This window comes from Micropterus salmoides, unplaced genomic scaffold (genome assembly GCF_014851395.1).
Source record: "Micropterus salmoides isolate LMB-PRFRI ecotype aquatic unplaced genomic scaffold, ASM1485139v1 Ms_hic_scaffold_12, whole genome shotgun sequence".
In the NCBI taxonomy this organism is placed as follows: Eukaryota; Metazoa; Chordata; class Actinopteri; order Centrarchiformes; family Centrarchidae; genus Micropterus; species Micropterus salmoides.
In genome coordinates this window covers 35,741,651-35,813,739 of record NW_024040263.1, presented here as the reverse complement: position 1 = coordinate 35,813,739, position 72,089 = coordinate 35,741,651, and the positions used below count along the sequence as shown (strand labels likewise).

General features: G+C 44.6%; 1 protein-coding gene and 1 pseudogene across 5 annotated transcripts; both read right to left on the bottom strand.

The window, feature by feature from the left end:
- The window catches only part of LOC119899938, a 20,497-nt pseudogene extending 4,583 nt beyond the window's left edge, over positions 1-15,914 (bottom strand).
- A 27,842-nt stretch (positions 15,915-43,756) lies between these two features.
- Positions 43,757-70,210, bottom strand: LOC119899885 (equilibrative nucleoside transporter 1-like). 5 transcript variants are annotated; one of them, XM_038714706.1, is made up of 17 exons: positions 69,935-70,207; positions 63,805-63,886; positions 62,818-62,934; positions 62,638-62,708; positions 62,315-62,535; positions 59,111-59,297; positions 58,859-58,940; positions 58,509-58,681; positions 58,003-58,142; positions 53,294-53,428; positions 50,003-50,100; positions 49,810-49,888; positions 49,492-49,559; positions 49,213-49,321; positions 46,366-46,451; positions 46,067-46,266; positions 43,757-44,325 (listed from the first exon to the last, which is right to left on the bottom strand). In XM_038714706.1, exons 5-17 carry the CDS (start codon positions 62,352-62,354, stop codon positions 44,214-44,216), a joined length of 1,509 nt encoding a protein of 502 aa, XP_038570634.1. In that variant the 5' UTR covers positions 62,355-62,535; positions 62,638-62,708; positions 62,818-62,934; positions 63,805-63,886; positions 69,935-70,207; the 3' UTR covers positions 43,757-44,213. The 5 variants fall into 5 exon arrangements, with proteins under 5 accessions (XP_038570634.1, XP_038570638.1, XP_038570635.1 ...); XM_038714710.1 differs by lacking the exons at positions 46,067-46,266; positions 46,366-46,451 and having other exon boundaries at positions 69,935-70,210; XM_038714707.1 differs by lacking the exons at positions 62,818-62,934; positions 63,805-63,886.
- Positions 70,211-72,089: the final 1,879 nt, after the last annotated feature.

Genomic DNA, 72,089 nt, shown 5'->3' with positions numbered 1-72,089 from the left:
ACCAGATGGCGACATGGTGTGTTCACATGTAACGTTGGCCCTCCGCTACGTCCGTCCCAGAGTGGAGAGGGCAGCTCAAGTGTTCAAGAAGGCAGAACATGAAAGTACAGTGACGTAATCCACTCCACCATCGCAAGACTGCAAACACAACACGCAGATGCATTCATCGCCATCTCCGGGGATTTCAACCACGTGACACTGGACTCCACACTGTCAGACTTTCACTGGTTTGTAAGCTGCCCCACGAGGAAGAACAGGACATTAGATCTTCTGTATGCCAACGTGAGGGAAGCTTACATTGCCACTGCTCTGCCCCCACTGTACTGCCACAGTACAAACCACAGATCAAGAGACAGTCCACAACCAAACGCTCCTTCAGGAAATGGTCTCCTGAGGCAGCGGAGGCTCTGAGAGACTGCTTTGAATGTACCGACTGGAGCGTCCTTCAGGAAGCACATGGTGAGGATATCGAGGGGCTCACACACTGCCCTACTGACTACCTGAACTTCTGCATGGACGTTGTGGTCCCCACTAGAACTGTACGCTGCTTCCCCAACAACAAACCCTGGATCACCAGTAATTTCAAGGACATCCTGAACAGGAAGAAGAGGGAATTCAAGGATGGTGACAGGGATGAGCTGAAGCGCGTACAGGGGGAACTCAAGGTCCACCTAAGAGAGGCGAAGGAGGAAGCTGCAGCATAACAGGGTATGGAGGATGCCATGTCACATCTGGACAAGGAGAGCAGTACTGTAAGAATGGTGGGGGGGTTTATTGCTCCAGCACCTTCGACACCATCCAGCCGCTCCTGCTGTGAGACAAGCTGACAGACATGAGGGTGGACCCATTCCTGGTTACATGGATTACGGACTACCTCACATAGAGACCACAGTACAACAGACTGAAGCATCAAGGATGGACAGGAGGAGTACAGGAGCCTGGTAGAGGACTTTGTGAGGTGGTGCAGGACCAACCATCTGCAGCTGAACACTTCCAAGACTAAGGAGATGGTGGTGGACATTAGAAGGAAGAAATCACATCTCCAGCCTGTGTCTGGGGCTGCAGCTGGATGACAAGCTGGACTGGACAGCAAATATGGACACCCTCCTGGAAAGGACAGAGCCGTCTGTACTTCCTGAGAAGACTGGGGTCCTTCAACATCTGCAAAAAACTGCTGCAGATGTCATCAACAGACTTAAAAACTCTTTCATCCCCCTCATCAGACTTTACAACAGCTCCCAGTCATGGCAGGGGGGACAACAGACAACAGGGCAATTTCTAACTCTTATCTGCACTCCATTTGCTAACGTAATCTGTACACTGTAGCCACCTGTTCGGAAGCTCCGTCTTAAACCGGACTCTTATCCAATTTAAATTTAAATTTAAATTAATCCACACTTTTTCGTTACATTTTTTATATCCTTTTATTTAACTTAAGTTTTTAACTTAAGTTTTACGTAGGTTACGGATTTTAGTCATCCGACATGGATTTTAAGCTAGATGACGGTAAAAACGCCATCAACGCTACTGACCACAACAAAGCTCCGGTGACTATGTTAGCCGAGATAACTCTGCCCCATGAGGACAGCACACTCCTTAAGATTGCTGACCTTATGGAAGACATCCGACGACTTTCAGAGGAACTCAAAGAGAAAGATTCCCTGCTGACTGGCTTTATGGATGTGGCTTCAGTACAAGCCAAACAGATTGTTTCTCTTAGCGCAACCGCCAACATCCAGGACACCGTGTTTTGGGACCCCTCTAGCCTTCCCAGGCTTTCCGCCTGCTCGACTCCAAAGCATCAGTCAATACGGGCTGAAGTGGTGGTCCATGGCTGCAAGAGAGGCTCGGACGGAGCTGCCTCTCCTCCACACGTCGGCGTCTCCAACCGCTATGCAGCCCTGTCTGACGACACTCTGGTCCATCCAGCGGATGCACCTACGCCTTCGAGTCTCCCTGATACGGATCTCTTTCGACGGATAGTGCCTGCCGACACTGTTGCATCTCCTCTACCGGCTACATCTCCTGCACTGGCGGCAATCAGCTGGGTCAAAAACCTCCGCTTCCCTACTCTTCAATGTGAGATCACTTTCAAGTAAGACTTTTATCTTAAATGATTTTATCTTGTCTGCAAATCTAAATTTTATGTTTTTAACTGAATCCTGGTTGCAGATGAATGACTATAGCCAGCCAGCTGAACTGTGTCCGCCTCAATATGATTGTTTTAGTCAACCGAGGGTCAGTGGTCGTGGTGGTGGGCTAGTGTTAAAAATTTAAATGTCATCAAGTACGCTGTGATGAATTTAACTCCTTTGAAGTTCTCACTCTTAAAGTTGGAGGGCTGCAACCTGTCATATTTGTTATAATTTATCGCCCCCCAAAACCGCCTGGAGAATTTTTATCAGAACTTCCTGAATTTTTATCTACTCTGGTTTAAAATTACGACAGAATTGTTCTTTGTGGCGATTTTAATATTCATGTTGATGACCCCAACAATGTTAATGCAACTGACTTTTTAAATATGGCCACTTCTTTTAACTTCAAACAACATGTCAGAGGGCAAACACATAACCGTGGTCATACACTGGACTTGGTTTTTACCCTGGGTGTCAGCATTTCCTCTGTGGAATTAGTGGACATGACCATATCTGACCACAGATGGATTGTTTTTAGCTGCGATTCGCCTGTTACTCATGCCGCCTCACCAAGCTCCGTGTGTTCTCGCATCTTTAATGAACAAAGTGTTTCAAAGTTTTGCACATTCTTTCAGAGCCAAAGCCAACACCTGTCTGATTCCAACACCAACAATCTGGTCGGTCACTTCAATCATATCTGCTTGTCGTCACTAAATATTACTGCTCCTCTAAAGGTTAGGCCTACGTCTAAAGCTAGTAAGCAACCCTGGATAAATGACAGCATTCGCAGCCTAAAAAGGGAATGCAGGAAAGCAGAGCGCAGATGTAAAAATCCAGTCTCCAAGTCCATTACCTCAGTCTGAAGGATTTATTAATTAACTACAATAACAATTTTATTTTATTTAAATTTTGTTTTAAAATAGGTTTAATGTAGGTTTACTGTATGTATGATTTTCCCTCTGGATAAATAAAAGTATATATCTATCTACAGTCATTTGGGGCTAACAACCCAGGTAAGGCATAATTCCATCTTGGGCTAATTAAACAAGCCAAACTTGCAGGTATGATCACTCGATCATAACTGGACCAAAATAGTCAAGTGACACAAATTTGGAAGACTATAAAATAAGTGTAATATTTACAAAATATAGGCCTACAGCTTGCCCTTACTTTAAATAAAGTTTAGCATTTCACAGAGAAACTCAGAGAGAAATGTTTCTGGTGCACTTTAAAAACTGAGCTCTCAAAAACAAGGGAAAAAAGCATTAAAATGGGGAAATATTATTTAAAATAAGCAAAATTATCTGCCAACAGAACAAGAATATTTCACTTGCTACTTAAGGCCAAAAAAACTTGAAACAAGTGAAATTCTCTTAACATAAAAGCCGCCTGGTAAGAAGAAATATCCTGTCAGACAAAAAACAAGTATATTTTGCCTTCAGTTAAGATAATTAATCTTACTAAGATTTTAGTTTTTGCAGTGTATTACTTTACAAGATGACGACATGGTGGATATTTTACATGCACGGACCAAGTAAAGCAACCACATGCGATGCACCTGCTGCTGAAAACGGAATCGTGTTTGGAAAAATCCAACAGACAAGTTCTGAGTCCTTTCAGCAACTTTATAAAACATACTGCTGATGGAGAAAGTCAACAGAGCAGACACATACAGTGAGAGAGACGGACAAACGTCAGCTACTGGAGGGAAACAACAGAGACATTTATTCATCTTCTGTTCTATCTTTCACAGAGTTACCGGACTCTGCACTGCAGCTGGCTGGCTTCCAACTCTACAGATCGGACCGCCACACAGAGAACTCGCCAGCATAATGAAGGGTGGAACGTTTTTTTATATCAAGGGCCATTTACATTTTTGGAACATCCTTTGAGGGCCATACTAAGTCATTTAACATATATATCACTAACCTCTAATGTGATGGTTGGAACTGCTTCTCTTTGGTGAGGCGTTTGATGTCAGATGGCAGTGAGGATGACGCTACTCGCAGCTGGTCAGTCTTGAGCAGAATCGAGTCTTTGCAAGATTCAGTTTTAAAAAGCTCACAGCAGTAGGTTGTCCCAAACAGAGATGCAAACTTTAGTCCATGTCTCCTCAGAAGCGGAAAGTCCTCAGAATGTACATATAGTTTCTCTGACGGTCCTTCAAGACAAACTGACACTTTGGAACAGTTTTATTTTATCTGGTGCTAGCAGCTCCGCAGCGGCAACAAGGCACTCTTTCACGAACTCTTCCCCACACGTGCTTTATAGTAACGCTAACCCTTAAGGATGGGGGGGTGTAGTGTGGTAGAAGAGCACCAGCTGATCCGGTGTTGTACAGAGTTGTGCGTTCACCTCACAGGATAGTCAAATCATTCATCACTATTGATGAACCACACAAAGAATAATGTTGTTTTTACTTAGAAGACACCCGCGAGGATCACAAGGTGCATGCAATTCTCCATGGGCACGCACAGCTTGACACAAGACCGGTGAATGGCAGCTTCTCAAGATTAAAGTTGTGATACGGTGTGTAAACCCCTGGGATGTTTTTGGGACTGCTACCAACAGTCTGGGTGAGTGTATAGAGGCAGTAACGTCTTACATCTTCTGTGAGGACATCAAGCACCAGCGTGAGTCATAACAATGACAAACCCTGGTGCACAGCTAAACCCAGAGAGCTATGGTGGGAAAAGGAGGCGGAGTATCAAACCTCTTAAAGCTCACAGGGTTGTGTGCTTGAGCTAGTTCTAAACTGCTTAGATCACACATACATTCAACTTTTCTCAATATGGACACACATCCAAAATTCAAGTATTCAGTTCAACTAATATTCAGTTCAACTAATATCAGATTATGATATTGATTTATTTGGTCTTACTGAAACCTGGCTGGGTGAATGAGCCTAAATGAATCCACCCCTCCCAGTCATATTAATACTCACATTCCTCGAGGCACAGGCCGAGGAGGTGGAGTTGCAGCTATCTTCCACTCTAGCCTACTAATCAGCTCTAAACCTAAACTAAACTATAACTCATTTGAAAGCCTTGTTCTTAGTCTTTCGCACCCAAGTTGGAAATCACTGCAACCAATTCTTTTTGTTATAGTGTACCGAGCACCTGGCCCGTACTCTGAATTCTTATCTGAATTTGCAGAGTTTTTGTCAACTTTAGTCCTTAAAATGGACAAAGTTATTATTGTAGGGGATTTTAATATTCATGTGGATGTTGAGAATGACAGCTTCAGTACTGCGTTTATCTCTCTGTTAGATTCCATCGGCTTCTCTCAGAGTGTTCATGAACCGACTCACTGTTTTAACCACACCCTCGACCTTGTTCTGGTGTATGGTATTGAAATTGAACATTTAGTGGTGTTCCCACAGAATCCCTCTTTATCCGACCACTGTTTGATGTCATTTCTTCAGTGTTGTCACATGAGAAGTTATAATAAAATATTTACACAAATGTGAGGAGTGTACTCACTGTATCTATCGATCAAGCCAGATAAAACTCATCAGTTAGCTAAACTTCAAATGTGCCTTCAGGATGTTAAAACCTGGATGACCTGTAATTTTCTTATGTTAAACTCAGACAAAACTGAAGTTATTGTTCTGGGGCCTAAGCACCTCCGTGACGCATTATCTAAAGATATAGTTTCCCTGGATGGCATCGCCCTGGCCTCCAGCACCACTGTGAGGAATCTTGGAGTTATCTTTGATCAGGACATGTCGTTTAAGTCTCACATTAAGCAAATTTCAAGGACCGCCTTTTTTCACCTACGTAATATTGCGAGCAATTCCCCTATATTCCTTCAAGAGCAGCGGTGCGCTGCTGCGGGGATGCTGCTTGGTTGAAATAAACTATTTGATAGCAGCCTATTTCATCTTTGCTGAGCAAAGGTTTTGTAGGAAAGGAATTGAAGGCCTGTCCCAAATGTTGGTGGTTCAACTTCATGTCAATAAAACATCCATGATTTTGCACCAATATAAATGTTATTGTATGGATATCATAAATTTAATTATAAACATAATGTGGAAAATGGATACTGCCTATAATACCTGTGGATGATATCCCAAAGCTGGAGTCCATCATCCCTGTAGTAGAAGTTGGGCACAGCCTCCAGCCCACGCTCCTTGATGTTGTCTGGTATACAGAGCGAGCTGTAGGTCATCGAGGACATCGCTCTCTTCAGGATTGTGAACATTCCGTCTCCACCTGAAGCTGCAAACTAGGGAACATTCTCATATGTGAGGAATAGAATAACATTATAATAATATTGTACATGATATTGGAAAAAAGAAACATGGTTCAGGTAATGGTCGACTGAGGCTGTTATTATTATTATTTATTCGTACCTGCGTGAAAACTCCACTCTTAGATATGAGATGAAGTCGAGCCAAGATGTTTATGTGCAGAGTGTAGCGAGCGTGAGGTATGAGGAGCTGAAGGAAAGAGAAAACTCTGTTTGTTAACAAGTAATAGTGTTACTAAGTCAGAAATCTAGATCTTTTTATTAGCAAGGTGAAATACTTTCAAATGTAGGCACACTTAGACATTATAGTTGATCAGCTATGGAAGATAAAAAATTGAGTTGAATAAACTTTAGTATTCTCCCTCGTGGTTACCTTGTACAGTGGATGCACCGAGGTCACGTTGCGCAGCAGTGACACGGCAAAAACCTCGGCCAGCAGATGAGTGCGCAGCAGGTGAGAGTTGAGCTCATGCTCGTTGAAATCTGCACTTCTCACAAAAATCTTGGCCATCAACCAGTCGTACTCAGAATCAGCAGGAGTAAAGATGGGATTGTCCTCTGCTGGAGTCTGCTTCAGCTGCAGGAGATTGGTTCATGCAATCCATTACTTGTCCTGGTCAATAATGTTTAAGAGTGTTTTCCTGGTTCCTACAGTGTCTGTCAGGAGTTGTGAGCTCAGGCAAATAACAGGCTTTATGGCCCAGAAGCAGAGAAATGACTCGGCAAAACTAGTTTTCTTGATTTATTTAAGAAAAACTCAAAGCGCACAACTCACTGTGGATAGTCCAGAATCCAAACCTAAAGTACAACTTGAAACCAGGTCATCAAAACAGAAAACAGAAAATGTAAAGTCCAAACTCAGACCATGAAGCAAACAACATCCAGAAGGAGTTATAGATATGGAATAAACGTCCCAGAAGACACAGGCAGATGAGTGGGACATGGAATACACACATTAACAAGACAATGATTCAGCAGAGGCTGAACAGAAATGAGAAATATTTAAGCTGACACAAATAAGCAGGAAAACACCAGGTGCAACACATTAGGGACATCTAGAATGGGCATTTCATTTTTCAAATCATGTAGCACCACCTACAGATAAAAAAAAACCCAACTATCATATACCACAGACTTTCACTCCATTTGGTTAACACGCTCATAATGGGATTTGATCCCTCAACCTTTGTATCTGAAGGCTAGTGTCTTATAACCACCTGACTACTCAGATACATTGTCTAAGCAGTGTCTAAACTTGTTCATCAGATGTGTTCAATTGACATGAAATGACCTCCAACAGACGGCACTCGATAACCACAAATGCCATGCCCACCACTATTTTGGTAGTACATATATTTTCTGTTACATATATAAAAAGAATAACTGCACTTCAGCGGGAACTGAACATTTTGTTGGCGGATTTAAGTTCAAACACCGTACAGCTGTGCACAGTTAACACTGGCATCTGAGGTGGGAATCGAACCCGTGTCTAGCAACATAAGACTGTATTATAGCCTGACACTCCACCAACTGAGCAACTGAACCAGACTCCTTACATGCTCACAAATAGATGTTTTGTTGATAGAAAATTGCATTTGCCTTTTTAAAAAAAAGCTTTTCAGCTGTTATTTAGCTGAGTATAAAAATATATATCATGTGTCCACACTCCAAACAGGAAGGGGGCGATATTGCAAGTTATAGAGATGGGGAGAAGTCAGTCTGACGATTTTGGCATTTTAAGAGAGAGAAAAGGCATATGGCTACATTTTGATGTTGTCTGTAGCTGCACACATGCCAGAGCAGTAAGCTTTTGAAGTTGAGAAGGTTTGAAGAGAGTTGAGTTTCTGCTTCCAAGAACCCATTCATTTTAAAATGCATAAAACTATTAATATAAAATCAGCCATTATAGATATCAGTAATAAAAGTAATAGCACCCATCTCTTGAACAGGATGTACAATTTGAAGTTGAAATGAAGTTTCTAGGACAGACGCTGCAGGAGCAGATAGAGAAGATAGCTCCAGCTCTCACACTAACAAATCATAAAGAGCAAAGACAACAAAAGTGTGAGAGCTAACTAAAACAGCAAACAGGCAGAAATGAAACAAAGCATGAAACAAATACCAGACACAGACAATTTCAAAATAAGACAAAAACCAAAAAAAAGACTGACCAAACCGTGACCGTACAGTTTCCTATGGGGATTCCTTAGGGGGAAATTCATATTTTCATCAGAGCATGTGTGTCAAGTAAATGAAATTGACCTGACTTAACTCTCAGTCAAACTGGCTCGGGATCAGGCATGAGGAGATAAACTGTTATCCTAGCAGAGAGAATTCTGGGGATTCATCTTAAGACTTAATATCACAGAGTGCGGTCTAGAACTGCTCTTTTATGAGCGCTATGAGATAACTGTTGTTATGATTTGTGGCTATATAAATAAAATTGAACTGAATTGAATTAATACTCTAATTTACACGTTTACTATGAGCTAGATTTGAGTGCTAATCTTACCTGAATAGCAATTGGCATCAGCTTATTATCAGATCTCTTGTGTAGAAGGAGGACTGCTGCTTCCCGTTGATGGTGTTTGCTTTCACTCCATCCAAACACTTGTAGTCACACAGGAAGATGTTGCCTCTCTGTTTGAAATTTTAGTGAGGGTGAGTAATTGTTTGAATCATGCATACAGTACGGTGGCCCTGAGGCTCAAAAAACATCAACATTTCACAAAACACAACACCTTCCACAGGGCCCGGCTGCCGGAGATAATAGCGGCCATTCTAGTGATCCGTAGGTCCACAGCAACATACCCGTGTGAAGTCGATTGGATGAACGGTTCCTGACATAATTGAAATACTACCAAACAGACAGAGATTCCTGCCTTTAGTAGAGAGATGAATGTGTTAAGGTGGGATGGTGCTAATCAGCCTAAGAGACCCTCTAAATGCTACATTGCTGTAAATTGGTTGTTTCGCCGTCAGGCAGCTGGTGGAGCTCTGGGCATCTGTTAAACATTTGACTTTATTGGAAAAACTACACTTTGATAAGTCCTGCTCCCGCTTCTTATCTGCAGTATGTTGCTTGGTGCTGTACGCTATATATGACGTGCACCGGGAAGTGGCGTGGCCACACTGCAGAAGCCACAACTCTGAACTGTCACATTTTAACGCTAATAATGCGTTGTCCCTGATGTCCCTGTACATGAATTGTTTAACACACCGTGAAAATTACATGTGATGATTGAACATTGGTACAGATTTGAGCATGTACAACATGGCATCAATGTGTTAAGGCTTTTCTGAGACAGTTTGAAAGTGGATATGACCAACCTGCTAGGAGCAGTATATCAGAGTGTAACAATAGTCACTTCCTGTTGCCAGTAGGTGGCGCTGTGACTATGAGTGAATATTGGCTTGTAGATGTTTGGGACTCTTATCAATTATGTAAAGTTTGGTACAGATTAGACCATGTAGACTGAAGTTACACAACAACTTCCTGTTTCATGGCGAATCATCAGTTTTGTAGAAAACCACAGACGCGAGTAGGGCTGTCACGATAACCGCAAAACTGAGACACTGCGCTATTGGTCAAGCCTAACGTGACCGCGGTGGGTGGCAAGCACCGCAACAACCGCAATGTTCATACTTTACACTTAAGGGCGTGTAACATAATAAATGAGTGCATCAAAAGTTCCACAACCATAACGAGCTCTGTACTGGTTCCAGGACGGATCGCCATGGGCTGTACGTGACCTGACTTCAAACTTTGAAGCGGTAAGTGTTGCCGTGTTTTGTGTTGTTGTTGTTTATTTTAAAGGTTAGCTAACTTGACGTTAGCATATTGCTTGGCTAATGTGGCTAGCAGGCTCGGCGGTGTTGAACTAACGTTGTGATCCTGAGGGACAGTCGGGAGAAACTGAACGGTAAGCCCCATTTGAATCTCACTAACTAATGAGCGCAGTGTGCCAGCTGGACCGCTGTGTGTGTGTGTGTGTGTGTGTGTGTGTGTGTGCGCGCGTTGCTGCAGTATGTAAATTGACTTGAGACATGCCCTGGAGGTAACGATACTGTATACTTAGCTACTTGTGAAAAAGACACGGTCAAACTACAAAAATGAGTTTGCTTGGCAATGTTGTTGACTAGCACCCAGCAGCTAGGTTGCTCCGACCATAAAGCTGCTGTTCTCGGCTCGCTGTGCAGCGAGGTGACAGATACTCTTACTCTGCTTTATGGCACCAAATTACTTCATTGACCTTATTTTGGGTCAAAGTCGTCAAACTTTTTCAGCAATTTTTATCAGATTTTCCTGCTGATTCTATTCATGTAGTTTTTATGTCCTGGTGACCAGTGAAAGTGCAGTTCAGCTCTCTCCTCATTCATTCAGATAGGAGCATGGTCTTGTTAGTCCAAAATAGCTGCCCGGAGGCGTCGCCAAGATGGCGGCCGAATGGCAGGACTTGCCTTTGGTAAAATGTAGCGCGGGGGCTGCTCATTATAGGCTCCATAACAGTGAGTTAATATGTGCATCATGCATGTGTTCAGGGTGCGACTGTTACTATAATTTAAATGATCACTTATTATTTCAATCGCCTCCTCCCTCCTTTAAAACTCAGTTTAAAATTTGTGCAAGGTCACTGCTGACAATAGTACACAATAGAAACAGGAAATGGACTGTTACCAGGGAAGTGTTGGCCCACTAATCCCATAATCTGAAATATCATTGCGTTTTGTGAAATATTCTTGTGTTTTGACCCTCAGAGTCATCATTTACAGTGTGGATATTTCATATACTAAGTGCAATTTCACATTTAATTACCAGCAAGTACCTTCATTTCATCATCCAGTTTACCCTGACCACTGAGGAAGACCATGTCATCAGTGACAGGAAAGTTATCGGGCAGAGTTGTACAACGTTTGATCATCATGGGGTTGACGCCATTCAGAAACTGGTAGCCAAAAAAAGCATCATCCCTCCAATTTTCTTTGACATAGACTGTAAAAATAAGAAAGAGATTAACTTCACTGAGTTCCAAACATGCTGCATGTGAAACAGACATAAATTAACTCTGTTTCTAGTTCTTTCAAAGTGAGTTGTTTGCCAGACTCTTGATTATATGAAATGGAAAGGGGGGGTAATGGAAAATCAGTTTAGATACAGTCGCAGGAAAAAGTAAGTACAGTACCTGGATTTCTGTCATAAAATGTGATCTGATCTTCATCTAAGTCACAACAGACAAACACAGTCTGCTTAAACTAATACCACACAGACAATTCTATGTTTTCTAGAGCCAGACTGATGTGGGTTTTTCGGGGCCAAAGCCGAAGCTGATATTAAAGTAAAAAAGAGTTGATTTCTAAGCCGACATTTTGATGATGAAAATGATTTGGATAGTAGACCCCTTTTCCTGTATAAAATACACTTTGAACAGCCGATATTGAAAGCTGTTCTGTATGTGGGCTATAAAACCTTTTCCTGAATGGATTTATGTTCCAAAATGCCTTAATATTTGCTGCTAGAAGGTGCAAGTTTTTCACCCATCTGCAAACAAAGAGTGAGAGAGAATAAACGTGTATTTTATAGGGCTTGGCACGTTAACGTGTTATTATCGCGTTAAATTAATTTATTAACGCCACGATTTATTTTATCGCACGTTAACACAGTTTATTTTAATTGTTATTAGTTTGAAAGTCCGTTGCTCACTGGTTTTGAATACACATCCAGTCAAACCCTGGGTCACAGGAGGGGGGGAAGTTGACCAGCCTGCAAATCAGCCACCCAAACAAGCAACGGAGGCTTAGGCAGACTGCGCTGTCGTCTTTTTCCGTATTTTTCCACCCGCGATCCGGCAGCAGGTGAGCCGCTTGCTTTTTAATGACGCAGCCTATCAAACAGCCAAAACCAACGTCTGCACAGTGTTCAATGTTGCTTTAACGTTACCTGGTCTGTGCTTGTAAAATATCCACCACTACTTCAGGAGGCAGACACCATCTCCACATTTAAGAGTAGGCTTAAGACTTTCCTCTTTGATAAAGCTTATAGTTAGGGCTGGCTCAGGTGAGTCCTCAACCATCCCTTAGTTATGCTGCTATAGGCCTAGACTGCCGGGGGATTTCCCATGATGCACTGAGCTCCTCTCTCCTCTACTTTCTCTCCCTCTGTATGCAACCTCATCCCATTATTGCATGTTACTAACACAACTTCTCCCCTTTCTGGTAGTCTTGTGCTTTCTCGTCTCTCTCCTCTCTCCTCCTATCACTTCCTGCAGGTTTTCTGGCTCTGGAGCTGTGGAGTCTGGATCTGTGGTTGCGGGTCGCCTGCTGCCCCCGTGTTCCTGCTCGACACCCTCTGCTGCAACGACTATTGTTACTAGTCCTGTTGTTATTATTGTTATTATAATCATTAACATTACGATTGTTACCATTAACACTACTAAATATCTGTACCATTTTTCATTTAGTCTATAGCAACATCACCTTTACTGTCTGTACCTCTGTGTGGATATTGTGTAGGCTGCCTCCCTCCCCTCTCTCTCTCTCTCTCTCTCTCTCCTTACATCCCTCTCTCTCTCTCCTTACATCCCTCTCTCTCTCCTTCTCTCTCTCTCCCTCTCTCTCTCTCCTTCTCTCTCTCTCTCCTTACATCCCTCTCTCTCTCCCCCTCTCTCTCTCTCCTTCTCTCTCTCTCTCTCTCTCTCTCTCTCTCTCTTCTCTCTCTCCTTCTCTCTCTCCTTACATCACTCTCTCTCTCCTTACATCCCTCTCTCTCTCTCCTTCTCTCTCTCTCTCTCTCTCTCTCTCTCCTTCTCTCTCTCTCCTTCTCTCTCCTTACATCACTCTCTCTCTCCTTACATCCCTCTCTCTCTCCTTCTCTCTCTCTCTCTCTCTCTCTCTCTCCTTCTCTCTCTCTCCTTCTCTCTCTCCTTACATCACTCTCTCTCTCCTTACATCCCTCTCTCTCTCTCCTTCTCTCTCTCTCCCTCTCTCTCTCTCTCTCTCTCTCTCCCTCTCTCCTCTCTCTCTCTCTCTCTCTCCTTCTCTCTCTCTCTCTCTCTCTCTCTCTCTCTCTCTCTCTCTCTCTCTCTCTCTCTCTCTCTCTCTCTCTCTCCCCCCCTTCACCCCAACCGGTCGAGGCAGATGGCCGCCCACCCTGAGTCATGGTTCTGCTCGAGGTTTCTGCCTCTTAAAAGGAAGTTTTTCCTTGCCTCTGTCGCCTAGTGCTGCTCTTGGTGGGAACTGTTGGGCTTCTGTAAATAGCATCACAGAGTTCGGTCTAGACCTGCTCTTTATGAAAAGCGCTGTGAGATAACTGTTGTTGTGATTTGGCGCTATATAAATAAAATGGAATTGAATTGAATTGAATTACTTGTTACATCATTTTCACCGTCATCGTCCATCCCGATGTTTAAATGTAGACATCGTCCCAACCCTCCTGAACAGACCGTTTCTGCTGCTCCCTGATAAAAGATACCTGCTGATACCTGTTCAGAAAACCCCCCCAGAAAACTGGACTGATGGTAACGCCCTGGCAGTGGCAAATAGCTTTGGTTTAATATTTGATTTGATTACATTAATGTTTAAGTTGAGATTTACAAGAAATATTTTATTTCTACTGTGTAAAGGGAATACTGCTTTGAAAAAGCTCCTTATTTGTTTAAATGCAAACCACATGTTATTGCACTGTTATGTATATAGCAGTACATTTAAATTAAAAGTGCGCAATACACTACTTTAGAATTCATTATTCAATTTTGCACATAATCTGCTATAATAACTATTTTCACTGTAGCATATTCACTACTACTACTACACTGTTTCAGAAATAAATCTACAGTCATGTCTGTCAGCAGTGTAGCTTTCAACACCCAACTACCGTAACATTAAACTGCTGTGAAAAACAGGAGGGTTAGCAAGTCATCAATGTTTTCAGGAGAGGAGAAGTGATTGGGCCATTTACAGTATTATTTAAGTCATGTATTTCAGTCATGTCATGTGACAAATGACCAACTTAGCATGATCATATACTCTCCTCAGTTGATGTTTCCACATGCTTGTTGTGTTTCAGATGAAGTTCAGATCACAAATCTGTCCAAATAAGGTTATTGTTCACCCCTCTGTACATGTGTGAAGAGTCTATTGGTTTAAATCAAGGCAGGCTGTGTGTCATTTAAGCCACATGCAAGCCTTTCTACTCAGCTGCATCATTCAGTCTGCACACAGGCACAGAGGGGAGGGACAGAGTCAGAGACCCTATCATGACCTCAGGAAACCTGTTTCATAGTACCCAAGAATCCTTCACAACTGTGAAGTATTCAGTACAATCTCAGTACAAGCTTATCTCAGGGCTAAAAACCATTTTATAATTTTTAGGTAATGAGATGCAGTTGAATATCTGAATGGCTGTTGAATGTATACTATTAAACTGCCATGATAGTACAGTACCTGATGTCGGGGTCTGTGTTGAGCAGAACATCCAATTGGTGTACCGACGGATGTCTTCAATATTAGTCCAGTTCTTATGCCAATGAAACATTTCCTCCTTTTTCAGATCATACAGCCTAGAAAATAAAAGCAAGTACTAACTTTATCGTTATCTCTTTAATAGTTTTGATAGGCAGGTAAGTAAGCAGGTACATAGTTATAAAGATATCTGACAGAAATTGAGGACTTCACCCTCTGAATGCATTTTCTTGGTGAAGGAGAACTGGACCTCACTGGGCAGAGAAGAGGGGTCTTTTTCCTTTATGCAGTGAGGTAGTCCCTCTACATACACATTCCAGCTAGGAAAAACAGGGAAGAGCAGAGAGTTGAGGAACATACCAGTATCTGCCATTTTGATGAAGAGTATGCAAGCATAATATACTTGACATGTACTCATGTATTCCAACATATGTTATCGTAAAAAACGTGGTTACATGTTGATTTTGGGGCGCATAAAGCTAAAATGTGTGGCTCTTACCAATAGTCTTGATCTCGCTGCTTCAGCTCTTGCTCCTGAATGGACCTGCCAAGAGGACTGATGTCTTCCCAGTCTGTCAGAGCTTAAAGAAAAAAAACACAGTAAGGTTTGAAATTGAAATTGTTGCTGGCATGAATTTACTCCAGGAGTTATTTTTCTTTTATGTCTTCTGTGAACAGCGCAAACCTGTTCCCTCTCTGAAGCGGTGCACCTCACTGTCAGTGATCCACCTGTAGATGGGAAAGATGTAGGTCTTTCCCTGAGGGGATTTCACTTCCACCTTGGCAGGGAACCAGTCTTTTTCAAATGATTGAAACTCTTTTTGTAGCTCTATCAGGACCAGCTCTCCAAGGGATGTTGGGCAGGACACGGTACAATGATGCTTCTGGAGTAATAAGGGAAATGTTTTGAAAACATTTATACAAGATATGAAGAGAACATGTACAACCACTTATTAGCATCCAATTACTGAAGAAGGGTGAACAAAATAGAACTTGTGCAACACATTGGCACTGCATTAAATTCTAAAGATTTGCATGGATTTGTTTTGCTTTGTTCACCTTTGTGGCCATAGATTACAGAACAGGACATATCCTGTTGCTGCACAGTCTGACTTGGTGAGGGCTAAATTCAGCTTCTCTAAATTGAGCCAAGTTGAGTTTTACATTTAAACATACAGAGGGATATTTCAGACTTACTGATCCAATGTAGGATCTAAATCTAATGAGCAAACTGCGTTCGCTCCTTCCTTCTGTGCCCATCAGATTAATGTAATGTGTTAATGTTCAATTAATGAAAGTGTTAGCGCCAGTGTATACAGTCACTTCATAATCCATCATTTTCGCTCTGAAACGCAGACAAAACCTGGTGGGGAGAGAATAATAATAATAACCATTAAAGCTGTTTTGTCACAAAGGGCTTACTTTCTGTTGCCAGCAGGTAGCGTAAAATTTACAGAAACGTGGCCCCGGGGCTGCTCTGTAGGGGGCCCTAGTGAGGCATTTTGCCACGCCCATTTTGCCCCTGGGTTCAAACTTGCTTGGGAGCCAGTCACGTATTGTTCAAGTATGTCAGCATCCAGGTAGCATTTCGTTTGGGGCTGATGTAAAGCAGTTGGTTACCTGAGACATTTATCAAGGGTTGTTTCTCGAGGCAGTATTGATCACTACATTACAGCCCTGTACAACACTACACAAGTTTAACTGACACTGACACCCCAGGAAAAGTACAATACAAGTTGTAGCCTAATATTCTGCCCACAGTACAGCAGGCTATAAAGGTTTTGTGTATATTGTAGGCTGTATTGAAATATGAGGCACCCACTTACACCTTTTTGTTTGCCATTAAATGCTCAACAATACCATTTTTTATGCCGAGTTGTACTCCGAATGAGCCCAGCATGGGTGTGCAATTTAAATAATGACCGAAAATTACCCAAACATTTCAATCCATGTATCATTCGTTCATAAACAGTTTGACAAATTAACTAAAACAGCAATAACAAATATTACTGAATTACTTTGATACTGAGGTACTGAACGTCGTGCTTTGCGTTTTTCTTACAGAACAACACTTATGTTGATGTTCAAACTCATCTTTATCACATTAAATCAGGCAACGCCATCACCCCAGTGTATCTGCGGCATGTTTATCAAATGCAAGATGCTACACAAATGTGAAGACACAAAAAATCTCAAAATCAATATTTTTCCGCTTTGGTCTTAAAACAGCGAAACATGGCTTCAACATAATTGCAATTATTTGCACAATTGCACACTGTCTTAGTACTTCCACTAAAATGCTTGTTTTTGACAGGCTCAGATGGTTCTTACAAAAAGATCCTTTTTGTTATTTTCATGTTTACATCATCATTTTAATATAGTCCTCTATAGGCTTCCATAATTAGCTAGGTATTAAACTGGACATTTTTACCTGTTTTGTGAAATGATACCCGTTTAATACTTAATGTGCAATACTCTCTGCTGCAATTCTGCTGCTACTATTTGTTCATTATTAGTGTTAATAGTAAATAGTAATTACTATTAAATAGTAATAGTAATAGTAATTAGTGTTATTAATAATAATAATAATAACAATTATTTTAATTATATAAATACTGTACATATTCACACTCCTTTATATTTTTCTTGTATTTATATCTTAGACCCCATCCCGACTAGGCTGCTTAAAGATGTTCTACCCTTAGTCAGCACCTCTATACTAGATATGATCAATCTATCTCTATCAACAGGCTATGTACCACAGTACTTTAAAGTAGCTGTAATTAAACCTCTTCTGAAAAAACCCAAACTTGATCCGGATGTTTTAGCCAACTATAGACCTATATCTAACCTTCCATTTCTCTCTAAGGTTCTGGAGAAAGCAGTTGCTAAACAGCTGTGTGACTTTCTACAGGGCAATAGTTTATTTGAGGATTTTCAGTCAGGATTTAGAGCTCATCATAGCACAGAGACAGCACTGGTGAAAATTACTAACGACCTCCTTATTGCATCAGACAAAGGACTTGTCTCTGTACTGGTTTTATTAGATCTTAGTGCTGCATTTGATACCATTGACCATCAGATCCTATTGCAGAGACTGGAATATTTCATTGGCATTAAAGGAACCGCTCTAAGCTGGTTTAAGTCCTATTTATCAGATCGATTTCAGTTTGTACATGTTAACGATGAGTCCTCCATGCACGCCAAAGTTACTCATGGAGTTCCTCAAGGATCTGTCCTTGGACCAATCCTCTTCACTTTATATATGCTTCCTTTAGGCAATATTATCAGGAAACATTCCATAAGCTTTCATTGTTATGCAGATGATACTCAGTTATATCTATCGATCAAGCCAGTTGAAACTCATCAGTTAGCTAAACTTCAAATGTGCCTTCAGGATGTTAAAACCTGGATGACCTGTAATTTTCTCATGTTAAACTCAGATAAAACTGAAGTTATTGCTCTGGGGCCTAAGCACCTCCGTGACGCATTATCTAAAGATATAGTTTCCCTGGATGGCATCGACCTGGCCTCCAGCACCACTGTGAGGAATCTTGGAGTTATCTTTGATCAGGACATGTCGTTTAAGTCTCACATTAAGCAAATTTCAAGGACCGCCTTTTTTCACCTACGTAATATTGCGAAAATCAGGAACATCCTGTCTAAAAATGATGCAGAAAAACTAGTCCATGCATTTGTTACTTCTAGGCTGGATTACTGCAATTCCTTATTATCAGGCTGCTCGAAAAAGTCCATTAAGACTCTTCAGCTGATCCAGAATGCTGCAGCACGTGTTCTGACAGGAACCAGGAAAAGAGATCACATTTCTCCTGTTTTAGCTTCTTTGCATTGGCTTCCAGTAAAATCCAGAATAGAATTTAAAATCCTTCTTCTTACCTACAAAGCTCTTAATGGTCAGGCACCATCTTATCTTAAAGAGCTCATAGTACCTTACTACCCCACCAGAGCACTGCGCTCCCAGAATGCAGGGTTACTTGTGGTTCCTAGAGTCTCCAAAAGTAGACTAGGAGCCAGAGCGTTCAGCTATCAAGCTCCTCTCCTGTGGAACCAGGTTCCAGTTTGGGTTCAGGAGGCAGACACCATCTCCACATTTAAGAGTAGGCTTAAGACTTTCCTCTTTGATAAAGCTTATAGTTAGGGCTGGCTCTGGTAGTCCTGAACCATCCCTTAGTTATGCTGCTATAGGCCTAGACTGCCGGGGGATTTCCCATGATGCACTGAGCTCCTCTCTCCTCTACTTTCTCTCCCTCTGTATGCAACCTTATCCCATTATTGCATGTTACTAACACAACTTCTCCCCTTTCTGGTAGTCTTGTGCTTTCTCGTCTCTCTCCTCTCTCCTATCACTTCCTGCAGGTTTTCTGACTCTGGAGCTGTGGAGTCTGGATCTGTGGTTGCGGGTCACCTGCTGCCCCCGTGTTCCTGCTCGACACCTTCTGCTGCAACGACTATTGTTGCTAGTCTTATTGTTATTATTGTTATTATAATCATTAACATTACGATGGTTACCATTAACACTATTATAAATATCTGTACCATTTTTCATTTAGTCTATAGCAACATTACCTTTACTGTCTGTACCTTTGTGTGGATATTGTGTAGGCTGCCTCCCTCCCCTCTCTCTCTCCTTACATCTCTCTCTCTCTCTCCTTACATCTCTCTCTCTCTCTCTCTCTCTCTCTCCCCAACCGGTCGAGGCAGATGGCCGCCCACCCTGAGCCATGGTTCTGCTCAAGGTTTCTGCCTCTTAAAAGGAAGTTTTTCCTTGCCTCTGTCGCCTAGTGCTGCTCTTGGTGGGAACTGTTGGGCTTCTGTAAATAACATCACAGAGTACGGTCTAGACCTGCTCTTTTATGAAAAGCGCTGTGAGATAACTGTTGTTGTGATTTGGCGCTATATAAATAAAATTGAATTGAATTGAAATTGAATTTTTATACTCTATTTATATACTTCTTATATACCAACTTTCTATCTTTATTTATATTCCTTTTGCCTTTTGTGCAATATGTGCAACTGTGACACAGAATTTCCCCTCGGGGATCAATAAAGTATTTATGACTCTGATTCTGAATTACAAATCATAATTAAATAATTAGTCATTTAACTGATGCTTTTTATCCAAAGCGAGGTCACACATCTCTGGAGCTACTTACTGGTGTCTCGCTCAGGGACACATTGGCCTCCCACACCAAAGGCATGTGTCTTCACAGGGCATGCCACTTCACCATCGCCACCCCATTATCGTTTCTATTTAAATAATTTGACTAAGCATCTCTTACCTTTTGATGAAGCCAAGAAGTTCCAAAGATGAACTGCTCTTTTGATGAAAGCAGTGACGAGTGAGTGGCTCCTGTCCTTTTATACATACAGGTTTGTGGGAGTATCCAGTCACCTGCAGCTCTGCTGATGAAACCAATTGTGCAATTTTACAGCAGTTACGGCACAACCACAAGAAGATAATACAGATAAGGATTTTGCTGGTTCGTTTAATAAGATTTAAGGTAAACCGGAAGAACGCCTTTAAATGTGAGACCATCCCAGTCAATTAAAAATGTTAATCCTGTATAAATGCTAAAATGTCAGTTAAGTTCACCTACACATCTTATCTAGCTTTATCAGATTATAAACAACTGTAACATATAAGCAATTTTTATAACTTGTCATCAACATGTCAACAAGGTAAACACTAGTTATTTCATTGCTTCGTATCATACACTCATTGGCCACTTTATTAGATCCATCTGTACAATCTTCTGCAGTTCAGTACAACAGCTCTGCCACAAATTCTACCTTTAGAAAGTCTATAATGTGGTGTGCAGCAACAGAGAAATTATTAAATACAGACATTCACTTAAACACTACAACAGCATCCGAAAAAGATTCAGACATGAATAAGATTTGCTTGGCACTATTTTTATGAGGGGTTTTGTTGTGATTATTAAATGACAAATCCACCACGTTAATTCTATATTCATATGCACCATGTTTGTTTCCTCTCATGTGGAGGGTTGTTTTTGTTGATGTGTAAAAACCTGACCTTAGATGATAGGAAGCAGGATGAGTCAAGTAAACTTTCAGCCAGCCAAGGTTTGAGTCCATGTGAAAGAAAGTCAAAGGTGGTTTATTTGGAGTTAAATAACATTTTGTAGATGTGACATATGTGATGTACGTACTGTACATATTTTAACCTAAACACAATCCTTTCCTAAACCTAATCAAATTATGTCAATACTAGGTCCGGTACGTCTGTTGCTGGACTTGTATTTGTCAACGCTCGTTGTTTTGTTTGTTTGTTTATTTTTATTGTTCCCATGGGGAACTTAGGTTGCAGCAGAAATCACATGGCCTTTGACAACAGACACCAATGAACACACTTTTAAACATACACAGATGGACATACACTTGTGACCATACCTTATTAGCATTCATTATTAAATTTCATCTAGAAATTGAATGGCCTGCGGAACAAAGGAAAATTTGGATCTGTTTTGGTCACACACTTGTTGTACTTTCCAACTGAAAACAGTGTTATATGTTGTTTTGGGACACTGTGATGTATGTAGCCTAACCAGGGACAGGGGCTACAAATTAGCTTCAGCTAGAAACCCTATATGCAACACATCTCTTCAAGCTACTGTAACCTGTTTCAATGTGTCTCTTTTGCATTGTCCCTGACAAATGAACAAATAAATAAAACTTGACAGTTGACCTGTTTTGTCATTTAGGTCTGAGGACGTGTTGGTTGTCATTTCTATAGCACATGAAGTTCATGCAGACAAGTGCAAATTGTCATTTTATTCATGAAAGAGAAGTGTTTGCATTTTACATTTGTAAGTGTGCGAGAAACAGAAAAAACAGCAAATGTGGATGTTAAGAATGAGTTCTTTGTTGCATGCAGCATGGGAGGAAAACAAGCTTCAAGATGGAGCAGGTTTACTGAAGGAAATTCTACTGAAAACAACCTTATCTTACCTTGGAAATCACTGCAACCAATCCTATTTGTTACAGTGTACCGAGCACCTCGTCCGAGTTTTTGTCAACTCCCACAGAATCCCTCTTTATCCGACCACTGTTTGAGTTTGTATTGCTGAACTACACGCCATTGGGCAAAACTTTCTATACAAGATGTCTGTCTGATAGTGCTGTAGCTAAATTTAAGGATGCGATTCCATCAGCTCTAAATTCATTATCAAGTCACAAAGTAACGGAGGACTCCTATGCTAATTTCAGTCCCTCCCAAATTGATCATCTTGTTGATAGTGCTGCAGGCTCGCTGCGAATGACACTTGAGAAAATAAGAAAACCAAGACGGTTAGCTCCATGGTATAATACTGAAACTCACAAATATCGAATAACTTGAGAGGAACTGGCGTTCCACCAAACTGGAAAATTCTCGTTTAATTTGGCAAGATAGTCTTCAAACTTATAGGAAGGCCCTCCGTAATGCTAGAGCAGGGTACTACTCGTCATTAATAGAGGAAAATAGGAACAACCCCAGGTTTCTTTTCAGCACTGTAGCCAGGCTGAAGTCACAGCTCTATTGAGCCAAGTATTCCCATAGCTCTCAGTAGTTACGACTTCATGAGCTTCTTTAATGATAAAATTCTAGCTATTAGAGACAAAATTCACCAAGACCTGCCCTCAACTGGCACCGACTTATCTCTTAACTCAGGAACCTTAGAAACAGCTGTAGAACCAGATATATGTTTTGTCTAAGAAAAAATTAAGGCAACAGGATTAAAATTTTCTGTAGACCTACAGGTGCTGGTCATATAATTAGAATATCATCAAAAAGTTGATTTATTTCAGTAATTCCGTTCAAAAAGTGAAACTTGGATATTATATTCATTCATTCATTCATTACACACAGACTGATATATTTCAAATGTTTATTTCATTTCATTCCCAATTGTGATGATTAAAACTGACAACTAATGAAAATCCCAAATTCAGTATCTCCGAGAATTTGAATATTACTTAAGTCCAATACAAAAAAGGATTTTTAGAAATGTTGGCCAACTGAAAAGTATGAACATGAAAAGTATGAGCATGTGCAGCACTCACTACTAAGTTGGGGCTCCTTTTGCCTGAATTACTGCAGCGATGCGGCGTGGCAAGGAGTCGATCAGTCTGTGGCACTGCTCGGGTGTTATGAGAGCCCAGGTTGCTCTGATAGTGGCCTTCAGCTCTACTGCATTGGTGGGTCTGGCGTATCGCATCTTCCTCTTCACAATACCCCATAGATTTTCTATAGGGTTAAGGTCAGGCCAGTTTGCTGGCCAATTAAGAACAGGGATACTGTGGTCCTTAAACCAGGTACTGGTAGCTTTGGCACTGTGTGCAGGTGCCAAGTCCTGTTGGAAAATGAAATCTGCATCTCCATAAAGTTGGTCAGCAGCAGGAAGCATGAAGGGCTCTAAAACTTCCTGGTAGACGGCTGCGTTTACCTTGGACCTCAGAAAACACAGTGGACCAACACCAGCAGATGACATGGCACCCCAAACCATCACTGACTGTGGAAACTTTACACTGGACTTCAAGAAACGTGGATTCTGTGGCTCTCCTCTCTTCCTCCAGACTCTGGGACCTTAATTTCCAAAGGAAATGCAAAATTTACTTTCATCAGAGAACATAACTTTGGACCGCTCAGCAACAGTCCAGTCCTTTTTGTCTTTAACCCAGGCGAGACGCTTCTGACGCTGCGTCTTGTTCAGGAGTGGCTTGACACAAGGAAAGCGACAGCTGAAACCCATGTCTTGCATACGTCTGTGCGTGGTGGTTCTTGAAGCACTGACTCCAGCTGCAGTCCACTTATTGTGAATCTCCCCCACATTTCTGAATGGGTTTTGTTTCACAATCCTCTCCAGGGTGCGGTTATCCCTATTGCTTGTAAACTTTTTTCTACCACATCTTTTCCTTCCCTTCGCCTCTCTATTAATGTGCTTGGACACAGAGCTCTGTGAACAGCCAGCCTCTTTAGCAATGACCTTTTGTGTCTTGCCCTCCTTGTGCAAGGTGTCAATGGTCGTCTTTTGGACAGCTGTCAAGTCAGCAGTCTTCCCCATGATTGTGTAGCCTACAGAACGAGACTGAGAGACCATTTAAAGGCCTTTGCAGGTGTTTGAGTTAATTAGCTGATTAGAGTGTGGCACCAGGTGTCTTCAATATTGAACCTTTTCACAATATTCTAATTTTCTGAGATACTGATTTTGGGGTTTTCATTAGTTGTCAGTTATAATCATCAAAATTAAAAGGAATGAACACTTGAAATATATCAGTCTGTGTGGAATGAATGTATACATTATACAAGTTTCACTTTTTGAATGGAATTACTGAAATAAATCAACTTTTTGATGATATTCTAATTATACGACCAGCACCTGTATATCATTTTTTGTGCACTTTTGGAGTTTTTGTTTTGCAGCTGCATTTCCTCAGAGCTGGGACTGGATTTATGTTTATCATCATGTCACACTGCCTGATTGATGTGTTCTGTTTTATTTAGGTCTCTGTGAGTTTTGTTTATTGGTCAGTTCAGTTTCTGATATTTAGTCTGTGTTTTGGGTTTCAGTCCTGTCTGTTGTCTTGTGTCCAGTTTACTCCGTGTGTTTTTGCTTGTTGGTCTGACCTTGTCTGCTGTGTCTTGTTGGTGTTCTGTGATCTGCTTGTTCTGGTCTGATCTGTTTAGTTTCATTATTATTCGGATTTTGATTATTCTGCTTTAGTCTGTTCTTGTCATTGTAATGGGAATTCCAAACATATTGCATGTAACCCTGGACTCAGGGAGACTCATCTGTGCTGTGGCTCTGAATCTGTGTAAACGTAACAGTCCAAATCTCTCTGTTCTCTGTGGTATCCAGACTTCAGGGACAATGTGTCTCTGTGGGATGATATGATTGACCCTAAAGCTGGATAAATAACAGGCTCATGGAGCTCTCCTCACTCACTGGAGCACACGTACACGGCGTATGTGTTTTGCTGTGAGTCCTTCTGCAGAAGACTTGAATAAAACTCGCAGAAAGACAAGTGTTTACCTGAGCTTTTTATTTGAAAACTCGAATTGCCATCACATCATTCAATTTGTTATTTAGTTTGCCTTTCTGCTAAGTGTTTTGAGTTCCAGTTAGTTAGTTGTGTTAGTTGTGTTTTGCATCCGTTAGTATCTGTTTCCCCCTGCTGTCACTCTGCCTGTCTGTGTGCTTGATTAGTCCCTCGTTTTTCACCTGTGTGTCCCCTCCCAGCTCGTTAGCCCCTGTGTGTGTGTGTGTGTGTGTGTGTGTGTGTGCTTGCTTGTTTTCCTCAGTCTTTGTCCGGTCATTGTCATGTGTTGCTTGTTGTGCTCAGCCCCATCTTGTGCCGTGTCGTGTTTGGCCCTGCCTGTTCGGCCTGTTCTTGAATCTCTACCTTTTTTGGATGACTCTGTTCTGTTAGGATTGTTTTACTATTTTGGAGTTCTCTGGACTCAGCCACTCAGTCTGTAAGTGTTTTTGTTACCTTTTGTTAAATAACCCTTTTGAACTTTATCTGCTCCGCTCTGTGTCCTGCACTTGGTGCTCCAACCTGCTCAACCTCCTTCCCACATCAGCCCTTCATGGCACATCATGAAGCTCTGGTAGCTCTGAGTAACTGGAGACACGCCCACCTGGACACTGTGAGGGTCATGTTTTTTGACAGTCCAGTGCTTTCAACACCATCCGGCCGGCCCTGCAGGGTGAGAAGCAGACAGAGATGCAGGTGGATGTCCCCCTTGTGTCTTGGATTGTTCAAGTACCCCTGACTGCAGTGTGCAGATCGGGGCAGTGCTCAACGTGATAGAGACCCGCATAAGAATAACACGACATCACATGCAGCCCGCTGTCGTACGGAAGTAAACAAAGAGCCCAGGGGTTAGCTCCGGTTAGCTCATACTTGCTAGCCATCCCGATTTTTATGGCAAACTCCCGTTTTTCATTGCCATCACACGATTTATGTCCTTTGTGTCCTTTTCATAGCATTTATTACAGTTTTTGGCACTGTACATACACTTTTTGTTTTGATTGCACTTTTTGTTAACTCTTACTTCCTTCCCTAGGTATTTACCTTATTGATGTGATATGTACTGTGAGCTCTTACTAGTATTTATTGCTTCTCTTACTAGTATGTTTTGTCAGTTGCAGATCTGTATTTGATGCTCTGTTGATGCTTGTATGTTGTTCCTCAAATGTAAGTCGCTTTGGATAAAAACATCTGCCAAATGAGTAAATGTAAAAGTAGCCAGTAGTTATCTCAGGCCAAGGAGCTAATGCTATATACTACTCCGCTGCTATCGGCGCGACGCAACACCCCCAGCTGTAATCATATACACCGACTGTCGTGAGCTATTGCTTGAATGATGACCGGCTCGACGTACATTATCCCTCACATAACAATCCCAGAATGTGCGAGTTATTGTCAAAGACACACATTTCAATTGTTACCGTATAATGAACTCTCAGTCAGTGAAATGGACAAAAGAAGTCTGAAGAGGCTTAATGGTAAATGTTCAATAAAATGACTAATGTAATTCCTATTCTCACCTTGCCAGCTTCATCTGCAGCCTTTTGAAATAAGTGTCTATTTTTGCTTGCAATGCGTTACAGTCCATGAAATATTTTGTGAAATATGGGTCATTAATTTTTATTAATGTTATAAATACTTATTATTTTATTAAGCATATATACAGTTACTACCCATTCAGACTAATAATACTTTACTTTTCTCATGCGAATGGAGACAGATTACACCATATAGACATACTGACAGGCTGAATGTGCTGCGTGCATTAAGTTATAGCAGCGCCTGGAAAGAGATCGAGAGCGGGTGACTTCTACATCATCTTTACTAACACAGACAAAAAACTAAGTTTTGACAACTCATCACACATGACTTCAGTCGTGCTCCACAAGAGAGGCAAGAGAGACTTTAAAATTCCTGTTGTCAACTGCCTCCACCTTTTTTTTATTAGTCTATGGCCCCCACGGGGGCTTCACGGGAATCTTGGAAGGGCCTTGCTCAACATGGGTGGAGTCAAACGTTTAACGCCGCCTACATTGAGCACCGCCCGATCTGCGCACTGCAGTCAGGGGCTTCTCGGATTGTTGACCACCTGACTGGCAGACCACAGTATGTGCGCCTGCAACACTGTGTGTCAGACGGCGTGGTCAGCAACACCGGGGGCCCGCGGGGGACGGTCCTCTCTCCCTTCCTCTTCACCATCTACACCACAGACTTCAACTACCACACAGAGTCCTGCTGTCTTCAGAGGTTTTCTGATGACTCTGCTGTGGTTGGATGTATCAGCAGGGTGACGAGGCAGAGGACAGAGCTGTGGGGGGGGGGGGGGGGGGGGGGGGGGGACTGTGTCACATGGTGTGAACTGAACCATCTGCAGCTCAACGTGACAAAGACTAAAGAGCTGGTTGTGGATCTAAGGACAACCAAGGCACCAGTGAGCCCTGTCCCTGTGGACATTGTGGAGGACTACAAATACCTGGGAGTGCACATGGACAATAAAGTGGACTGGGCCAAGAACACTGAGGCCCTTTTCTTAGGAGGCTGAGGTCCTTCAACATCTGCAGGACGATGCTGAGGATGTTTTATGAGTCTGTGGTGGTCAGTGCTGTCCTGTTTACTGTTGCATGCTGGGGCAGCAGGCTGAGTGTAGAGGAAACATTCTTCCATTCAGGGGAAAAGTCCCGAGATTCAAATCTCAGATAGAAGTCATTCAGATCATTAGCTTTTTGCAGATCATCAGAGGTACTGATGTATTTTTGAGCTGGTGTCATATTAGTAATTATCTTCATTGTGTCCCATAGTTGTTTTGAGTTCATTTCTGTAAAACTGTTCAATTAATTCTTTTTACGTCTCCTCCTGGCTTCCCTGAGCAAGTGATTAAGTTCTTTTTTTTTCACATTCATTACAATAGCACTTATCAAAGATTCTGTCCTCTCTCGTGCCACATTTAACATATTGCTGAAAACCTGGTAGTGACAGTTCCAGTTTAAAGTGATTAAAATCTCCTAAAATAAAAATCGGGACCTCCGGAGTGCGCAGTAGCTGTTGGTGTACACAGTCAGTGATGTGTTCCCGCTGGGAGGGACATACACACTGCCCTGGGCAGATATAAGGGTCTTAGGCTCAAGCACATTAGTTCAACTTCGGGATTACAAATAATTATGCGCAGTGTATGTTGCCTGCACCATCTATCATCAATAAAAACACATATGCTCCCCCCCGTCTTTCCCCGCCTCACTCCTATCGAAGCAAATGAGAGAAAAACCCTCCACCTTGGACAATGAGTCAGGAACATCAGGGCGCAGCCGTGTCTCAGTGTCTCTTTCGGATTTTGTCCACTAGATGGTGCCATTGAGCAATGGCAATTGAGTAACAAGCACTATCACAATGTAAAAATACTTGAAAGCATTACAAAACAGCATGAAATATTAAATCATCCCATCAACAAGAATAAATGAGTAGTTGAAAATGAAAGTGAATGAATTTGATATATACATCAGTTGATGGGGGAGAGGTTAAAACACGATAAAGTTAATTATATCTCATTTGTTTCCAACATTTTTTTTTTTTATGCTTTAGACTGACAAACAAACATAGTGACAACATTTCTCACTATTTTCTGAATTACAATAAATGAAAGCAGAAAATAATCAGCGGATTATTCCATAATAAAAAGTAAGTACGGTCATAATAATGCTACATTTTCCCAATTAAACTTCCATACTTTTACTTTACTTGTATCAGAGTATTTATACAGTGAGCTACTAGTACTTCTACTTAAGTAGAGGAAATACTTCATTCACCACTGCTTGATATCTAAATATTATATACATGATATATCTTTAAAGACTACTGTCACTGCCTGTCTGCCCTGCGTTAGTCTGTTCCCTCTGCCTGTTGGTTGTTTATTTGATTTTTGTCAGTCTGTTCTGACACCAGATGCCTCGTATGGTTTCTGTGTATCGATTTATTTTTACCCGTGTTAGCTTTTGTATGTGGGCCTGGGTGTCTGAATGGGTGCCATGCATGTCTCCTTCAGGGGACAAACATGCTACAACTCACTCTGAAGTTCTGATGGCGTCACTTAAATCAGCAGTGGTGAGACCAGGGGTTATCCCACTAGCTCCCTTGTGCTGATGTTTGCTGTCTAACAGCCTGAGAGTCCCAGACAAAGGGTGCCTAAGCGTTCCCAATCCCTCCTTCACTCACAACACAAGGTCAGGTCGAGATGTTAACCTAAACCTGTAGATGAAGCGTACTGGTGCAGGCTGCATATGTTGTCAAGAGCACCTGGAAGGGGCTATTCCACCTCTGCTCCCTCCAGTGCAGTGGTAGTGTCGCTGCAGAGTAGGGCCTCTTTAACCTGCTCATGTCATTTTCACAATAATGTGTGCTGCTTTAGCTGATCGAACATCCCTCCCTTTGATACATGTGTCAATTTAGCATAATGAAAAAATAGTGGAAACAATGTTTGGGCTAACATGGTTTGTTGGGACCAATTCACAGTCCATCAGCATATTAACAACCAGCCTGTTGCCATGTGTGCTTATCATCTGATGTAGCAAACTCTCTCTCCTTCCATCCCTCTCTCTTTCTCTCTGTTCCTCTCTCTCTCTCCCTCTCTCTCTCCTTCCATCCCTCTCTTTTTCTCTCTGTTCCTCCCCCCCCTTCACCCCAACCGGTGGAGGCAGATGGCCGCCCACCCTGAGTCATGGTTCTGCTCGAGGTTTCTGCCTCTTAAAAGGAAGTTTTTCCTTGCCTCTGTCTCCTAGTGCTGCTCTTGGTGGGAACTGTTGGGCTTCTGTAAATAACATCACAGAGTTCGGTCTAGACCTGCTCTTTATGAAAAGCGCTGTGAGATAACTGTTGTTGTGATTTGGCGCTATATAAATAAAATTGAATTGAATTAAAATTGTTGTATGGCATGCAATGACGGAGAAAAATCTGTGTGTGTGGCAGTTCCTGTTGAGCAGCTGCATCAGCTTTAGCGTTACCTGCAGAAACAAAGTTGCATTAGCATGAGCCTGGCAGATAGCAGACGCTAACAGGACTGCTTCAAGAAATGCAGCTATTTTTTCATGATGTAAAGTAAACGTACCACCAGATTTTAAGAAAAGTTTCCACAGTTGCGAATGCATATTGAGAATCTGTGTCTTTGGCCAACTTACAGGCTTCAGTGAGGGCACCCAACTGTGCTGCTTGAGCTGAATAATGAGATGTCGAGGGGCCAGAGTTCAATGTGTCATGTTAAGTGACTACAGCAAACCCAACTTCATTTTTCCCTGTGTTTACATTACGTGAAGCAGACCCGTCAAGTCTGAGGTGTTTCAGACAGATCTGGACGTGGTGTGCAAACTTGCTCAAGCACAGCAACACCGTTGTGATCCTCTCCATCTCCTGGAATGGGAAGCAAAGTTGACTTAAAACATTACTGCGTTTAACAGTGATGTTAATGTCAAATCAAACAGTGGTGTATCAGAGCCAACGTGCTGTGGAGAGATGAGAGCAGGATCACAGAGACAGCATGAGGGACCAAAAGGGTTAAATCAGAATAACCACCAATATCACGTGATGCCATGACGGCTTTTTCAGCTGCTGCCACAGCTCTAAGACAACGTGGTCTCAGTCTGTCTCCATGTTTCTGCAGTAGTACTGACGTCATTTCTCTCATCTTCAGTCCAGCTGAAATGTTGCAGGGCTGTTTTTAGATCAGTGACAGTGACAAGTTAGTCTGTCCTAAGGATTCAGTCTTTTTCCGTGTAGAACAGCTCTTCCAAAACAGCAACATTTAAAATAAATGTTCTGCAATATGAACACATTACTAAGAATGACAGAACCTGCTTCTTTGTGACAGGTTTAGGGATGTTTTGGCTTCTATTCTGTTTGCAGACAGAGGTTTTCCTTCTGGTGTCATGACATGTCCTAAAAACACCACTTCCTGTTTAACAAAGTGCAGTTCCCCTTTGAGGGAACTCGAACTGTGTCGGTGACGACACTATGGGAACGCTTCTGGGCGTGGCAGGGCTGAAATCATGAATTAAACTACTCCAATCCTATTGGCGTTGCTAGAACGGTAGCATGTGACGGCAGCGTGTGACGGCGTAACTGGAGACGTATATAAGCACGCCGGCACACCGGACACATCAGCTCTTTGCTATGAAGCAAGACACTCCAGGCGGGGTGAGGTGTGGCGGACCGACGCAGTGTCTCGTTCCCCTTCTCGGGGAACAAGGGTTACATACGGAACCCGAGACTTTCCCCTTCGAGGGAACTCAAACTGCGTCGGTGACGACACTTTGGGAACGAGATACCCACTAGGCCGCGCCGAAACCCCCGCCTGCCCCCAGTGTGCAGTAACCCGTAGGCATGACTAAGAGGAGGGCGCACGGGTGCAGAAGGAAGGTCCAGACTGTAAAACCGGATGAAAGTGTGAAGAGTGGCCCAGCCAGCTGCCTCACACAAATCCTGGAGCGAAGCCCCTGTGAGGAGGACCCTAGAGGCCGCCATGCCTCGAGTAGAGTGCGCCCTTACGGCCGGAGGTGAAGGTAACCCGTGCACCTGATAGGCCAGGGAAATAGTCTGAACGAACGACCAGTGGAAGCCTCCCCAGAGCCCCGTCCACGAGAAGGATGTACGGCCTGAAGTGAAATGTGTTTGCCACCTGGTGTAGAGAAGGGGCGGTGGACCCAGTTACCTGCCCGGTGACTATGGTACTGGAGTTCCTCCAGGACCGTTTCTCTGCTGGCCTTTCCCCGTCCACACTCAAGGTGTATGTGGCTGCCATTGCAGCGTTCCACACCCCTCTGAGGGATCGGCCTCTGGGGAGGCTTCCACTGGTCGTGCGCTTCGTCCGTATGGCCCAGAGGATGAGACCCGTGACTCGTTCCCACTTGGGACCTGGCAGTGGTTCTCAAAGCGCTGGCTGAGGCCTCCTTCGAACCCCTGGAGTCGGCTGAGGCCAAGCACCTGACCCTTAAGATGCCCTTTCTCCTCGCTATCACCTCTCTGAGGAGGGTGGGGGATCTCCAGGCACTTTCGTTGTCTCCTCGATGCCTGGTGTTTGCCCTGGGGAGGGTCAGAGCTATCCTGCACCCCTGTCCCCACTATGTCCCTAAGGTTCCGTCCAGGTTGGCAGGGTCCATGGTACTGCAGGCGTTTCATCCCCCACCTCATGTGACGGAGGAGGATGGGAGACTTCATTTGCTCTGCCCTGTCAGAGCGCTGAGTATTTACACTCTGAGGTCTTCCCGGTGGAGGAAAGCAGACCAGTTGCTGGTGTGTTTCGGGTCCCCCAAGGCTGAGCTCCCCGCTTCCAAACACACGATCAGCAACTGGATTGTTCAGACTATTTCCCTGGCCTGTCAGCTCAGTGCATCATGGGAAATCCCCCGGCAGTCTAGGCCTATAGCAGCATAACTAATGGATGGTTCAGGACTCACCTGAGCCAGCCCTAACTATAAGCTTTATCAAAGAGGAAAGTCTTAAGCCTACTCTTAAATGTGGAGATGGTGTCTGCCTCCTGAACCCAAACTGGAACCTGGTTCCACAGGAGAGGAGCTTGATAGCTGAACGCTCTGGCTCCTAGTCTACTTTTGGAGACTCTAGGAACCACAAGTAACCCTGCATTCTGGGAGCGCAGTGCTCTGGTGGGGTAGTAAGGTACTATGAGTGTCACGGCCGGGGGCCAGAAACTCAAACGCAGACTAGAGAATGCACTGAAAGTGGTTTATTGAGCTCTAGGGGAGTCCTGGGAGAGGTTTGGGTGTGGTGGTCGCTCTGTGGGTCTGCAGCTCTGGTCCCAGAGTCTAGATGACTCCGTGGCATAGGAGGGAATCCGCGTGGCGCAGGTCCTGGCTTCTGGAGGCGAGACAAAGAGAGAGAGCCATTAACAATGGTGCAAAGGTTCAGACAACGTACTGAAACTAAGGTTGACAAACTGGCTGGCGTGTCCATACGGATGAAGTACAACGATCCGGCGGGGACTGGAAGGTTGGCAGATCCTTTAAAGGCGTGTTGATTGCTGGCAGAGGCCCTGGTGTGCTGATTGCAGATGTGCTTCAGGTGGGAAAGTCTGGAGCTCAGAAACCACGCCCACCAGCAGTCTCAGGGCAACAGGCAGGCCAGGGTCACGACCAGGGGTTTGTGACAGTACCCCCTCCCCAACGAGAGCCTCCCGGCGATCCTCCAGGCCTCTCGGGGTGAGAGCGATGAAAAGCCTGTAAGAGGGCGGCATCCAAAACCTGTCGTCGGGGAACCCAGCTCCTCTCCTCAGGGCCATAGCCCTCCCAGTCGATGAGATACTGTATGCCGCGCCCTCGATGGCGAGAGTCCAGAACCCGACGCACCGTGAACGCAGGGTGGCCCTCAATGAGTCGGGCGGGTGGAGGGGCCGGGAGAGGAGGGAGCAGGGGGCTGATGAGGACAGGCTTGAGCAGGGACACGTGGAATGTAGGGTGAACCTTAAGTGTGGGGGGCAGACGAAGCCGAACGGTCACTGGGGTGATAATTTTCTCCACCACCAAGGGTCCAATGTATTTCTGAGACAGCTTCTTGGAGTCAGTCCTCAACGGAAGGTCCCGGGCGGAGAGCCACACCTTGTCCCCGACGGTGTAGGCGGGTGCAGGGGTACGACGACGGTTGGCGTGATACTCATACCGAGCCGACGTCCTCAGGAGGGTGGCTCGAGCTCTGTGCCAGGTGCGGTGGCATCTGCGGATGTAAGCTTGGACAGAGGGGACAGACAACTCTCTCTCCTGAGAGGGAAACAGTGGAGGTTGAAAACCATAAACACATTGAAAGGGTGACAGACCTGTGGCGGACGTAGGGAGAGTGTTGTGGGCGTATTCCACCCATGGCAACTGGGAAACCCAGGAAGCGGGGTTAGAGGACGCCAAGCAACGCAGAGTCGTCTCCAGCTTCTGGTTGGCTCGCTCTGCCTGGCCGTTAGCCTGGGGATGGAACCCTGAGGTCAGGCTGACGGTGGCCCCGATAGCACGGCAAAACGCCCTCCAGACTGCCGATGTGAATTGTGGACCCCGGTCTGAGACGATGTCTAATGGAAGGCCATGGACCGTGAACACCACTGAGACCAGGAGTTCAGCGGTTTCCTTAGCTGTGGGCAGCTTGGGCAGAGGCAGATAACGTGCAAATTTGCTAAAGCGATCCACCACAGTGAGTACCACGGTCATACCTTTCGAGGGGGGCAGCCCAGACACGAAATCCAGAGATAGGTGGGACCACGGACGATGAGGTATGGGTAGAGGCTGCAGGTATCCTGGAGGAGGCCGGTTGGAGCCCTTGTTCTGTGCACAGATGGGGCAGGCAGAAACGAAGGCATGGACATCGGCCTTCATCTCTGGCCACCAAAACCGTCTGCGCAGGAAGGCCAGAGAGCGGGTCACCCCCGGATGGCATGAGAGTTTGGAGGAGTGACCCCACTGTAGCACAGATGAACGAACAGAGAGAGGCACAAACAAGCAGCCCGGGGGGCCGTTACCTGGGTCTGGCTGATGCTGAAGGGCCGTTCTCACCTCCTTCTCAATCTCCCACAGGGCTGCCCCAATGATACAAGTCTTGGGTATTATGGTGTCTGGGTCAGCCGTAGTCCCCTCTTTGACAAACATCCGGGATAGAGCGTCAGGTTTAGCATTCCTGGACCCGGGCCTGTAGGTAAGGGCAAAATTGAACCGACCAAAGAAAAGCGCCCACCTGGCCTGACGGGGGTTCAGGCGTTTCGCCGAGCGGATGTATTCCAGGTTTTTATGGTCGGTCCAGACCACAAACGGTTGCTCGGTGCCCTCGAGCCAATGACGCCACTCCTCGAGGGCCATCTTAACGGCCAATAATTCCCGGTTCCCGACGTCATAATTCTGTTCAGAGGGAGACAACCGATGAGAGAGGAAAGCACAAGGGTGAAGCTTCTTGTCCTCGAGTGACCTTTGGGACAGGACGGCTCCCACCCCTACGTCCGAAGCATCCACCTCCACCACAAACTGCCGGGACGGGACAGGACTGGTGAGGATGGGGGCTGACGTAAACCTCCTCTTGAGCTCCAAAAAAGCTCCTTCAGCCTCAGAGGTCCAGTGGAAGGGCCTAGCTGGAGAGGTAAGTGCAGTTAATGGTGCGGCAGTGCGGCCGTAATTTCTTATGAAACGTCTGTAAATGTTGGCGAACCCCAAGAATCTCTGTAGCTGTTTCCTAGAGTCTGGTCGGGGCCAGTCTAAAACTGCTCTCACCTTCGCGGGATCCATCCTCACCTGCCCCTTAGCGACGATGTGGCCGAGGAATGTTACAGTGGAGGCGTGGAACTCGCACTTCTCTGCTTTGACGAAAAGGCGGTTCTCCAGGAGACGATAGAGGACTTGTCGGACATGCTGGATGTGTTCTGCTTGGTTCTGGGAGAAGATTAAGATATCATCAAGGTAGACAAAAACAAATCTGCCCAGCATATCTCTGAGTACGTCATTGATCAAACACTGAAATACTGCAGGTGCGTTAGTCAGGCCAAAAGGCATCACCAAGTATTCAAAGTGTCCTAGGGGGGTATTGAAGGCCGTCTTCCACTCGTCCCCCTCCCGGATGCGAACCAAATGATAGGCATTGCGGAGATCTAGCTTAGAAAAGACAGAGGCTCCCTGGAGGGATTCAAACGCAGAGTTCATGAGAGGTAACGGATACTTGTTTTTAACAGTGATATCATTCAACCCCCTGAAGTCGATGCACGGGCGGAGGGTCCCATCCTTCTTGCCCACAAAGAAGAATCCGGCTCCTAGGGGTGAAGAAGAAGGACGGATGATACCTGCTGCCAGTGAGTTGTTTATGTACTCCTCCATAGCTGCCCGTTCCGGTTTGGAGATGTTGTATAGACGACTCCTTGGGAACGTAGCTCCTGGTAGCAAGTTTATGGCGCAGTCATAAGGTCGATGAGGGGGAAGGGATAGCGCCTCCTGTTTACTGAACACCTCCGATACCTCGTGGTATTCCGTGGGGATGGATGACAGGTCAGGTCTGACTGGTTCGGGTCTCTGTGGGTTCACAGGGGAAGGCAGAGCAGACCGCAAGCAGCTAGCAAGACAGGTAGGACTCCAGTTCCGGATCTTAGCTGCTGCCCAGTCAATGTGAGGATTGTGTTTAATAAGCCAAGAGTGCCCCAACACCAACGGAATAAATGGCGAGTCTATCACAAAAAAGGAGATAGTTTCAAAGTGATTACCTGACAACTGAAGCTGAACCGGACAGGTGCAGGTCGTCACTCGAGCAAGCAGCCTCCCATCGAGTGTGCTAGCCTCCAGCGGCTCCTTTAGCTGCTCTGTGGCTAACCCCAGCTGCTTCACCAACTCGGTATCCAGAAAACTCTCGTCGGCTCCTGAGTCGATGAGTGCCAGGAGCTCCAGGGTCTGGGTTCCCCAGCTGATAGTGGCGTGTAGCTGAGTTCGAGGACGGGAAGACGGAGGCATGGTCGCCCGGCTCGCTAGGATGCCTCCCCTGGTTAGCGAGCCCTCCGGTTTAACGGCCTGTTAGGGCAGGAGGTGATGTAGTGACCAGGTAGACCACAGTAGAGACAGGCGTTGTTCCCTCTGCGGCGTTCCCGCTCCTCAGTACTGAGCCGGCTCCGGCCCAGCTGCATGGGCTCGCCTTCGGGGTCCTCCTCTCGCCGAGCGGGCTCCAGAATGGGTTCAGGATGAGGGGGTCTGGATCGTGCCGGAGCTGGAGAGTATACTCTGCGGCGGGGGGCAACCTCCCTGCTGAGGCTGCCGTGTCTCTGCCGTTGTCTTTCCCGGCAGCGATTATCTATCCGAATCGACAGGGTGATGAGATTATCCAGACATTCAGGTTCAGGATGGGACACTAGTTCATCTTTCAATTGTTCATTTAGCCCATTGATAAATACAGACAGTAGAGATGCCTCATTCCAACCGCTTTCAACGGCCAGAGTCCTGAACTCAACGGCGTATTCAGCCACGCTCCGGAGTCCCTGGCGGAGGGTGAGCAGTCTCATGGAGGCGTCGTTACCTCGAACCGGGTGGTCAAATACCTTGGTCATCTCCGTGGTAAAGGCGGCATAGGAGGTGGTTATCCGGTCCTGCCTCCTCCAGTGAACCGAGGCCCATTCCAACGCTGCTCCGCGCAGCAGTCCGATGAGGTAGGCAATTTTCGACCCTTCTGAGGCATAGGTGAGGGGTTGGAGAGCGAAGATAAGACCACATTGCATGAGGAAGGTTTGGCATTGGCCTAAGTTGCCATCATACCTCTCTGGTGGGGATACCCACGGTTCCCTGGCGGAGCTTGCGGCTGCTGATGCGGCAGGTGCGGGTGGAGGACCTTGCAGAGAGTCCTGGAGGTTTCCCATGCGGAGTGACAGATCTTGTAGTCCTCCCATGATCTCCTGAAGGGCGGTGCTGTGTTGGTCCAGGATTGCTCCCTGAGTGGAGACTGCATGGCGGACCGGCTCTAGGTCTGCTGAGTCCATTCTGGCCGGATCGTTCTGTCACGGCCGGGGGCCAGAAACTCAAACGCAGACTAGAGAATGCACTGAAAGTGGTTTATTGAGCTCTAGGGGAGTCCTGGGAGAGGTTTGGGTGTGGTGGTCGCTCTGTGGGTCTGCAGCTCTGGTCCCAGAGTCTAGATGACTCCGTGGCATAGGAGGGAATCCGCGTGGCGCAGGTCCTGGCTTCTGGAGGCGAGACAAAGAGAGAGAGCCATTAACAATGGTGCAAAGGTTCAGACAACGTACTGAAACTAAGGTTGACAAACTGGCTGGCGTGTCCATACGGATGAAGTACAACGATCCGGCGGGGACTGGAAGGTTGGCAGATCCTTTAAAGGCGTGTTGATTGCTGGCAGAGGCCCTGGTGTGCTGATTGCAGATGTGCTTCAGGTGGGAAAGTCTGGAGCTCAGAAACCACGCCCACCAGCAGTCTCAGGGCAACAGGCAGGCCAGGGTCACGACCAGGGGTTTGTGACAATGAGCTCTTTAAGATAAGATGGTGTCTGACCATTAAGAGCTTTGTAGGTAAGAAGAAGGATTTTAAATTCTATTCTGGATTTTACTGGAAGCCAATGCAAAGAAGCTAAAACAGGAGAAATGTGATCTCTTTTCCTGGTTCCTGTCAGAACACGTGCTGCAGCATTCTGGATCAGCTGAAGAGTCTTAATGGACTTTTTCGAGCAGCCTGATAATAAATTCAATTCAATTTTATTTATATAGCGCCAAATCACAACAACAGTTATCTCATAGCGCTTTTCATAAAGAGCAGGTCTAGACCGTATTCTATGATGTTATTTACAGAAAACCAACAGTTCCCACCAAGAGCAGCACTAGGAGACAGAGGCAAGGAAAAACTTCCTTTTAAGAGGCAGAAACCTCAAGCAGAACCATGACTCAGGGTGGGCTGCCATCTGCCTCGACCGGTTGGGGTGAAGGAGAGAGAGAGAGAGAGAGAGAGGGATGATCGAAGAGAATTGGTTGCAGTGATTTCCAACTTGGGTGCAAAAGACTAAGAACAAGACTTTCAAATGAGTTATAGTTTAGTTTAGGTTTAGAGCTGATTAGTAGGCTAGAGTCGAAGATAGCTGCAACTCCACCTCCTCGGCCTGTGCCTCGAGGAATGTGAGTATTAATATGACTGGGAGGGGTGGATTCATTTAGGCTAACATATTCTCCATCACCCAGCCAGGTTTCAGTAAGACCAAATAAATCAATATCATAATCTGATATTAGTTCATTTACTAGTACACCTTTAGAAGAGAGAGATCTGATGTTTAAGAGTCCACATTTAACTCTCCTATTCGTTTGCACTATTGATCTTGTGGTTTTAATTTTTATGAGGTTTTTATGCACAGCTCCTCTTCTGTTTACCTTTAAATAATTTCGATGGTCGGGGGGCAGACACCGTCACTATAGGATTTTCACTAAGTAACTCCTGAATTAGAAGAGCAGAGAAGTGTGTTAGACTGCGACTCTGCGTAGGGTTTAGGGTGGGTAACTGCTGAATTAGAAGGGCAGAGATCACTTCATTTTAAAACCCCTTGTTCCATCTTTATTTTACAACATTGGCTCATTCTTGGGAAAAGGACAAGATGAAAACTAACTATAATGCACTAACTAGGACATAAAGATTTGTGTGTGTGTCACATTGGTGGATGTTGTGGTGGGAATCAAACCCAGGTCTTCCACAATAAGTCATGTGCCCCATATCAGCGTTCTCTGCTGAAAGGTGGTTCCACAGACGTGGGCCCTAATAATAAAAGTGCTCTTAGTGATGCTTTTAACGTGCGACTGATGGTGAAACCTGTCAGGTTAGCTGAGTGCAGGAGCAGGTAACAACAGGATGCAGTTCTAAGTGATTTAATCAAACATAAATGAAACAGGCTTACATGGAGCAGAGCAGGTAGGAGTCCAGATAAGAAAGATCCAGCAGGGCGGAAACAAGCCAAATCACAGAAACTGGACATGGAGTACAGGGAGCAGAGCAGACCCTAACCCTAGCATCAGATGACGATACAACAAAGACTGAACAGAACTGAGGGCTTAAATACGAACCAATAGGAAGACATGAGAGCTCATCAGGCTGGGAGCACAAACACAGGCTGGCAAAGGGAAGCACGGGTGGCACAGATGGGTAATCAGAGCAGACGCCGACAAGAAGCAGAGTCAGAGAACAGAGACCCCAAACATGGAGCACAACCTGGGCCCCGTTTCACAAAGCAGGATCAGTTAAACTGAGTCAGTTCAGCCTAAGATGAGGGAAACTCTGGGCTTTCTGCCTCAGAGAGCCAGATCAGATAAACTCCAGGGGCCGTATTACAGAAACTTCCTAACCAGCAGATCCTATCCTGACTGCTTGGTAACCATGGTGTTGAGTAAGAATGTATCATTTATCCAACTTAATACATTTCATTTATCCAGAATGTATCATTTATTCAATGTATCATCTATCAGTATGTTGTGCCTTATGTTTTTCAGACATTTGTATAAGCATGTAACATCCCTAGGTAGATCTGAGTGTTAAACTGAACTTTGAGCTGCCACTCTACTCTCTGCATAAGACCAAAGTTGACAGGACCAAGAGATGTGACCCTCTCATAAGCGTTCAGTGGAATGTGTGTAATAGGGATGGGTCAAAAAGGGCATGCAACTAAAAGCATATGCATCTGAGATTTATTGTAGGACTTTGTATATTACTCAGTGGGAGAGGAGAAAAGATCGTGTACCCAGATATTATATCATTTCGGGGCCTTATATCTATGACAGAAGATAGAGACATAGATCTCCATACCTGTGACAGAACATACGGTTACGGAGACATAGATTGTTTATTAAAAAACTTACCGGTCTGCAAAGGCATGCTCGGGTTTTGTCTTGCTTTGACAATAAACTCTATTGAATCGATCTCTGACCAACTCCAGTAACTTCTTTCGAACTCCAGGTGTTATCTACCAGCAATACTTGTTAAGTATTGAGGACAGATCTGGACTTCCAGCGGGCCAGAGTCTAGCGTTTTGTCCCTCTACAATGGTAACAAGGGTTAGGAACTGGTTTAGGAAAAAGGCCGTTACAGATGAACAGTTCCTCAGTCAGTGTTCCTTTCCTAAATAAAGATAGGAAAAGTGTTTTACAGAAGCATCCTAACTTTGTAAAATCTTTAATAAACTCTCCTGACTTCAGGAGAACTGTTGAGCTGTCCTAACTTTTACTTTTCCACCAGCTAATGTTTGCTAACTCGTTTAATCCACATGGCTGCTCTTTGATTGCTTTTACACAATCAACAAAATGTCAACAGGCGGAACTTAATTGATTCTACCGATGCGCTTGACAAAACCCTCGTTAGTAGAAAGGCTGTAATAACGCTGGATAAAGTCTTATTATGTAACATAATGTGAAGGCTTGAAGTAAAAAAGTCTTTATTAGGAGGAGAACGTTAAATTCAAGAGATACATGAAAAACATGATGACGTCAGCCCGCAGCCTTTATTATTATTATTGTTAGCCTTTTTGTTTTACCCTCATTATTAGCCTAACTACCGAGCACAGTAGCCTTCTGCCGGAGTCAGTGAGGGAGCGGTTTCATCTGCTCTTTGGACACTACAGCTGCCTGTGTCTTCATATCACTGGATGCAGGATATACAGTGGAGACTGTATCCGCTCTTTTAGCCCTCTCTCTCTTTAATCTCCCCAGTTAAGCGATACGTGGATTTCTCAACGGAGGTCACAAACACCTCTAAGTCATCTGACTTGAAGCTCCTCTGGAGGACAGGTTTACTTCAACGGAGCCTGAGGCGGCTGGCTGACATTTCCTCCTTCATACTGTCCACATCAAAGCATGTATCTGAACGCAGTCTTTGGAAACAGCGAGGCTGTTGAAAGTTCTTTTTACCCAAACATGAGCTTGAACGTGTGGTGCAGCTGAAACAAAGAAATGTAGTTTAAAGTGAGTTTTTCATTTTTAGCTGCTGACAGTCTGAATGTGTTTTGACAGCATTTCATTAAATACTGTAACATGGACGTCTAAAACTTTGCAGTCAGTTTGAACCTACAGACACATTTTCCACTGCAAACACAGGCTCACCTGCTGGGTCGGACTGCGGCTTTCCAATCACAGGTCCATGAGTAAACTGTGTCTTATCTAATAATTTCCTCTTCAGTTGTTGACACTTTAGTCCCGTCAGGTTACGGCTGAATAAACAGACCTGTAGCTATTTAAATTAATGTAATAGGCTGGAGGAGAGTTCCAGCACTTTATCATCCCAGTCTGGTAGATGATGAATAAAAAGTGCTGATGTTAACGTGTTGATCCATTGATGAGGCTTTTGTTCATCAACAGGCTAAACGAGTAACACAGGGAATAATCAGACAACGGGGAACAAAGGTAGACAATGTACTCCAGACAGCCATCCTGCTTCATCCGTCTCACGAAGGCCAAACCAGCTCAGGAGGAGCGGCTGCGTCCGGCCAGGTGGAAGTGATCAGATAGATGCCCGTCAACAGACCACACGGTCGATCACAGAGTCATGGAAGCTGACAAAAAATGAACACAATATAAAAAGAAAGAAAGAAAGAAAGTCGGCCGCAGGATGAAAACAGAGAGAAAAGGCGTGGCAGAAAACAGACGGCCGACTGACTGAGTGAGGAGCTAAAAATATCACTGCTCTAAACTGAGAGCGTCATCGTTCCTGGTAGGCTAACGTCACGTCAGAGCTTAAAGGTGAGCAGTGGACGTTAACGTGTCACTCAGCAAGTGTATTAATGACAACCACCAATCAACAGACTATCTATTCAATTCAGTTTTATTTCTATAGCGCCATTTCACAACAAGTTATTCTTTTTCTCATACTAATGTGTGTATGTTTATTTATATATATATACATACATATAGAGCCTATTTTGAAGTAATATTCGAGATATCTGAGTGGGAGTCTGACGTTTTTTAGCATTAAACACTTCTGGAGAAATATTCTGCACCAGTTTATGGTGAAAACACAACATGCAGCTGGCAGGTGACCGTTCAAAATCTAAAAACAGCACCTGGTTCTTTTAGCTGAAGTTACTGTTTCGGACACATTTGTTTCTTCTATGTTTGCATCGCCTGTTTTCTTATTGTGCAAATAAACCTTTCTTAAAGCGTTTTCAGTGATTCAACATTTTCAACAAATGCTTTTAAAGCGTATATCTCTAGTAGGCTTGGCAGAGCGGCTGGACGTCCGTCAGTTCTGTGTGACGACGGTTTACTTGATTAGTCAATATGGAGAATAGAGAAGTCACTTATTTAATCAAATGTATGAATCTATTGTTCTTATGTCATTTATTTGTAGCTTTGGCCACATTGTTGTTATACATTCATGCCAATAAAGCTGATTTGAATTTGCTAAGAAGTCAGTGATGTGGTGCTCAAAGAAAATCCTGTAGCATCTCTGAGGTCTGACAGCCGGTCAGTATTACCTGAAGGACGTCCACAGGTGAACACTTCCTGCTGCGCGATGGTAAGTGTTTTACAAACTGGCAGATGTCTGAACTGAATTTAACAACATAGAATAAAAACCCCGGCAGGACTTGGACCGACATGTGGAGATAAAAAGAGGTGCTGAGGAAACTGGACTGATGCCATATATCCTATATATAGTTTTTAGTTGCTGTACATTTTTGGAGTGACATATTAACGTCCAGTGCACCAATTACCAGTTTTAGCTTCTCACACATTCAGTCAGTCCACTGTTGTCTGCCACACTTTCTTATTACTGTGTCTGTGTTACTTTTTGATGTTTTTTATTTTTATGTGCTTTTATTCCACATAACTGTCATACTATGGGCGTGTCTGTTCTGTTTTGGTCTGTTGGTTGTTTTCAGTCAGTCGTGTTATTTATAGTCTGTTTAGTATCTGTCTTATTGTTTTGGGTGCCGTCCTGTGTCCAGTATCAGTTATATAGTCTGTTGTGTTTTGAGTTTCTCTGAGTTATTGTTTTGTCGGTTCAGTATCTGTTATTATAGTATAATATAGTGTAATATAGTCGGTTTTGGTTCCATGTCTTTGTTCCCAGTCCTGTGCCTTAGTTCTTGTCGTAGTATTTGCTTCTAGTTCTTTCTCTGCATCATTTTAGTTTAGTCTGCTCAGCTCAAAACCTGTTCCTACCTGAAAACACGGCCAACCGTGACAGTAACCTCCTCGCTGTTGCTCACTGTAAAGTTTGGTGCATGCGTCGTCTTCTCCAATTATGAAACCTAGTAACCACAAACTAGCCAATGTGCTACCATAAGGCCAAAATGTAGCTACCTGTGGTATTTTAATGCAGGCTAATGAAAAATATGTAAAACACATCTGTCTGCTTTGGATTCTGTTTTTCACCTCAAAAGGTTCCTAAGAGCAATTACTGCATTATGTCGTATTTTATTAGAACTCGCCAGAATGACTATAGAAGGGTAAAAAGTACATGTTATAAATAATTGATTCCAAAAGGCTCATTGTTATATTTCAATAAAACAGTTATAAAGCTGATATTTAACAGGTTTCTTCTCTCTGAAGTCATCGTGGAAAAAACTGAATTACAGTTTAAATGCTTGTCTGGTTTATTCAGTGACTTTAAATATATTTAATATTTATGGAAATGTCCCTGTCAGACATGAAGAAAACAACATTAAACACTCTGTTTCTATGACTATACATTAATAACAATATGTATGCAGCCAGTCATTGTCCTGTCAGGCCTCATGTCTTTAACAGGCTTCACTGTTTACGGTCAGACCAGTGACAACTACAGTGTTGTTAATCCAGTGGCAGACAGCTAGTGATCCAGTTTAACCAGTCATCCACATGTAGTTTCCCAGTTAGACCAGTGCTCTGAAGAGGAAGGACAGAGCAGCTCCTAAAGCCAAACCCAGAGACAGAAAGAACGCCATGATGGTTCCAGCTGTTTCCGCTTCATGAGGAAGAACGTTCCTGTAGAACAGTAGAAACAGCATTTATTCATCAACTTTACATTTATTACAAAGTATTTCATTTTTAATTCACTGTGAGTCATTAATAGAGGAAAATAGGAACAACCCCAGGTTTCTTTTCAGCACTGTAGCCAGGCTGACAGATAGTCACAGCTCTATTGAGCCAAGTATTCCCATAGCTCTCAGTAGTTACGACTTCATGAGCTTCTTTAATGATAAAATTCTAACTATTAGAGACAAAATTCACCAAGACCTGCCCTCAACTGGCACCGACTTATCTCTAAACTCAGGAACCTTAGAAACAGCTGTAGAACCAGATACATGTTTAGACTGTTTTGCTTCCCTCAATCTTTACCAACTAACTTCAATAATTTCTTCATCTAAACCATCAACCTGCCTCTTAGACCCCATCCCGAGTAGGCTGCTTAAAGATGTTTTACCCTTAGTCAGCACCTCTATACTAGATATGATCAATCTATCTCTATCAACAGGCTATGTACCACAGTACTTTAAAGTAGCTGTAATTAAACCTCTTCTGAAAAAGCCCAAACTTGATCCGGATGTTTTAGCCAACTATAGACCTATATCTAACCTTCCATTTCTCTCTAAGGTTCTGGAGAAAGCAGTTGCTAAACAGCTGTGTGACTTTCTAAAGAGCAATAGTTTATTTGAGGATTTTCAGTCAGGATTTAGAGCTCATCATAGCACAGAGACAGCACTGGTGAAAATTACTAACGACCTCCTTATTGCATCAGACAAAGGACTTGTCTCTGTACTGGTTTTATTAGATCGTAGTGCTGCATTTGATACCATTGACCATCAGATCCTATTGCAGAGACTGGAACATTTCATTGGCATTAAAGGAACCGCTCTAAGCTGGTTTAAGTCCTATTTATCAGATCGATTTCAGTTTGTACATGTTAACGATGAGTCCTCCATGCACGCCAAAGTTAGTCATGGAGTTCCTCAAGGATCTGTCCTTGGACCAATCCTCTTCACTTTATATATGCTTCCTTTAGGCAATATTATCAGGAAATATTCCATAAGCTTTCATTGTTATGCAGATGATACTCAGTTATATCTATCGATCAAGCCAGATAAAACTCATCAGTTAGCTAAACTTCAAATGTGCCTTCTGGGGCCCAAGCATCTCTCTCTAAAGATATAGTTTCCCTTGATGGCATCGACCTGGCCTCCAGCACCACTGTGAGGAATCTTGGAGTTATCTTTGATCAGGACATGTTGTTTAAGTCTCACATTAAGCAAATTTCAAGGACCGCCTTTTTTCACCTATGTAATATTGCGAAAATCAGGAACATCCTGTCTAAAAATGATGCAGAAAAACTAGTCCATGCATTTGTTACTTCTAGGCTGAATTACTGCAATTCCTTATTATCAGGCTGCTCGAAAAAGTCCATTAAGACTCTTCAGCTGATCCAGAATGCTGCAGCACGTGTTCTGACAGGAACCAGGAAAAGAGATCACATTTCTCCTGTTTTAGCTTCTTTGCATTGGCTTCCAGTAAAATCCAGAATAGAATTTAAAATCATTCTTCTTACCTACAAAGCTCTTAATGGTCAGGCACCATCTTATCTTAAAGAGCTCATAGTACCTTACTACCCCACCAGAGCACTGCGCTCCCAGAATGCAGGGTTACTTGTGGTTCCTAGAGTCTCCAAAAGTAGACTAGAGTGAAGTAAAGAGAATTTGGTATGTTGGATGTTTCCTGATCCCTTTCTTACTTTGGTCCAAAGCACATGCACAGGCTGGCCAGGTATCCGTTACTGAAGGCGAAGAGAATCATGAAGACGATGAACCAGCCATCGTGAAGAAAGAAGACAGGCAGGTGAAGACGAGGCTGAACGTTACACAACATGAAGAGAGGGACGAAGGCGAGGCGGCAAACGATGAACACAGGAAGTAAGAGGCCGTCCTTTGCAGGCTGGAAACAGATCGATAATTGATTTTCAGCCGGGTGGAGAGGAGGATGTATTTGGTGTCTCTGGATCTTTTAATGTCGGGTGTTTGATATTAAACTCACCCACATACAGACGGCCGTTAAGCTCCGCCCACACCAGTCACACAGGTTAAAGAGAAGGAAACAGCTGACTGGGATGAAATACTGGTCTGTTATAGAAAAAAAAGTAATCAAAAGGCAAGTTGAAGAAACGATTAATATTGTTTAAAATCTGAGGGAGAAGGGTCTGTCTGTCTCAGGCGGACAGCGTGGTTACAGGCATCACAGAAGGCGCCACAACCTAAGGAAAGGGCCCCAACCAATCGAGAGTTAAAATGCTCTGCAATGACACCAGTGTGAGCTCACAGTTCCACCAGCACGCAGTGGTCATACTTACTTACAGTACGAGCAATATAAGGAGATCAACAGAGGTCAGGTCTACGATTCACCATCGGACCCACAGAGACGAGCGACACCCACCCTGATGAAAGGTGTAACCTGCTGACTCAGCAGGACACGACCTCAGCCGCTACAACAGGTTCTTCACAGAACAACATTTTCCAAGCTGAAGCACTTAAATCATGACTGAGCTTCAAGCAGAAGATGATCCCACATAACTTTCTCTGTGGCTCAGGGGGTAGAGCGGCTCGGCCACCAATCAGATGGTTTGATCTCCGGCTCCTACTTATTAAAATCTCTATTATTATTTTCAGACTGTGTGGTTTCCCGCTTTTGTCACTTGCTGTTGAGCCAGGTTGTGACAGCACGCTGTATAAAAACCCTCCACGTACTTCTGTCTGGCTGAAACTAATAATAAAACAGCGTTTCCACTCCAGTTACTGTGCCATGAAGTATAAAAACCAACTCATGTCCGTTGATACACAATCAAAGGTTGATCATGTATGTGAATGTTTGATTTCAAAATAAAATTGAACATAAGAGGAAAAGATAATAATGGCCCTCACGTATTTATAATTTCACTTCCTATCACACGTTATCACTTCATCATTTAAACTTTCAAACCAGCCGGGTTATTTAAGGTCATGCACGGGAGCCATAACTCAACTCTCAGTGTCTATGTGCTTCGAACTTCCACCTCACAAGCAGGAGGCACGCCACTCAGTCACATCCTCAGTATAACTCTACGGGGAAAGTCTGTAACGGCAAAGATGGCGGTTATCCCGCCCCTCCCGCTAGAAAGCCAATCATCTGCTTTTAACAGCCAGAGCAGGAAACATATTTCAGCCACTGTGTGGCTCCACTGACGTAAGGGTCTGTATTACTTGTACTGCACATGTGTGGAAGAGGTGACGCATGCGTAGTAGAAGTAGAACCGGTCGGGAAAAACGCTTTTTAAATTATTATAACTTATTTTGGGGCAAAGTCGTCAAACTTTTTCAGCAAGTATTATCAGATTTTAATGCAGATTCTGTTTGTGTAGTTTTTATGTCCCGGTGAAAGTTCTGCTTAGTCCGAAATAGCTGCCCGGAGACGTCACCCAGATGGCGGCCTAGTGGCAGGACTTGCCTAAAAGGACTTTGGCTGTGCTGACTGCCACTCTGCCGCGCTCACACTGCGTTTGCTGCTATTCCTGTTGAGTTCAAACCATCACATAAACCTCGGCTCCCGTCAGCGATCAGCACCCGGTCAAGTTTCTCTCCTTCACCTGTTTTGCAGCAGTCAATATTTGGACCTCAGGATGTGGCGCTGGCGTGTTTCTGCTCATTTGCATAGTCATTTATGGGAGCAGCCAAGGCGGGGTTTATGGCTCGTGCATGTGCTCTCAATTTCATTTCATTTCATTCTCAGTTTGAGATGATTGATGATGAATGATTGAGTGGGCAGCCGTGGGCAGCACCCGGCACCAGCTCTTGGTCTGTGCCACTGCCAATGGACAACGGCACTGACTGGAGAACCTGACGTGGAGGAAACCCAGGCAGGTGACCGGGTTTGAACCCGGGACCTTCTTGCCGCCCTGTGCTATCCACTGGATCACTGTGCCGCCCTAAAGGAAAGGTGCGCAGGTGCTGCTGGACGCCTGGTTTCCTACATGTGGAGATTTCTGTGCGGACGTACTTTTCTAATTCTGTGAGTACCTACTGGCCCTCTGTTCCTGCTCAACACCTGCAGCTACAATTATTATCAGCCTGATCAAGATTACAGCATTATCAATATTATGGCTATTTTAAGAACTGTTATTATTTTTATTGATTTTTGTATTGTACCACAAAAATAAAGACGGACTAAGTTTAGACCAAAAAAACGAGACACCTAACCCCCGGGTTAACTTAGGTCCAAGATTCGATGTTACCTTGGTAACCACTAAAAACAGGGAAAACGTCTCATAGTTAGTGGTTTGCTGCTGATATCATGCAGAGAGCTCTGAGAAGGGAAAGAGTTTTCAGGGGCCGCAGGAACCTGCTGGAAATATACAATAATGAGGACATTCATCGGTCGGGGAAGCTCTCCTGACTCTGACGGATGGTCCAGCTGAAGCCCCGCCTCCTCCTGTTTTAGGATATTTCTTTTTTGGTATCTGGTACCATGTTCTTGGATCTTTTCTGCACATCTCTGACGCTCCGCTCAGCAGTTTTGGTCACCTCACTCCCCTTTAAACTTCTCAAGTAAAAAGTCCTAATCACTATTATACTGCTCCCACAAACACGTATTTTCCGCTGGGGTAAGCGCCACTTAGTGGTTTGGTGCGCCTTCTCGATCCGCCATTTGTTTTGTTTTGAAAAGTGTCTTATTTTACCCAGAATTCATTGCAGTGTGGTCCTACTTAATATAGTCAGGGTCTTCAGTGCTTTGTGCAGCGGTCTGAATGTCGACTGTATCTAAGCCATAGTCAAAGTCTGTCTTTGTGAAATAGAAATAAAGCAAAACATCACGAGACCACCACAGAAGAAAAAAAACTGGATTATAACTCACCCCAGGAGCCTCCATCAGCGAGGGTGGATATGGTGTCGGCGGTGATGGCGGGAAACGTGCCGATGGTGACTGTAAAGGTGAAACAGACCAACAGAGCCAGCCGCCAGATCTGAAGGTCAAAGATCGGCGGATACACATGGTTAATCAATTAGCAACAATAATAAGGATCCTGAACAGCCGCCTGTCTTAGGCGCCATCTTCAACTAAACTAAGATTCACACATGAAACTGCTGCAAAGAAACACTGATCCTCTTTTTGTGAACACCAATGAAAAGTGACCTTCTTAAAGATGGTCATCACGGAGATGTTCTGATGTTGGTTCTGATCAGCTGCTTCACCTTTACTCTCTGAGGAAGAAGGACAAGAAACACTCACACATTCCACTTTTTACTAAATACATTCATCAACTGTACTTCAAAACAGGAAAGTTTATGAAAATAACTCGAAATCTGTAAAACTTTCCAGTTTGGTTCAGTTGCGTCAATACAAACTGAATCAAACTCAGTTCATTAAATGAACTAAAGTGAATTAAAACTAAAGGAAATCGGTGTTTCTGTTTCTGCAGGTGTGTTCAGTGTCGACGTGTTTATTTCATACCTGTGTTCATCAGATTTACTGAGTTCTCCTTGTCTGATCTCTGTTTCCTGTTTCTCTCCTGATAAAACTGGAAAAACTCCTGGAAGGCACATTTAAACATTTATAAAGCATGTAGTCTGATTGGATTCCTACATCGCACGTGAGTAACTTGCCCAACACTGGTCAGGTGTGTGTGTGTGTGTGTGTTATTTACCAGTTTAGGCAGCAGGACGTAGGAGAGGACGGACAGAAAAATAACAACACAGGCTGTAATGAAGTAACCGAATGCTGCATCCTGAAGGTCTGAACCACCTAGAGGAGAGGAGGGGAGGAAAGGAGAGAAAGGAAGGGGAGGAGGCAAGAGGAGATGAGGGGAGGGGAGGAGGAAAGAGGAGAGGAAGGAAGGAAAGGAAGCAAGAGGAGAGGAAGGAAGGGGAGGAGGCAAGAGGAGAGGAAGGAAGGGGAGGAGGCAAGAGGAGATGAGGGGAGGGGAGGAGGAAAGAGGAGAGGAAGGAAGGAAAGGAAGCAAGAGGAGAGGAAGGAAGGGGAGGAGGCAAGAGGAGATGAGGGGAGGGGAGGAGGAAAGAGGAGAGGAAGGAAGGAAAGGAAGCAAGAGGAGAGGAAGGAAGGGGAGGAGGCAAGAGGAGATGAGGGGAGGGGAGGAGGAAAGAGGAGAGGAGGGGAATAAAGGAGACAAGAGGAGAGGAAGGAAGGGGAGGAGGCAAGAGGAGAGGAGGGGAGGAAAGGAGGCAAGAGGAGAGGAGGGGAGGAAAGGAGACAAGAGGAGAGAAAGGAAGGGGAGGAGGAAAGAGGAGAGGAGGGGAGGAAAGGAGGCAAGAAAGGAGGCAAGAGGAGAGGAAGGAAGGGGAGGAGGTAAGAGGAGAGGAGGGGAGGGGAGGAAACAAGAGGAAAGGAAGGAAGGGGAGGAGGCAAGAGGAGATGAGGGGAGGGGAGGAGGAAAGAGGAGAGGAAGGAAGGAAAGGAAGCAAGAGGAGAGGAAGGAAGGGGAGGAGGCAAGAGGAGATGAGGGGAGTGGAGGAGGCAAGAGGAGAGGAGGGGAATAAAGGAGACAAGAGGAGAGGAAGGAAGGGGAGGAGGCAAGAGGAGAGGAGGGGAGGAAAGGAGGCAAGAAAGGAGGCAAGAGGAGAGGAAGGAAGGGGAGGAGGTAAGAGGAGAGGAGGGGAGGGGAGGAAACAAGAGGAAAGGAAGGAAGGGGAGGAGGCAAGAGGAGAGGAAGGAAGGGGAGGAGGCAAGAGGAGAGAAGGGGAGGAAAGGAGGCAAGAGGAGATGAGGGGAGTAAAGGAGACAAGAGGAGAGAAAGGAAGGGGAGGAGGCAAGAGGAGAGGAGGGGAATAAAGGAGACAAGAGGAGAGGAAGGAAGGGGAGGAGGCAAGAGGAGAGGAGGGGAATAAAGGAGACAAGAGGAGAGGAAGGAAGGGGAGGAGGCAAGAGGAGAGGAGGGGAGGAAAGGAGACAAGAGGAGAGAAAGGAAGGGGAGGAGGCAAGAGGAGATGAGGGGAGGGGAGGAGGAAAGAGGAGAGGAAGGAAGGAAAGGAAGCAAGAGGAGAGGAAGGAAGGGGAGGAGGCAAGAGGAGATGAGGGGAGGGGAGGAGGAAAGAGGAGAGGAGGGGAATAAAGGAGACAAGAGGAGAGGAAGGAAGGGGAGGAGGGAAGAGGAGAGGAGGGGAGGAAAGGAGAAAAGAGGAGAGAAAGGAAGGGGAGGAGGAAAGAGGAGAGGAGGGGAGGAAAGGAGGTTAAGAAAGGAGGCAAGAGGAGAGGAAGGAAGGGGAGGAGGTAAGAGGAGAGGAGGGGAGGGGAGGAAACAAGAGGAAAGGAAGGAAGGGGAGGAGGCAAGAGGAGAGGAAGGAAGGGGAGGAGGTAAGAGGAGAGGAGGGGAGGGGAGGAAACAAGAGGAAAGGAAGGAAGGGGAGGAGGCAAGAGGAGAGGAAGGAAGGGGAGGAGGCAAGAGGAGATGAGGGGAGTGGAGGAGGCAAGAGGAGAGGAGGGGAATAAAGGAGATAAGAGGAGAGGAAGGAAGGGGAGGAGGCAAGAGGAGAGGAGGGGGAGGAAAGGAGGCAAGAAAGGAGGCAAGAGGAGAGGAAGGAAGGGGAGGAGGTAAGAGGAGAGGAGGGGAGGGGAGGAAACAAGAGGAAAGGAAGGAAGGGGAGGAGACAAGAGGAGAGGAAGGAAGGGGAGGAGGCAAGAGGAGAGAAGGGGAGGAAAGGAGGCAAGAGGAGAGGAGGGGAGGAAAGGAGACAAGAGGAGAGAAAGGAAGGGGAGGAGGCAAGAGGAGAGGAGGGGAATAAAGGAGACAAGAGGAGAGGAAGGAAGGGGAGGAGGCAAGAGGAGAGGAGGGGAATAAAGGAGACAAGAGGAGAGGAAGGAAGGGGAGGAGGCAAGAGGAGAGGAGGGGAGGAAAGGAGACAAGAGGAGAGAAAGGAAGGGGAGGAGGCAAGAGGAGAGGAGGGGAGGAAAGGAGGCACAAAAGGAGGCAAGAGGAGAGGAAGGAAGGGGAGGAAGTAAGAGGAGAGGAGTGGAGGGGAGGAAACAAGAGGAAAGGAAGGAAGGGGAGGAGACAAGAGGAGAGGAAGGAAGGGGAGGAGGCAAGAGGAGAGAAGGGGAGGAAAGGAGACAAGAAAGGAGACAAGAGGAGAGGAAGGAAGGAAAGGAGGCAAGAGGAGAGGAGGGGAGGAAAGGAGACAAGAGGAGAGGAAGGAAGGAAAGGAGGCACGAGGAGAGGAGGAGAGAAAAGGAGACAAGAGAAGAGGAAGAAAGGAAAGGAAGCAAGAGGAGAGGAAGGAAGGGGAGGAGGCAAGAGAAGAGGAAGAAAGGAAAGGAAGCAAGAGGAGAGGAAGGAAGGGGAGGAGGCAAGAGGAGAGGAGGGGAGAAAAGGAGATAAGAAAGGAGACAAGAGAAGTGGAAGGAAGTATAGGAGGCAAGAGGAGAGGAAGGAAAGAAAGGAGGAAAGAGGAGAGGAAGGAAGGGGAGGAGGCAAGAGAAGAGGAGGAGAGGAAAGGAGACAAAAGAAGAGGAAGGAAGGAAAGGAGGCAAGAGGAGAGGAAGGAAGGGGAGGAGGCAAGAAAGGAGACAAGAGAAGTGGAAGGAAGTATAGGAGGCAAGAGGAGAGGAAGGAAAGAAAGGAGGAAAGAGGAGAGGAAGGAAGGAAAGGAGGCAAGAGGAGAGGAGGGGAGGAAAGGAGGCAAGAAAGGAGACAAGAAGAGAGGAAGGAAGGAAAGGAGACAAGAGAAGAGGAAGGAAGGAAAGGAGGCAAGAGGAGAGGAAGGAAGGAAAGGAGGAAAGAGGAGAGGAAGGAAGTGGAGGAGGCAAGAGAAGAGGAGGGGAGGAAAGGAGACAAGAAAGGAGGCAAGAGGAGAGGAGGCGTTGAAAGGAGAAATTTATTATTTATTTATTTATATTATCTTCAATAGTAGAAAATAAACAAATAAATAAAGAGAAGAGATATTTTTGTAAAATGACACTAAATCAGATGAATTATTGATCAGACTTGCGATGGCGCAGATCATGGCGAAGGCGGCAAATGTTCCAGCGAGTCCCTGACCGCTCATTATGGGAGTCGTATACAAAGCCGGCAGCAGCCCAGCCATCCCAAACAAACTCCCCTGCAGCACCGCCCCAAAGGCTGTAAACAAACAAGCAAACAAACAAACAAACATCAAACAGACTGCCCTGCAGCACCACCCCAAAGGCTGTAAACAAACAAGCAAACAAAAATAAACTAACTGCCCTGCAGCACCGCCCCGAAGGCTGTAAACAAACAAGCAAACAAACAAACAAACATCAAACAGACTGCCCTGCAGCACCGCGCCGAAGGCTGTAAACAAACAAACAAACATCAAACAGACTGCCCTGCAGCACCGCCCTGAAGGCTGTAAACAAACAAACAAACATCAAACTAACTACCCTGCAGCACTGCCCTGAAGGCTGTAAACAAACAAACATCAAACAGACTGCCCTGCAGCACCGCCCTGAAGGCTGTAAACAAACAAACAAACATCAAACTAACTACCCTGCAGCACCGCCCTGAAGGCTGTAAACAAACAAACAAACAAACAAACATCAAACAGACTGCCCTGCAGAACCGCCCTGAAGGCTGTAAACAAACAAACAAACATCAAACTAACTACCCTGCAGCACCGCCCTGAAGGCTGTAAACAAACAAACATCAAACAGACTGCCCTGCAGCACCGCGCCGAAGGCTGTAAACAAATAAACAAACAAAACAAACATCAAACAGACTGCCCTGCAGCACCGCCCTGAAGGCTGTAAACAAACAAACAAACATCAAACTAACTACCCTGTAGCACTGCCCTGAAGGCTGTAAACAAACAAACATCAAACAGACTGCCCTGCAGCACCGCCCTGAAGGCTGTAAACAAACAAACAAACATCAAACTAACTACCCTGCAGCACCGCCCTGAAGGCTGTAAAAAAACAAACAAACAAACAAACATCAAACAGACTGCCCTGCAGAACCGCCCTGAAGGCTGTAAACAAACAAACAAACAGACTGCCCTGCAGCACCGCCCCGAAGGCTGTAAACAAACAAATATCAAACAGACTGCCCTGCAGCACCACCCCAAAGGCTGTAAACAAACAAGCAAACAAAAATAAACTAACTGCCCTGCAGCACCGCCCCAAAGGCTGTAAACAAACAAGCAAACAAACAAACAAACATCAAACAGACTGCCCTGCAGCACCGCGCCGAAGGCTGTAAACAAATAAACAAAAAAAAACATCAAACTAACTGCCCTGCAGCTCCGCCCCAAAGGCAGTAAACAAACATGCAAACAAACATAAACTAACTGCCCTGCAGCACCGCCCCGAAGGCTGTAAACAAACAAGCAAACAAACATCAAACAGACTGCCCTGCAGCACCACCCCAAAGGCTGTAAACAAACAAAAAAACAAACAAAGAAACATCAAACTAACTGCCCTGCAGCACCGCCCCAAAGGCTGTAAACAAACAAACAAACAAACAAACAAACTACAAACTAACTACCCTGCAGCACTGCACCGAAGGCTTTAAACAAACAAACATCAAACTAACTACCCTGCAGCACCGCCCTGAAGGCTTTAAACAAACAAACAAACATCAAACAGACTGCCCTGCAGCACTGCCCTGAAGGTTTTAAACAAACAAACAAACAAACAAACATCAAACAGACTGCCCTGCAGCACCGCCCTGAAGGCTGTCAACAAACAAACAAACAAACATCAAACTAACTACCCTGCAGCACCTCCCAGAAGGCTTTAAACAAACAAACAAACAAACATCAAACAGACTGCCCTGCAGCACCGCCCTGAAGGCTGTAAACAAACAAACATCAAACTAACTACCCTGCAGCACTGCCCTGAAGGCTTTAAACAAACAAACAAACATCTGACTGCCCTGCAGCTCCTCCCCGAAGGCTGTAAAAAAACAAACAAACAAACAAACAAACATCAAACTAACTACCCTGCAGCACCACCCCGAAGGGTTTAAACAAACAAACAAAACAAACATCAAACAGACTGCCCTGCAGCACCGCCCTGAAGGCTGTAAACAAACAAACAAACATCAAACTAACTACCCTGCAGCACTGCCCTGAAGGCTTTAAACAAACAAACATCAAACAGACTGCCCTGCAGCACCGCCCTGAAGGCTGTAAAAAAACAAACAAACAAACAAACAAACATCAAACTAACTACCCTGCAGCACCGCCCCGAAGGGTTTAAACAAACAAAACAAACATCAAACAGACTCCCCTGCAGCACCGCCCTGAAGGCTGTAAACAAACAAACAAACAAACATCAAACTAACTACCCTGCAGCACTGCCCTGAAGGCTTTAAACAAACAAACAAACAAACAAACATCTGACTGCCCTGCAGCACCTCCCAGAAGGCTTTAAACAAACAAACAAACAAACATACAAACATCAAACAGACTGCCCTGCAGCTCCTCCCCGAAGGCTGTAAAAAAACAAACAAACAAACAAACAAACATCAAACTAACTACCCTGCAGCACCGCCCCGAAGGGTTTAAACAAACAAACAAAACAAACATCAAACAGACTGCCCTGCAGCACCGCCCTGAAGGCTGTAAACAAACAAACAAACATCAAACTAACTACCCTGCAGCACTGCCCTGAAGGCTGTAAACAAACAAACATCAAACAGACTGCCCTGCAGCACCGCCCTGAAGGCTGTAAAAAAACAAACAAACAAACAAACAAACATCAAACTAACTACCCTGCAGCACCGCCCCGAAGGGTTTAAACAAACAAAACAAACATCAAACAGACTGCCCTGCAGCACCGCCCTGAAGGCTGTAAACAAACAAACAAACAAACATCAAACTAACTACCCTGCAGCACTGCCCTGAAGGCTTTAAACAAACAAACAAACAAACATCTGACTGCCCTGCAGCACCTCCCAGAAGGCTTTAAACAAACAAACAAACAAACAAACATCAAACAGACTGCCCTGCAGCTCCTCCCCGAAGGCTGTAAAAAAACAAACAAACAAACAAACAAACATCAAACTAACTACCCTGCAGCACCGCCCCGAAGGGTTTAAACAAACAAACAAAACAAACATCAAACAGACTGCCCTGCAGCACCGCCCTGAAGGCTGTAAACAAACAAACAAACATCAAACTAACTACCCTGCAGCACTGCCCTGAAGGCTGTAAACAAACAAACATCAAACAGACTGCCCTGCAGCACCGCCCTGAAGGCTGTAAACAAACAAACAAACATCAAACTAACTACCCTGCAGCACCGCCCTGAAGGCTGTAAACAAACAAACAAACAAACAAACAAACATCAAACTAACTACCCTGCAGCACCGCCCCGAAGGGTTTAAACAAACAAAACAAACATCAAACAGACTGCCCTGCAGCACCGCCCTGAAGGCTGTAAACAAACAAACAAACATCAAACTAACTACCCTGCAGCACCGCCCTGAAGGCTGTAAAAAAACAAACAAACAAACAAACAAACATCAAACTAACTACCCTGCAGCACCGCCCCGAAGGGTTTAAACAAACAAAACAAACATCAAACAGACTGCCCTGCAGCACCGCCCTGAAGGCTGTAAACAAACAAACAAACAAACAAACATCAAACTAACTACCCTGCAGCACTGCCCCGAAGGCTTTAAACAAACAAACAAACAAACATCTGACTGCCCTGCAGCACCTCCCCGAAGGCTGTAAACAAAAAACAAACAAACAAACAAACAGACTTCCCTGCAGCACCACCCCGAAGGCTGTAAACAAACAAGCAAACAAGCATCAAACTAACTGCCCTGCAGCACCGCCCCGAAGGCTGTAAACAAACAAAAAAACAAACAAAGAAACATCAAACTAACTGCCCTGCAGCACTGCCTTGAAGGCTGTAAACAAACAAACAAACAAAGAAACATCAAACTAACTACCCTGCAGCACTGCCCCGAAGGCTTTAAACAAACAAACAAAGAAACATCTGACTGCCCTGCAGCACCTCCCTGAAGGCTGTAAACAAACAAACAAACAAACAAACATCAAACAGACTGCCCTGCAGCACCGCCCTGAAGGCTGTAAACAAACAAACAAACAAACATCAAACTAACTACCCTGCAGCACTGCCCCGAAGGCTTTAAACAAACAAACAAACAAACATCTGACTGCCCTGCAGCACCTGCCCGAAGGCTGTAAACAAACAAACAAACATCTGACTGCCCTGCAGCACCTCCCCGAAGGCTGTAAACAAACAAACAAACATCAAACAGACTGCCCTGCAGCAACGCCCCAAAGGCTGTAAACAAACAAACAAACAAACATCAAACAGACTGCCCTGCAGCACTGCCCCAAAGGCTGTAAACAAACAAACAAACAAACATCAAACAGACTGCCCTGCAGCACTGCCCCGAAGGCTGTAAACAAACAAACAAACATCAAACAGACTGCCCTGCAGCACTGCCCCAAAGGCTGTAAACAAACAAACAAACATCAAACAGACTGCCCTGCAGCACTGCCCCAAAGGCTGTAAACAAACAAACAAACATCAAACAGACTGCCCTGCAGCACCGCCCCGAAGGCTGTAAACAAACAAACAAACATCAAACAGACTGCCCTGCAGCAACGCCCCAAAGGCTGTAAACAAACAAACAAACAAACATCAAACAGACTGCCCTGCAGCACCGCCCCGAAGGCTGTAAACAAACAGACTCACAGTTGATGATGACGATCTTCACCATGGTAACGGAGAAGAATGGCAGCGGCTCCAGAGGAACTTTGACGAGGACGGCGGTGACCATGAAGACGGACATAATGACGAGCAGACTGCCCATCACACGGAGGCGCTGAGAAACACTGACACAGGAAGGAGCGTTTCAGAACCGAGACCAGATAAAGTCTGAACTGGACCAGACAGTTCAGACAGCAGCAGGAATCACAGAGGATGAATAAAATTAAGAAGAAGAAACTCCTGTTGTTTACAAACAAACTTTATAATTTATGTAATTTATTTATGAAATAAAATCTGTCATATTTCTTTAGGGGCCGCTGGAAACCTTGGTCCTAGAAAGCCAGCAGAAAGTCTGATCTTCTTGAGTCTGCTCAGTTAGAAAACCATGAGGACCTGAAAAGTCCTCTGGGTGTGTCCTGAAGGGCCCAGGACCTGTACTCTTTCTGTTGGAGGACTCTTCTTTGTTGGTGTTGCTGTGTTGTAGTACTCACAGTGAGTGCAGGAAGGAGTTGAGGCAAGTGCACAGGAGCAGCGGCAGCATGGCGCACAGCGTCATCACGTTGTTGAATTTGGCCTCCAGAACGCTCCGATGCTCACCTGCTGCCTCCGTCTGATTGGCTGAAGAATGGCTCATTGAGGAGTCCTTCAGACGGCTGGTGAAGTACTGGAGACAGACAGACAGAACCATGGTGTTATTATATTTAGAAGCCCATTAGCCCCTTAAATTGTTTTTTTTGTATTTTTACTGTAAACAAAAGTTACATTTTCTCTCCTTCAAAGTAAAAGCTGGTTCAGAGCAGATGGTGTGTGGATGAACAACAGACAGGAAGTGATGTCATACCATGGTAGCAGTCATGAAGAAGTTCCAGGGCAGCAGCGTCCCCAAACCGAGCATGAAGAAGATCAGCCAGACGGCAAAATACCTGCAGGAGACATTTTTTTTTTAAATTACTGTCTTCACTAGTTTACGTTTGGTTATTGTTTATTTCTCTAACGTCCAACAGAATAACATCCTGCAGCACTGATTATGGCTTCTGAATGATTTCTCAAATTATCTGCACAGTGAAAATATTTTAAATAGTTTTTGAGTCACTTGTCTCTCGGTGAGCTGGCGGCCATTTTCATCTGATGGACTGAAAACTCGAAGACCTGATGGACTGAAGACCCGATTGACTGAAGACCTGATGGACTGAAGACCCGATGGACTGAAGACCCGATTGACTGAAGACCTGATGGACTGAAGACCTGATGGACTGAAGACCTGATGGACTGAAGAGGTCCTGTGAGAAAAAGAGGGTGACGAAGATAAAGAGTTTCTGAGCAGCTGAAAGAAATGAAAACACATCTGAGCAAATAACTGTAAAACTTCAAGCAACAGACTATTGAATACTTTACTGCCACTACTATTCCACTATGAAACAGGCAGAGCTGGAGGCTGATCATTGTCAGTTTCCCTGGTGAAAGTCACTGAGGTAGTCAAACAACTCCACAGTAGCAAAGGCCCGGGGGTTGAAGAGATCCGTCCAGAAATGCTGAAAGCTTTGGATGTGGAGGGGATGTCTTGGATGACACGCCTCTTTAACATTGCGTGGAAGTCGGGAACAGATCCGAAGGAGTGGCAGACCGAGTTGTGGTTCGCCTATTTACAAAGGGGGACCAGAGAGTGCGTGCCAATTGACCCTACACGAAGCCACGCCCCTCTTAGCTAGTGTAAGTCCGATACGTTATCTGACCTGTCGGACCTATCACAGTGCTGCCACTGTCCATAGCTGCTCTCCTTGGAGATATATTGTCTAAGTTTTGGAAAAATGAAAGAGTGATTTCAGAAAGAAGCAGACATAAAGGTTTGGATTATACATTTGAAGGTTTTATTCAGGCTGTCAAACTGACTCAATCTTGCTAGTTTGGTGCCAATTGGACTTGTTTTGGAGGAGGTAATTAAAACAGGTTTTTCAGTTTCATGAATTCATGAATTTTTCAGTTCATGAATTTGCTAAAAAAAAAATGTCTGGGCGGAAATGGGAGTGGCCTATACCACGAGATTCGGCTGGATCCCCCGAATGCATGGATATAAGGTTTTTGATATGCGCTTTTGTATACGGGAGTTCCAAGCCCAAACTCAATTATCTTGCTTATAGCGGAAGAATAAAAACAAAAACGAGAACGAATACAATAGGGTTCCCAGCTTCACTGGTACTGGGAACCGCAATGCCTTGCATTCACTGGTTCCCAGCCCCACTCGGGCCTGTTGGACAGGTAGGATGAAAACCATTCTAGGGCAGTACCAGAGATCCACACCCAGTGCCTCAGTCTGTCTAACATGATGTTGTGATCAATGGTGTCAAAAGCAGCGCTAAGGTCCAGGAGTACCAGGACTGAGCACATGCCTTCATCAGCAGACATTAAAAGGTCATTGGTGACTTTAAGCAGGGCAGTCTCAGTGCTGTGGTACTTCCTAAAACCAGACTGAAACTTTTCAAATAATTTGTTATTTTCCAGTACAATGAGCAGCTGTTTGGACACAATTCTTTCTCTAATCTTTGCAATAAAAGGCAGTTTTGAAATTGGTCTAAAATCTAAACCAGGTCTTTTTAAAAGTGGGTTCACGCAAGCCGTTTTAAAATAATCAGGGACACAACCAGTAGATAGGGAGCTGTTGAAAACAGAGATCAAATGGGGCCCAACAGAATCTATTACTTTCAGTAAAAACTTTGTAAAAACTGGTTAAAACTCTGTTGTTGCTGGTGAGGAACCTCTGAGTAAGAGGCCGCGGGGGTAATAGAGGCTCTGATTGACACCACCTTATTGGTAAAATAAGATAAAAACAATTCACAGTCATCATTACTTCCAGCTGAGGCACAAGGAGGGGTTGGGTTTACCAGCTGATCCACAGTCTTAAACAGAAACCTGGGATTGTGTTTATGTGTAGTAATGAGTTCAGAAAATAGTGTGTTCTCGCATCCTTAACCATGTTATTGTAGTTAATTAATAAATCCTTCAGACTGAGGTAATAAACTTTGAAATTGGATTTTTTCCATCTGCGCTCTGCTTTCCTGCGAATGCTGTCGTTTCTCCAGGGCTGCCCACCAGCTGTAGACTTAGGTCTAACCTTTAGAGGAGCAATAATATTTAGAGATGACAAGCAAATATGATTGAAAAGGTCAGCCAGATCATTGGTGTGAGAATCACACAGGTGTCTGCTTTGGCCCTGAAACAATGTGCAAAACTTTGAAAGCCTTTGTGCGAGTAAATGAGGAACTTGGTGAGTAAGTGGTGATTCACAGTTTAAAACTACACATTTGTGGCCAGATAAAGTCATATCCAGTAATTCCACAGAGAAAATGCTGACACCCAGGGTAAAAAGTGTATGAGCACGGTTATGTGTTTGCCCATAGACATGTTTAAAGTTAAAAGAAGTGGCAGAATTTAAAAAGTCAGTTGAATGAACATTGGTGGGATCATTAACATGAATATTAAAATCGCCACAAAGAACAGCTCTGTAATAGTTTAAAACAAGACTAGATAAAAGTTCAGGAAGTTCTGATAAGAATCCTTTAGGCAGTTTAGGGGGTGATAAATTATAGCAAATATGGTTGGTTTTCATCCACGCATTTAAACATTTAATAGAGGACAAGACTAGCAGCAGCCAGGACAGGCTCTGCTTTCATGAACAGTTTACATCTGATCGGGCCAGGGATTTTGTCCGAAGCTGTCTGTGCATGGAAGCGAGGAAAGGATATTCAGAAGCCACACAACTGTTCAAAAAACATTTTGGTGATAAAATGAAAATTGCGATTTGGACTACATGGATGAACTTGATATGACCTTGACATGTATTGTCTCCAAGCTCTGTACAAGCTCAGAGAAAGATGGCGGACTACAGCCTATGGGGGATTCCAGAGAACAAACACACAAGCTAGACTTAAACATCTGGTTGAGTTCATGGAGACCCAGTTTAAAATCTTATTCCATCCAGTGTTTGGATACATTAAAGCGGCAACTTCCAATCAAAGACCAATTTCAAAATAATCAAAATAAAGAAACTTCTAATTTGAAGAGGCTCTTTAAAGGGGCAGTAGCTCTGTGACCACTACGACAACAGCCACAGAACACAGTCAAGATGCTACTAGGATGACGAATGGCCCGTTCAACTCTTGTTCTGCAATGGAGCCAACTGGAACAACTAAAGTGACAGTAAATCACATTTCATTGGATAATCTGGAGGATCTGCTAGTCAGGCAGTACAACCAGGAATTTTCTGAAAAGGAATATCAATGACATTATGACTTAGCTTTACCTTTCCAGGATGAAGATGTAGTTTTGCAACATCCATGCATACATTAAACCTTGCCAAGAAATTGAAGCGCTGTACTACCAAGCGAAGGTACATAAAGACCATCTGGACTTCCTCAGATTCTGGGGTGGCCAAAAGCGGATGTTACTAAGCCACTGGAAGTGTTCAGGATGAAGGTTCACTTCTTTGGTGATGTGTCATCCCCAAGTATTGCTAATTTTGCCCTGCAGCAGGAAAAGACAACTCAGACAAATACAGCATGAATGCGCTCGATGTGGACGACGTCTCAAGTCAATGGCTTCCAAGAAGCAAGTGATCAAACTCACCGAGGATCTCAGGAAGGATGCGCCCATGGGGTTTTACTCTGACCAAATGGGTGAGCAACATCCAGAAAGTCCTGAAAGTCACAGAGGCAAATTAGTGAAACTACTTGAGCTGGACAGAGAGAAACCACCTCTTGAACGAGCATTAGGTATCCAATGAAACATCCAGAGGGATGCCTTTACCTTCAAATACAGAGCTCCAACCAGACGCACAAGCCTTTCCATCGTCAGTTCCATCTATGAACCCTTGGGTTTCCTTTCCCCCTTTATCCTCAAAGCCAAACAAATCCTACGGAAACTCTGCATTGAAAAATGTGGATGGGATGAAATCATCTTAGAAGAACTATCAAGGCCCTGGCAAAGATGGATTACAGAGCTAAAACTGCGGAGCAGATGTCAGTAGAGGCATGTAAGTAAAAAAAAGACAATCCTGCAAGTGATGCCTCAGGTGGATTACACATCCGGGATTCCACCAGAGGGTTAAACGGCCCTGACTTCCTGTTAAAAAGGGAAACTGAATGGCCTGACATACCAGAGGATCTTGGCCATATACCTCCAACTGACCCAGAGGAAAAAAGGAACATCACTGCAAATTGCTTGAACATGAACAATGCCTCTAGCAACCTAACTGACAACTATTCTGCAGAGAAGAGTGCAGAGAGCTGTGGGTTGGCTGCCGAAACTGAAAAAACACCTGCTGCTTCGACTTGGGAAGACACAAGCTCATGTGACCACACGAAATCGACACATGGACAACAAGGGCATGGTTAAACCGTGGAGGATTTAAATGAGGCAGAGAAGTCAAGCATTTGCTAACAGCACTACTTCAGCTCAGAACTTTTAAAGAAAGGCAAGTCAGTTAAAGCAGACAGCTCTTTACGCACACTGGATCTAATGGTTGATTAGGACATCCTATGAGTTGGAAGACGGATGAGTAAATCAGCACTGCCAGTGAGCTTGAAAAACATGATTATCTTTCCCAGAGACTCACATGTATCCAAAGTGATCTTGCGTAACATTCATCAGCAGGTTGGGCACTCGGGAAGGAACCACATGCTCCCAAGGTTTGGGAAAAAGAAAATGGCAGACGGATCAGGTGGCACCAGATCTCATGTGGGCACTGATTATTTTGGACCCGTAGAGTTTAAAGGATGGAAATGTAATATTTACCTGCCTGGTGTGTCGAGATGTCCACCTGGAAACGGCGAGCACTCCAGATCCAAACTCCTGCACCAACGCCATACAAAGGTTTCTATGTTGGAGAGGGCCACTATTAACCACCCGAACAGACTGTGGTACCAAATATGTGGGTGCACAAAAAGGCTCGGATCAAGCTGGATCACCAAAGGATTCAGGATGCACTGCTGACTAATCGAGGCAAATGGTTGGTCAACCCTCCATTTGCAGCACACTTTGGAGGAGGGGTGTTGATGGAGCAGTGATTCAACTCCCCACTGTGACCCATCCACCAATATGTCCCTGATGAAGACACGTCACCCCTGGTTGCTCCAGAGGTGTACGACCTCTGACATATATAGCAGCTGTAAGTCACTTTGGATAAAAGCGTCAGCTGAATGAAGAAATGTAATGAGTGTGGGAAAGACTCATCAGGCTAGAGGAAAAGGTACTCTTTTCTGTCATGAGGCAGCAAACCATGGTTTAAGTAATGCTACAGACGGCTCTGCATGACGTTGAAACCATTTTCAATGATTGGCCAATCACTACTGTGTCTGCTGACCCAAATGATCTAGAACCCCTAACGCCAAACCACCTTCTGCAGCTGAAGGTTAAACCTCTATTGGCACCAGGACTCTTTAGCAAAGATGACCTCCACATGGAAGAGACGGAAACAGGTGCAATATACTGCAGACCTGGGGTCTCCTTTATGGAACTGTATCACACTGGCGCTTAGCGTTTGGCTCCATAAGAACATGTGAGAACAACATGAAGCTCTCGCTGAAAACAGCATCAGTTTAAATGTGATTCGTCTCCTGTTCGCCTCATTTAGGAGAATAAACTGCTGCATAAAAGTATTAATTAATCTGATTCCTGATGAAACTGTCCAACATACGTGAGGCTCTTTTGCAGAAACAGAATCTCTGTTTGTGTTTCTGATCCTGAATCTGGATCTTTTTGGCTGCAAATGATCTTTAACGATGTTTATTGGCCACTTCAGGGAAAATCAGTCAATCAGCTGTTGAGTGAGTTTATTCATAAATTAATGCTCAGAGGAAATATTTGGATTTATTTGACACAGCAGTAGGCCTCTTCATTTCAAACAGTTTCATCCTTCTGCCATGTGAGGTGGCGTTTCTCTTCTCTCCTCTTTGTGCGTACGCATGGGTCAGAGTTTACTTCCAGGACGCACATTCTCCCGTCAGCTCTGCTTTTTTAGAGATCACAACCTTTGCTTAGGAAGTGGTGTCCGCACCGTTTCCAGCCCTGTTTTGGACGTACGCAGCGTTTAGAAATGAGACCCCTGTGTTGGAAATGATGGACTGAAGAATATCTGTCACTCATGCAGCAACAGAGGAAACTAAGCTTAAAGAAATCTGACACTTACTCCCTGACCAATGCGCACTCATTAAACACACATGCTCCTTTGCACATCCTGACATCCACGGACTCTTGAGCTCTGCGTCACACCCACACTATTTCATGTGGCTCGTGGTTATGAGATGTATATATGAAAAACTAGTCCATGCATTTGTTACTTCTAGGCTGGATTACTGCAATTCCTTATTATCAGGCTGCTCGAAAAAGTCCATTAAGACTCTTCAGCTGATCCAGAATGCTGCAGCACGTGTTCTGACAGGAACCAGGAAAAGAGATCACATTTCTCCTGTTTTAGCTTCTTTGCATTGGCTTCCAGTAAAATCCAGAATAGAATTTAAAATCCTTCTTCTTACCTACAAAGCTCTTAATGGTCAGGCACCATCTTATCTTAAAGAGCTCATAGTACCTTACTACCCCACCAGAGCACTGCGCTCCCAGAATGCACCTGTGGTTCCTAGAGTCTCCAAAAGTAGACTAGGAACCAGGTTCCAGTTTGGGTTCAGGAGGCAGACACCATCTCCACATTTAAGAGTAGGCTTAAGACTTTCCTCTTTGATAAAGCTTATAGTTAGGGCTGGCTCAGGTGAGTCCTGAACCATCCCTTAGTTATGCTGCTATAGGCCTAGACTGCCGGGGGATTTCCCATGATGCACTGAGCTCCTCTCTCCTCTACTTTCTCTCCCTCTGTATGCAACCTCATCCCATTATTGCATGTTACTAACACAACTTCTCCCCTTTCTGGTAGTCTTGTGCTTTCTCGTCCCTCTCCTCTCTCCTCCTATCACTTCCTGCAGGTGCTTCTGGCTCTGGAGCTGTGGAGTCTGGATCTGTGGTTGCGGGTCACCTGCTGCCCCTGTGTTCCTGCTCGACACCCTCTGCTACAACTATTGTTACTAGTCCTATTGTTATTATTGTTATTATAATCATTAACATTACGATTGTTATCATTAACATTACTATAAATATCTGTACCATTTTTCATTTAGTCTATAGTAACATCACCTTTGCTGTCTGTACCTCTGTGTGGATATTGTGTTGGCTGCCCCCCCCATCTTTCTTGCCTCCTCTTGAACTGAATTGATATTGATGATTGTAATGTGTTTTCATGTAAAGTGACTCTGAGTTAGGATATCTTATGGTTATATTTCACATGTGGATTCTGGCTCCATTTAATTCTGGTGTAGTAATCGTCTTGCTCTGGCATCACAAATTGGGGGCCAGTACGCTGGAGCCACACTGACAGTTCTTTAATTTCAAGGTTCAGTGTGTAAGATTTAGTGGCATCTAGTGGTGAGGGTTGTGAATTGCACAATCCTCATCACCAGAGTGGCCAGTCAGGAAATGAGGTTACTTTAGGTAGATTTATTAAGAAAGTATATTTACTGAATTATTCAGTAAACCAGATGTTATTGTGACAGATAACGTGGAAAATGTGACCGAAGAGTGTGAAACACTGTCAATGTTTCTGCACCACAGTCCTTTAAAAACCACACATTAGATAGAGTTTATACAAACACTGACCATTTATTAAAGAGAGAGAGAGAAAAAAACCCTCAAACCGACTGAGCTAACCGAACAACATATTGCTGTAAGTCAATATTATGACTTATATTCTCATCCACCATCTAATGGTTGAAAATGTTGCTCTGATGCAAAACTTATTTGCCGAGCCTGCAGTATATTATTACTACTTCCTCTTCTTCTTCTAACATACGTATTCAACACAGTGACGAGTGTCTGACTGCCTGAATTAAGTAGAACAAGAAGAACGTGGTGACGAAACGTGCTCTGTCTGTCCGTTTGTTTTCAGCTACTGTAGAAACATGACGATGCAACGTGGCGACGTCCATGGAAGGGGGTTCCCGCCGTTAAGTAGATATAAATGGATCATTCTAAGGTAATAAAAACATAACAGTTTATTATGTAAGGTCTTTACACACCACTGAAAACATAGTTATGGATCTTATATTGCATTTCTGTCCGTAGATCCTCAGAAATATTACAGACTGGACCTTTAAATAAATAGATAAATAAATCATGTCTCAGTTAAAATGAACAGACTATCTCCGTGGGTGTGTCGGCGACTCCCCACCTGACTCCTTTTCTCAGCCACTTCATCTGGCCTTGAGTGCCATTTTAAGTGTTTTTGTTCTGGGTGCTTAACCCTCAACAGATGAGCAGGATTTCTGTGTTGGATGTGCACATTTCATTTGTCCATGATTCCAAGAATATCAAAACTCTTTGTTATAATTATTATCATTAACAAAAGCCGGGCAGTCTCAGGTGCTCATACTGCCCCCTGGTGCACACCTGACCCATGTCAGCTTCAGGCTTTAGGTCCAGTCCACCACCACCGGACTTGTTATGCATAACCTGGATCATATACTCCACCACAGAAATTCTCCCTCAGTATCTATACCTCAGATTACGCAAATATCATCCGTACTGGCGAAGGACATACTGTGTTCTCCACAGAGAGCGACATGCATCCTTCTTATCCCTTGTGCATGTGTTCTCCTCCCTCCCAGTGTCTCCTGTCAGTGTCCCTGTCTGGACCTGGCTCTCCACCTCCGCCTGCACAACTGATCCACATTCCACTAATCAAGACTCTGCAGCACATCCACCCGGCTCTGCTCCTCACTCTTCGTTACATCAACAGTTTGTTTTCTGGGTGAGATCCTACCTTACCTTGCTCTCCCTGAGCTCAGCTCACTGCCTGCCTGGAAATCCACTCCCTGGTCAGCCCTCTGCTCCATCAGCCTTTCAATAAACTGTAAATTCCTGGAATTGTGCTCCGAGTCTGCTTTTGATTCCAGTCACCTCGTCAATATGACAGAACCTTTCAAAATGTTTGACTTTTTTTAACTCCACGACTGCAGTCCATGAGCAGCTGGCCTCTGCTAACATCACGCAGACCAGCTTCTAGTCAGCCACTGTCCCCATCCACTGTCCTTTATGACTCCAGTCTACCAGCTGAAAACCTTTGAACTTATTACTGACTCCAACAACTCCACATGTCACCATCCAAAGGATCCAATCCCTGCAGCCCGAGTAAAAGCCTACTCGCCCTGTTCATTGGCCTGATAACCTCCATTACAGCCTCGTCTCTGTCCGCTGGTCCGGCCCCCCCTTCACTGAAAGTTGCCACAGTCAGACGGACTCTGGAAAAACCCTGACTAGACTGTAATGACCAGAACTACAGGCCTATTTCCAACGCCAACTCTGACATTGCAATAATGCTCCACTTACATTTATAATCTCTCTGCTTTATTGTGAGCATGTGAAATCGTCTCTCGATATGAAATTGTTGAAGAGAAAATATATTTGGCATTGTGGGGATTGAACCCTTCAGGTAAGAGGTGTGCACTTTACTGCACTATAACATTCGACCCCTGCACTACGCTATCCATTCTCAGTGTTCTGCTGACAATCCACAGCGTTATGTGCCCCCCCTCAAGAACCCTCACTGTCTCCATGGTATACAGATCTGACAACTCAAAGCAGCAAGACGAGGTTCCAAATGTGCACTCTGAAAAACTAGAATCTGTCCTTTCCCCATAACTGACGCCGTCCGTCTCCACAAAGGTTTAGAGGCTCGGTGTCATCCTGGACGGGACCCTTTCTGCTCCAGTCATGTAGATACCCAGTCACCCAGACTGCCCTCTTTCAGCTGCGAAGCTTCTCCAGCCCGGCTGTGACCCTCTACAGAAGTCAGTGAGTGCTTGCTTTTGTTCTGACTACTGCACTGTGATCCTGTCAGGCGGCTCCAGTGTTGGGCTGTAATAATATCACTTTTCCCAGTAACTATAGTGTAACGAATTACTTACAGTTACTAATCCAATAAGTAACACTGCATTACTGAACGCACCATAGTTGACCTGCGCTGCAGCTCAGCAGCACCGGACCTTCTGTTGTTCGAGTCAGCTGTTAGCCAAAATGCTAACCGCAGAATGGGGAAGGAGAGACAGAGGCATCTTGTCCACAGCTGGAAGTACCACCATTACTGTGTCACAGTCTAAGATGCAGAGAACGTTGTCGTCGGTTCAAAAAGCTTTCAGCCGTGAACATTTCTACATGATGTATACTGAAGTCTCTGCTGAAGCAGCAACTGAAACTGGCAGAAAGAAACTCCGGCAGCTGCTGGACTCGCCAGGAGAGAGCGGCGTTAATGTGACGCTTTGTAAAACTACTGAATACTGCTCCTATAAACACGTGTGCAGAAATCAGCTGTTTAGAAGTCGGGATTTTTACTTGGTTTAGATTTTTAGTTTAGCCGGTGGCGTAAAGAAACGTTATGTTTACCTTGAATGTGATGTTAGTCAAGAAAGTCGGGAGAGACTGCTTTGCTAGGACCTTCTTCCACTGCCCCCCCCCCCCCCCCCCGTCCACATTCTGGACTCCATTACTAATGCTCAGCTTCCAACTAGTTTCCCCTCCTGCAGACTCTGACTGTGGTTTTATTGCTGTCTTACTGCTGCTTGTTGTTCATGATGTTGATCGTATGTTTTTCACATGATGTAAGGTGACCTTAAACCAAATGTATTGTCATTGATATTGTTTTTCAGGGACTGAGGAGTCTGGTTCAGCACTGTGCTGTCAGGTGTCGCCCACATGGAGGAAGTTAATTCAAACTGTCACATGATGGTTCTCTTTGTTTTTAAGAAACAAATCCAACCAACCATAAAGGGAACCTGCTCACACTGAAGACGAACAAGACAGTCCGAATTAATAAACTTTACGCTACCTTCAGTGTTTGTGCAGGACGGCCGCAGGCCCAGATGTTCTCTCAGCGTTCTCCAGATATGTTCTTCATCAGTCAGGATTCGTTTCTGCTGGTTTAAGCTCAGCAACGTGCAGCTTCACTCTCTTAAAGTTCGACTCCTTCAGTCAGTTGTGAAATCCTCCTTCCTGTTTGTCACGTTTCTTTGAATCCTCCGTCCTTCTTCCTCCACGCGGCCGTCTGGCTGCTTTCTGCCCTTTCAGCAGAATCAGTTCTTCAGCCTGCGGTGACCTTTGACCTCTGATATCAGTCCGTTCAGTGGACTTTGTTTCTGTGTAAATGACAATGCGATAACAGAACAGAACACACCCACAGTTTAGTTCAGATCAGATTCAAAGAAACAAACTGATTAGATTCATGATATTTTAAAAAAAATGCCCACCCTCTCCTGAACTCTGCTCCCTGTTTCCACACAGTCCCTTCATTTCTCTTTTACGCCCACCAACTGGTCATTTAGAAAGCACCAACATTCAACCCTCAGTCGGCACAGCTGAGCTCCATTAACACATATTTAGACATTACTGATCACAAACCAATCAGTAGATAGAAAACAGATCCAGAGAGATGTGGAGGGAGAGGAGGAGGAGGAGGAACTGAAGGAAAAGGAACACACACTCTATATGATGTGTATATGTATATATATAGATGCTTTTCCTCTCCACATCTCCTCCAGCTCCTCTTTCTTGATATTTGTCGAGCTTCTGGTGTTCCTCCTTCTCGCTGTCGCCGTCTCTTGGCATCACTCCATCTGTCACTGCAGCCTTCTTCTAATTTTTAAACCAGTCCTGCCCAGCAGCCTGGTATAGAGTATGATGACCTGGATACCATGTTGTGCCAGACAGATTTTACTTTAACAAGAGAGCATTAATATACTCCTTTGTCTGTTTTATTATTTATTTAATTATATATTGATTTGTCACCGGGCCGGACAGGGGGGCAGACACGGGGATGGGGGGGCACAAACAGACAGCACAGAGAAAGAAAGGACAAGTCCTGTAAGAGAAGGGGGATGGAAGGTGGGGACAACAGGGAAAAGCAGAGGGAGAGGGGGGCTTGGGGAGGAGAAAAACAACAACAACAAACAAACACAAACAAAACAAACAATAATAATAATAGCAAAAGACAACCAGCCGAACAGCAGCAATAAACAGCTGACAAAAAAGAGAAAAATGAAAGCAAGAAACAGTCCAGCACACTAAATAAGCAACACAGCACAGCAACAAGAGCTGGAATAATAACAATTAATTTAAATCAGTAACTGAAAGAAAAGCATCAGGAATAATTCTACCAGGGACAACCTAAATTTGTTTGTGTCTATGTGTGAGACTGTGTGTCTGTGTGCGTGTGGGTGAATGTGTCTGTATGTGTGTGTGTACATGTGTGTGCGCATAAGCCTGTTAAAGAATGTAGTTGTTAGTGAGAGTGGGACGCCACGACTGTGCCACACCTACCCCAGCAACAGGCAGGCAAGAACCCCAGTAGCCAATAGGGGTGGGAGAAAGAAAATAAATACCCCGACCCAGCCAACAGACGCCCAAAAATAAAATAAAAACAACCATCCAAATGCCAGTTGACAACGCAATGCCGATGGGACGCAAGAGGCAAAACCCGCGGAAGAGCAGCACCCGGACCGACCAGTGGCCCCCCCCAGCACCCCAGTACACACATGTATAAATACAGAGCCTATATATACTGTATATACACTGTAAACACATGTATAAATACAGAGCCTATATATACTGTATATACACTGTACACACATGTATAAATACAGAGCCTATATATACTGTATATACACTGTAAACACATGTATAAATACAGAGCCTATATATACTGTATATACACTGTATGTCACGCTCTGCCGGTTGGCCATCCTTTGTGTTTACTTTTGAGTTTGGTATCTGCCTTGGTATGTTGAGTTTTGGGTTCTGTCCTGTCTAGTGTCCAGTATCTGTTATATAGTCTGCTTGTCATGTCTAGTCTCTGTTTTCCTCTGCTCTCTCTCTCTGCCTCGTTAGTCTCATGTCTTTCACCTGTGTTGCTCCCGCCCTGCTCGTTAGTCCCTGTGTGTATATATACCTGGTGTTTCTGTCTTGTCCTTGTCCAGTCATTGTTCATG

Excerpts from the sequence above, each read along its gene's own strand:
- LOC119899885 (XM_038714706.1), bottom strand. The coding sequence starts at position 62,354 with ATGCATGGATGTTGCAAAACTACATCTTCATCCTGGAAAG. Across the intron at positions 49,560-49,809 it reads AGTAAATCTGATGAACACAG|AGAGTAAAGGTGAAGCAGCT; the intron begins GTATGAAATAAA and ends CTTCTTCCTCAG. Across the intron at positions 46,267-46,365 it reads TAACGGCCGTCTGTATGTGG|CCTGCAAAGGACGGCCTCTT; the intron begins GTGAGTTTAATA and ends ATCTGTTTCCAG.